This window comes from Triplophysa rosa, linkage group LG2, assembly GCF_024868665.1.
Source record: "Triplophysa rosa linkage group LG2, Trosa_1v2, whole genome shotgun sequence".
Taxonomy (NCBI): Eukaryota; Metazoa; Chordata; class Actinopteri; order Cypriniformes; family Nemacheilidae; genus Triplophysa; species Triplophysa rosa.
Genome location: NC_079891.1, coordinates 19,961,061 through 20,033,149, shown reverse-complemented (window position 1 = coordinate 20,033,149; position 72,089 = coordinate 19,961,061). Strand labels below are relative to the sequence as shown.

At 38.3% G+C, this 72,089-nt stretch overlaps 1 protein-coding gene across 1 annotated transcript; it reads right to left on the bottom strand.

The window, feature by feature from the left end:
- Window positions 1-27,095: 27,095 nt before the first annotated feature.
- efnb1 (ephrin-B1) lies at window positions 27,096-64,775 on the bottom strand. Its single transcript, XM_057357017.1, has 5 exons — window positions 63,688-64,775; window positions 48,110-48,387; window positions 32,791-32,883; window positions 32,252-32,401; window positions 27,096-29,314 (listed from the first exon to the last, which is right to left on the bottom strand). The coding sequence occupies exons 1-5, from the start codon at window positions 63,804-63,806 to the stop codon at window positions 28,929-28,931; spliced, it is 1,026 nt and encodes a 341-aa protein (XP_057213000.1). The 5' UTR covers window positions 63,807-64,775; the 3' UTR covers window positions 27,096-28,928.
- Window positions 64,776-72,089: the final 7,314 nt, after the last annotated feature.

Sequence of the window (72,089 nt, the reverse complement as noted above, 5' to 3'; positions counted from 1 at the left end):
TTTTGTAAAGTAAAATGCCATTTTTCATGTTATTTTATGTCCAAATTGTAAATTTGCAGTCTATTTCTGTAATTTGACATTTTTACCATGTTTTAAAAATACATAAAAACTCTGTAACCTAAAATGATAAAAAATCTGTAACGTTACACTTTATTTCGGTGTATAGGTTTAAGTACTTGACATATCATAGACTTCTATTGTTTTTAAATACTGTACAACAAAGTTTTTGTTAAAAGGGAAATTTTGCCAGTTTTTTGACGACTTTGTGGACTATCTTCATCCAATAGATTCAAGTTTTATATGTAGTTTTATATATAGTTGTATAGTTACCTATATACATACAATATATAGGTCTAACCCATTGTGAAATGTTATTCTGGTATTTTCTGTACACTGTTCAAATTAAACTGTAAAAAATACACAAAATAAAATATACAATTAAACCAAAAAAATCCTAAATTAAAATAAAGACTGAAGATGAAATGAATTAAATTATAGACTAAAATTAAGATAACAATCAGATTAAATAAATCTAAAACTGAATTTAAAGACTGAATATTGAAATTAGACTGAAAATGTTAGGTTATGTGACAACAGAGTAACAAAACACAATATGGAGTTTGCCAGTGAATAACACTACACCATCAGAGTCCTAAAAGTGAAGGGATGTTCTTGTAACCAGGTTATACCTTTAAAAAGGTGAATTATAATTACTTCATCCTCTTTTAGTTTTTAAGTAAAAACATTTAAACAAACTATAACTGCAGTATAATTTTTAGTATATCTGTGTATCTCTCTCAGATTCACACAAACTCTGTATTTCGGCTCACATTTAAATTCCATCTTTATCTTCATGACTGCACCCCATCACACACAGGTCAATATAAGGCACTGTATCTACCTTAATTTTGAACGCGTAAGTAAACGATGTGACATACTTCCTTTTTGTCTTGAAACTTCCGTTTTATTAGCCGGCCGGTGGAAAACAATGGAAGTGGTGTCGCGGGAGCATGCTCAAAACACCATTAAACAGCTCTGGTGAATATTTTGTCACACTTGCGATGCACACAGTAGGAGGATTAAGTGGCCTGATATATCATATGAAGATATATTCAATTATTTCGTATTTTCTCTTGATGGGTCTTTGATGCGCAACTATAAAAGCACAGAGACGTAACGTTAAGTTACCATTAACTTTCAAGCACAGTGGGAAAGTCGGTCGAAATATGTACATGACATAGACCACGAATTCGTATTTTTAAAAGCAGATGTAAATCCTAGTCAAAGTGGAGCAAACATTCCTGGATCCTTACAACTAATAACGGAAGAAAGGAGACGGCTGGTTGCTCTTGTATCGCAAGTCTCCACCGATCTGCAGCATCCATCACAACTTTCTAAAAACAACTCAAAACATACTAACCAATAACTGTCTGTTTTTGTGATATTTTTCTACATTTAGTGTCCCTCTCACCTTTGAACGATGTTTAGTTATGTTCAGTGTTGGGCAAGTTACTCTGAAAAAGTAATTAATTACTAGTTACTAATTACATATTCAAGTGTGTAGTGTAATTAGATTACTGTACAAATTACTCTCTCCAAACAGTATTTAATGACTTATTACTAATTACTTTCTATATCCTATATCAACCTTGATTAGTTAAGTGATTCAAGAATAGACATGAAACGGCTATTTTAATTCATTCAAATAAATAATATAAAACTACATAAAATACTCTTATTAACTGACCAAAGTATTACAAATGTGAGAATTATACATTAAAGCACAGATTATTTTAAATTCCACTATTGCACACACATATACTACACACAGTATTTAGTTTAATTACATCAGAAGTAACTGTAAATAAATTAAAGAATAAATAAGAGTAATCCCTTACTTTACTTTTTAAAGGGGAAAGTAATTAACTACAGTAACTAATTACTTAGTAACTAGTTACACCCAACACTGGTTATGTTATAGTAATTGTCCAGGAGAAAGGGCATTGAGTAAGCTAAAATAATGAATAATGGATGCAGATCATTGGGTGCGCAACATCCAGATTCAGCACTGGTGAGTGGATTAAGGTAAAACAAATGTTTTGTGGACATTTTTTTGCGTTTATACCGGCTAATATGGCAACCTCTAACTGCACACATTAAGCTTGTACCTTTGGGTTCCATAATAAATATTAACTAGCCAGTCAAAACAGCAAACTTGTCTCACTCGCAATACGACGGTCATTAGCTATAGTGGGACACCGGAAGTCTAAACACAAACAAAGATGGCGGCACCCACATTTACGCCAAATATAAGGTTGATACCTGCCTCCAGCGCCCCTCCCCCCGCACCATGTGTGTGTAAATGTGTCAGCATATGTGTTGGTGGCCATTATTTCCATTACCCTGTTGAAATAACCTCACTGCTTTCAGTAACAGGCTACAGATGTGAGAGTGTCTGGGTCCAGCATTAAACTCGCACCGAATTCCTGCAGTTTCATGACCGTGCGAGTCCGGATTAAAATTGCGTCTTTCTGTAGTCGAGCATGAAAGAGGGGAAAAACGGCTCTGTTTGTTTTTCATTGGTGTGACACACGTACAGACACACAGATGGGAACGCTATTAAATCCACTTCTACTGCTTATTTTGGTCAGAAATGATGTAAAAGAATTACTAAATGATTTCTGGAGGCCAGCAATTGTTCCGCTTGCCTGGACTTTGGCCCCCGAGTGTGTCTATGCCCGTGTGTGTGTGTCTTTGGGTTATACCAGCATGGGCTGGTCATGCTGCTGTGTTTGATTTAAAACTGACACGTTTAAATATAGTCACATGTGAATATAAGGCAGCGAAGAGATAGACATGTTCCTGGAAGACATCTTAATCTGTATAAGAAAGTGTTCAGAATTGCTCCAACAAACCCAGTATAGACGGTTTCATCGGACGCATGTGCTTGGCCCAAAGTTACAGTTTTTCTCGATTGCTTAAACACATTTCTTGAAATTATGCCTCGTATTCTCAAAACAGTGAACACAAATCCATAACATCTCACCCAATTCCCCAAACATCCTATTTTCAGGTCAAAATGAAGCTCTCTTCTCTAAACCATTCAAACTTGCTGAAAAACCAAACTTTTCCCCCAGATATGACANTGAATATAGGGCAGCGAAGAGATAGACATGTTCCTGGAAGACATCTTAATCTGTATAAGAAAGTGTTCAGAATTGCTCCAACAAACCCAGTATAGACGGTTTCATCGGACGCATATATAACTTTGTCGCATTTAAGTTTTGCCAAGTGACAGTTCTTCTACTGGTTACCCAAAATAATACTAGCTAGACATGCTTTTAACTTACTAGTTAATTTAATTTACTTGTTTCTTTTGCTTGTTATCAGAAATAATCTACAGGGACGATTTTGGGCTACAAAAGCGCACATTTGCAGTAACGTGTGTTTATGTTGTTGCTTTGAAACTGTCGACGGTATATGGCAAAATGTGTAGCCAGTGTAAAGTGAGCCAGCAGTAGAGAAAGCGAGATGTCACTTTGTAACTGTATTTAGAAAAAAAGTTGTATAAACAATAAGAAGCTGTGCTGTATCATGAACAAGTCACGGCTGAAGGGCATTAGCACACAATAGACATTTTAAAGACGAATAATATGTATCAATGCAACTTTCACGTAGTAAAATCCCTAAAAGCCTTCTTCCGCTGGAAAAAATAGTCCCTGATCGGCTGTAAAAAGCAACAGAATGTTTACCTTGTTAAGTGTGGTTGCTATGGTGGTTACTATGGGTGCTGTGCAGTGATACACATAACTGTTAGATGAAGTGGTCATAGCTGTGCTTTATCGTGAATAATAATCAGAATCAATGGCTGGGACTAACCGTTGAATAAAAAACATATATTTGTCCTTTAGAAGAGACATGATCGACCACATAAAAGTATATTTGTGTTGACGTGATTGGCTGCAGATCCTCAAGCCACTTTACCAACAGGTGCAAAGATTCTACAATCAATTGCCTACCTTCAGTGTGTGTGTGTGTGTGTGTGTGTGTGTGTGTGTGTGCGCGTGTGCGTGTGCGTGTGCGTGTGTGTGTGTGATAGTAATCTTTGGATACAGAAGGATTTTTGTCATATTTCTGAACCGCTAAAATCGTTAAATTTGTGTCTCTGTCTGTTTTCATTTGGTAAAAGGTTTTTCAGATTTGAAACAGACTCGATCAGAACACTTTGGCAAGTATTGGTGTAGCTGGCCAAATTGATTTAGAGCAAACAGAGACGCAGACAAAGTGACAGAACAAATGCACTCGTTACTTGTAATAGAGAATAGAACAAAAGTGAATAAAAACAGGCAGAGTTACAGAACCTTATGAAAGAAAAGGAACAAAATTCCCTTCATTAAGTATATATAACACATACGTGTTTGTATAGGTCTGGCTATACTAGTGAGGCAATATACTTGAACATTTCTTCACAAATATAATAAACCATGTAAAAAAACGGCTTTTGAAGACATTTTAGTTTCTCCTCACTATTAAAAAAGGCTTTACTTTAAATCAAATCATCTCAACAGGTTTGTGTCAGGAGTGAAGAACAGAACATATAATTTGCTTGGTATGAAAAACAATGAAAGTCTATGAGTTATCCTCACAAATACAGTGAAACAAACCCATGTGTGTTTGACTGCCACTTTCATAAAAGCACCGGGCTGTGAACGGCCCGCTGCACGCAGGCAGGTTTTCCATTCGGGAGGTGTCTCCATGTCATTAAAGCTGCTTAAATGTGAAACCCCATTAGCAAAATAAAGCATTCAAATAAAAGGCGAAATTACAGCAGAACCGTAATCTATGAAAGCTAGATTTCATCCACCTACGTGCACACACACATGCACCTCTTTTCACTTACATTGGTTTATGAGGTGCCAACCTGGCCTGGCGCTCTGCCACCCTAACAGTTTAAACCTGCCTCGCCGCCAACCTAAAAGAGTTGCTGTGATTCAGATCTGCCTTAAACGGGTCCGGTCTAAATCCAAAAGCCAGATAAACAGCGTGCGTGTGTTCTCTTATCTAAACCCAGGATGTGTTTTGTTATATAAATAGGGTAACAATACTCTTAGTGATCTGCCCTCTGGATCCATTTACGAGTTTAATCAGAGCAATCGTTTCACACCTCCCCCTTGTTCTCCGCCAGCCAAACCCAGATTTTACCCCGCAGAGGTGTGCGTACGTCTGTACGTGCTCGAGTGTGTGAGTGTTCGTTTGAAAGTTGGATTACGGCCCGTGAGAAAGACACGGTGACTGTGTGTTCTCTTTCGATATGATCCAGATTTTCTCCCCCAGAGCACTGAAAACTAAAGGACTTGAACAGTTCTAACAGTAGAGCAACAATAATCTGAACACACAGTGCATGACCCAAAGTAATATCGCCTGCACATCTGCATATCTGCGGAAAATTGCAAACGTCTGCATGATGCCGTGCGTTATCACCTTTTTTAGTTCTGCCTTGAGAAAAGTGTGTAATGAGAGTGTGCGAGATGCATTTGTGTATGTGTGCATGTACGTGCTTTTCTATACAGTGGGGACTAATTTGTCCACAGAAGTGAGCTAAATCTGACTAAATTTCCCTTTAGAGACGTTCAGGTTGTCTTCATCTGTAAAAACAGCATGTAAGTACATAATGTTTTTCTCTTGTGGCAAAGGTCTGCCTTAAAACTGGTCTAATTATAAATAGCTGTATGTAAAAAGAAAGTACATTAGAAATCTATGCCACGTCTCCATAGTTGAGCAAGTTTGCGTCAGTGTATGTGTTTTGTGTGTGAGGATGCCAAATGCAGGTCTGTTGTGGGGTTGCACCAGGAGGTAAGTGTAATGGGACTGATCTGTTTCTGAGCTTAAGGTTTTTTCCGTAAGAAATGCCGTCCATCGTCTGAATGAAGAGAGCGATCTACCATAAAACACACACACTCATCATATCTCTGCTTCTTACACCGGTGAGACGTTCTGGTGTCTCAAGTGTTTTCCCCTCCCTCTCGTACCCACGCAGGCCACAGATAAAGATGTACAGGGACAAACTCCAGCACGCTCCTCTCCATCATAAAGCCCCACTTCCGTCTTACCATCACAAACCTCGCTCTGATCATTTCCACATGCTCTCATGTGAATGTGTTTTCTGTGAAGGTTTTACAAAGAAGAACGTAAATGCACGTCTTGCTGACATTCGGCGCACTTAACGTGATTGATTTGATTAGTTATTAGCGGAGCCTGTGAAGCGAAACATCACTACTGCTGTTCATAAGAATAAAAGTCCATAGCCTTTTTTTCATTCTGTAATCATTTACTTGCTCTCTTGTCATTTTAAACCTGTGTGACTTTCATTCTTCTGCAGAACACAGAAGAAGATATTTTGAAGAATGTGATTAACTGAATAACTGCGGTACCCATTCACTTTTGTTGTATGGACAGAAAACCAATGCAAGATTTTTTTTATTTTTAAATCTCCTTTTGTGTTCTGCAGAAGAAATAAAGCCATACAGGTTTGAAATGACAAGCTGGTGCAAATAATGACAGAATTGTCATTTTAGGGTGAACTATCCCTTTAAGCGATCAGACTTGCGATTTCGGTTGATGGATGAAAAAAGACCAAAATCCAGAAGTCTGAGAATTGAATAGAGGCGGCACTTATATTTAAGCACCATAAGCCTTTTTTGACTTGGGCATTAAGCAACTACTGAGTACCAACGCCCTAGCAACCGTCTAGAACACCCTAGCAACTACACAAAATCTCACGGCAACCAGTCAGCATTGCCCTAACTGCCACCCAGAATACTGTTCAGACTGTTTGGTCCATTTTACAGACAAATGTCTCCATCCTGCATGTAAGTTTTGCATAGATAAGCGCCACTCCCATAGTTCATATATAATTGCTCATGTTGGTTTTGTTCACAATTATTGTCTGTGCCGTTTCAGTCATGATGTGGCATGACAGTTACACTTGCATTAGTTCGCACAATAAGAGCAGTCTGCTCGAAAGCATTTAAAAGAAATATTTACGCATCTGACCGAAAACTTGTTTGTACATTGCAGTCACAAAGGTGATGATTTATCGTCCATATTGGCAGTCTTTCTACTCAGGATAGAGGATAGAAAGATACACTCCTCAGATTACATGTTGAAACAGGAACAACCGGAAAAATATTTCACACACAGAGTTTTAAGTTAAAGGTGTTTCTCGTTTTTAATTACTGAGACTAGACTATGCTCCGGGGCTTTGTATATACAGTATATATATGTCTGCTTGTGTATGTGTGGGTTACAGAAGAAAAAGAAAATGTCCCCTGGGCATTTTTAGAAAAACTGATGGGAACTTTTTGTGTGCACACAGAAGAAAACTTTAAAAGAACACTTAGCAGCTATGCTAATGAGCAGCTAAGCATTTCAGCCTTTGGAGAGTTGTTTTTAAAACATGATTTCTGAATGTCTATAGGGTGAGTTCAGGACTAATGCTCTCAGCTGCTGGGAGTTCAGAGATTTTCCATTTGTATACAAGATGGTGACCTAAAACTGTACGTTTGAATTAAAGTAATATCTGGAGGCTTGCATGTGCTCGCTGGTGACTTTGTGTCATGCACAGTACCACAGTCTGTCTGAATATGTCTTTGTTCACAATGGTATTCTGTACTCGATATATTTTGTGTGTTTGAAAGCATCTGTTTAGTACACATTTTTTAAATAGCTGTTTTTACACACATTTTTAATTATATGAATTTTTATTCATTTGTTTTAAAGGTCAGACATGTATAGCCATGTAAGGCGACAACATTTTTTGTCTCTGTCTTTTGTCTTTATAGATGTCAATGTATTTATGGTTACCACCTCTTCACTGTAAATAAAAATAATTGTTGATTTTTACCATTTTAATCAGTATTGTGCCGAAATTAAATTATTGTGATAAATTACGTGAAACTAAATACTCATAGAAACATTTTAATTGAGCATTATTTGAGCGGTAGCATGGTCGAGTTCATCTTGTGGGGGACGAAAATGAAAAACACGCCCATATCTGCCATTGGTTGGACAAATTAAATTGTTCCACCTCAAAGTCACCCCATTGGTTAAGCTTGTGTTGCTGTGTGGAGATCAGAACTCCTTAAAAATAGAGGCAGACAGAGTATTTACTTAAACTTTTTGAAAAAAAATCTGCCTACCTATACTGTAAATTGGGGATTGCAATGGATTACTCATCTCTGCATTTTTAACATCAGTTTTGCATATGTATGCAAGCATTCGAACAGAAAAACACACATACAATGGCTTTTCCCCTCCACAAGTAATTACAAACAATCATATTCAATTCTGTTTAAAATCCCAAGTGAATTCAATTGAACATGCAGTGTCTTTCTACATTGATATGTTGGGAAAATCCCCTTCCGTTTTCCAGGATGTGCATGTGTGTGTATGTGTGTGTGATATCAGCAGTGTCATGGCTTCTACTAATGTGAGTTCTGGTAAAGTCATCACAGCTGATACATGATATCACTTAATCTCAGCCACATGTGTGTGTGTGTGTCACCCTCCATAAACTTGAGTCTTACGTGTGTATGTGTGTTTGAATGTACCAAAGAGATTTATTAAAGTGTTCTTCCTTCTGTGTGAGCTTAAGATGCTCTTCTGTGGTGTTTCGGCTTTAGGTTCCCCTGCAGAGTGGAAAGATCTCTAATGAAGATACTGTGCCAGTGGGGGCCAAATATGGGGTGGACCTGTAGTGCGTGTCCAACATTGTTAAACGCCATTGTGTGGAAATATTTGAAACATTCAAAAAGAATAGTATAGTTTTCTATGTATATTTGTGTGTGTGTGCTTAACTCTTCGGGAACAAATTTGTCCCTTGCAAGTTATCTAAACCAAACTTGCCCCTTTGGGAAGATTTAGAAAGTCCTATTTGTCTGTATAAATAATGTAATTAAAAAAATTATTACTCTGCAAATAGTTTCTGTTAGGGTGTGTTTATATTGATTATAATTAGCTGTGTATAACAGAACTCTGTGGTATGTCCCTAACTTGTTCATATTTGACTATTCTTGTACATGCTTGTTTTAACTGATTTGTGTTTCTCAATTTTTTAACTCATAAATCAGGCTAGACATGTTTTGCTTTTAAATTAACAATTTCAACAAGCTCGAGGATTAGATTTGGAGTAGGGAGTAGGGTGTCATCATTTTAGTATGAAAGTCATACAAAAGGTCCTCACTTATAGCTTCTAGGTTCTGTGTGTTTGTACAGCTTCTGTAGCATAAAGTTGGTTTTGCACTCGCATGCTGTGAGCATAGTAATAAAAATATAAAGATGTGGATGGAAAAAGAGAAAAAAATGAAATGGGTTAAACCATAAATCAGACTCCACATTTCACTTTCTCCCTTTCTGTCTTCCTTTCCATTCACAAACGTAATCTTTTTCTTTCTCTTTTGAAGCCTGTGAAGTCTGGACATCATCCATGCACCCATGCCTTCTCACTGCCTACACGTGTTCTCTTTTGTTTCTGATCTCTCATGAGTGTGTGTGTGTTTGTGTGTATTTGTGTGTGCATGTGTTTATAATTCATAAGGTCAGAGGGTAGCCCATAAATTCGCAGTGTGACTTTGAAAGTGGATTATGGCAGACTAGTTAAACCACTGTGAACTTTAAAACAGAACAACTGATTCATTTTAAAATTCCACACATTGAACTTCAGCAGATAGCAGATGATGTTACAATGACTTTAACAATACAAGCTGTTATGAAAACTCTCATGAAGTAAAAATATTGCAAGACTGATGCACAGAGACATCTATCACCACTTTTTACTTGTATTATTTATTATACTTAAATTATTGATTTAGTTATTATTGATGTTTAAGATTGATGTTATTGATGTTTTGTTCTGTTCCAAAAGGAACAAAAAAGAGAAAATAAACAAAATGCAGATTCTTAGCCAATCAGAACACTTTGAGGTGATTTCAATCATTTTGCGCATTCCCAAAGACGCCCATATATGGTAAACAGGAAATTGAAAGCATAATATTATTATAAGAGGATGCATTTTTGGTACACAATACCTATACAAGTACTAAGTTGATTACACCATTCAGGCTTTTTAGATTTTTACGTATGCCACTAAGATGACATGCTTCTGGGGTTTTATTATTACAGTCTCTGTGTGTTTGATGATATTAGAGGGTGTGGTTTTAGAAATGGGGGCGTGTCTAATTCAGCGGCTAAGTCGGGTGGAAAGTCTAGAATGGCTGACATCACTTAAAGCACTTTTATTAAGAATGTTTGGGAAACTGAACAGTCAAAGCTGAAATGTACGGGGCAATGAATATAGAAATCATGTTTTTGATTAATCATGCCTCTTTATTTTCATCAGCCAGTTAAAAAAAATGTTTTCCTGTTTTGGATCTGTGTTTGTGTGCTTATGTCTAAGTGTGTATAACAGCAGTACTCAACCTTAGCCAGTTCAGGAACCGAGTTGACAAACATATTTTAAAATGCCCTCTAAACATGCTCTGAATGTCGGGTGTTTGGTTTCATGGTGTTGCTTTGAATTCAATCTTTTAAATTGCTACATTACGCCACCACAAATCAGACACATACACTTTCCCACCCATTCAAAATAGAAGCAAAAATGAAGCTCTTACTCCTTGCTGAAAAGTAGGCCTAGGATAAAAACAAAAGACATGGATGCATGGATAGTGTTTGATATGGAGTATAGTATTTTTACTGAATCATTTAAATTAAGCAAATTATTTGTATACTATGCAAATTAATTAATAATACACACACAGTGTATTTCCATATTTACATTTAGCAAAAGTTAGATTGTTATAAATCACCCACAGAAATGCATTTGATTAAGTCGCATGTGTAGAGAGAGACAAAAAGATACAGCATGTGGGCAAAACACACACTGTGGTTTGCTCTCCCATGGTGTTCATGGACAGTTTAATTACAGATGTCATTGTGATAAAATGTTCTGATGTCACTTTTTATGCCTGTTTGTCAACAAAATATTTATGCTTCTCTGCTCTCAGCAGGAATTTTGTTCCTCAAAGACTGTTTGTCTTACCAGGGTTCCAGAATCTCAATTCTGCAATATACTCACTGTTCACTGACTCATATTTTAGTTTGTAAATCATCATTTCCAGATCTTTTTGGGGCAAAATAAATAAAACTGATTTAATCCAGGCGATAGACTTTCATTTATATGTGAGGTATAGTTTAAAGTCAGTGATTTTATATAAACCTCGACTGTCTCAGCTATAGAAAAAATAAACTCTTTGGACAACAGCTGCCCATAGGAAAGGACAGATGGAGGGGACATAGAAGGTGTTTGTGATTGATGCAAAAGGATGAGACACAAGTGACATTTTAGTCTTACAGCCATTCGGCCAGTGTGTGTGTATGTGTGCAATAGATACATGGTTTAAAATCTTGGATTCAAAATCTAATTCAACCCTGAGAAAAGAGAACAATTTTTATTACAGAAAGTAAACAACGTAGCTAAATTACATAAAATAAATAACAGAGTATTATAAACTATTTTAACTCACTTATCAAATGGAAGCAAACTTGTGACCTTAACAATGTTAAATTCTTTGTACAAAATGTTAGATTATATTTCAAATCAAACTATAAAAGCAAGTTAAGTCAAAATCAGTTTTTTCCACAAACTTCTGGAGTCTATGCCAGTTGAGAGCATCCTGCCATTAGAGCAACATGAGTATACTAAAACAATTCTACATTTTTTTAATTAGTTATTAAACTACATTTTTAATTAAACTTTGCTCCGTATGTCTCAAACTAAATTACAACTGAATTAAAAAAGCTAAATGGAAACCCTGGCATGCATTCTTGACCTTTACTGTACACACAGACCTTTACTGTTCACACAGATATAAAAAAACAATTTAATAGAATACATTTTTTTCTCCCTGCACCGCTCTTTCACTTTCTCTCTCTTTTCATTCTTTCTGTTTGTTTGAGGGATAATTTGTCCTTTGCCGAGGCTATTTGGTTCTTATCAACAGTTTTAGCGGTAGCAGAACTGACAACCCACACTGTAAAACTTTGCTGTAATTTCGCAGCAGGTTTGCCAGTAACTTACTGTAGATTTAATGTACAATTTTGTTTTAAGCATAAACTTACCTAGTTTATATATTTTTCTTTCATAAAACAAGACTAAATATCTTGGGTCACTTTTCTTGTTATGTAAATGTATCGTAATTTAAGAATTTTTTTATATTTTTACAGAAAACAAGAGAAAAATACTTAGGAAGAATGTCATTTTTTGCAGTGTTGCTGTGCTAATACCAGTCTCTTCTTGCTCATTTTGAATCTCAAAAGTCAAAGTGTTTTAATTTTGATTAAAGTAATTGAAAACAGTACTAATTGGAAAGTTATTAAGTAGTAATTAAATCTACAGTAAGTTACTGGCAAACCTGCTGCAAAAACTACAGCAAAGTTTTACAGTGCACAGCCCAAATGTAACATCCTATATACAAGCAGTATCCATATGTCTGTGTGTGAGTATGTGTAAGGGGTGAGAAAGACACTTCTGGAGCTTGTCATTGATATTTTGCAACTGGGAGTGTTTAACACAAAGACTTGTGTGCTATATCAATGGACAGACCTTTCTGTGACTGTTTTGCATATATTGTAAGCAGTAAGCTGAATGTCACAACATCTCTTGCATTAGTGTGTGAAGTGAAAAGGCAGTAGCAAGTAGTGTTAAGTCATCAAAATATAATATAATATTTGAAGCACTAAAATTTCTGGCTGAGACTCCTTTCGAGGGCATTATACTGTAAACACAAAATAGACAACACACTCAGTAGCAGTAGCACCTCAGTAGCAGCTCCATTAAGGCCATAAAAGACCTGGTCTGTGGGGAACACAGAAGGGTATCCAATTGTGAACCAGCATCTACTCAGCATCTAGGAGTACCCATAACCTCTCAGGCTGTTAAAATGAGGGAGAGAATTTTAAGGAGAACAAAGACAGAGGACAAGAGGGATACTGGTAAAAGAAACGTGCTTCTGAAAATGTGCCCTGTGGCTTGTATCACGAAGCCGGTTTTTACCCAGGTAAGTTCACGTTTAGTTTGAGCATACTCTGAGTTTTCAGGCTCAAGGAGGTGGATTGGTTTTGAGCGGGTTTCGTCACCATGGTAACTTACGCTACACGGCTAACCTGCTCCGGAGCAGGTTTTATTCTGGGTTAGAAATCGCAAACTAAAACTGGACCAATCAGCTCTGAGAAAAGTGATGTATATCTGAAGCAGTGAACCCCCCATGTATCTCTCGCTCCAAATTAAAAAAAAAGTTTAAAGTTATAAGATATTAAACTGAAAATCTTTGCTGCTAAGTGTTTATTTGTATTGTATATTTACATTTATTGATTATAATTCAAACCACAATTATGTAATTATTATATGAGTTGATAATTAATATTTATTAATCAATATTAAACATAGCAGTTAAATGAATATAAATATATTCATATGAAAAAAACTTTTATATATAAAGCATTTTAAAGTAATCAAGTATACATGTTGTCTTTTGATCTTATTGTAAACCTATATAAATTAGGGCTGTCAACGTTAACGCGTTAACGCATGCGATTAATTTTTTCAAATTAATGCGTGAAAAATATTTAATGCAATTAACGCAGCATCCGTTTGTTTTGACATTCTTTGTCTAGCGTTACATTATGTAATCACGCTCTTATTCGTGTACAGGCTTTTAAACCACTTAAGCGTGATTTGAAACAGTTGCTTTGACATGTTCAATGAAGATAGACAGCTTCTAAACTGTGGGACGCGGCAAAACGCAACGCGAGGTCCAGTCTGGTGTAAACAGTCATGGGTTGAAGGCTGCGTCGGTGAATCTCTGTCAGACAGCGCATCCGTGTTAAGTTCTCTTTCATGCTTGAATGGATAAAACCATACAAGATTATGTCAGAAAGCCCATTTTGTCTAGCATTTTCTTAAGCAAGACTTCAAAGTTTAAAATAAAATCTTAAATGAATGCAAAGAGTTGTGAAAATGGGAGTGCGGTGACGGTCAGATCTGCGTACTGAGACAGCTCTTAAAGGGGCCGCGTTCTTAAACGTGCTGCTGTGACTCCTGTCACTAAAGTTAATCAAAGAACAAAATAAAAGAAGAAATCAATGTGATTTTGTAGCTTTAATGAGAATTCTTCTGCATTTAATTTACAATTTAGCATTAAAGACTGTAAAATGTTTGAGAACTTCCTTCAATTTCTGTATATTTCATGATAGCTCTCAATTATATTGTTGAATGGCTATAATTAATGTTAAAATAATCAATTTATTAGAGACATCAGTTACAGTACTACTGTAATATCAAAATGTTTTCTTTCATTCATAAAATGACGCTGTTAAAGAAATATGTTGTTTCTACATCAATTTGAAGATTAAATGTGAAATTATTAAAATGTAAAAGTATAAATATTATTGTTATGTGTGATTAATCGTGATTAATCACAGAAAATGTGTGATTAATCCAATTAATTTTTTTAATCGATTGACAGCACTAATATAAATCATTTAAATTAAGTTGATTCTGTATTGATATAGTCAGCAGCTGCCTTCTCAAACTTTCACTGCAGCTGTGTTTATTTCTGCCTTGTAAATGTGTTTCAATTCATGACATTTTTTCATAATGATCTCTTCATCTTCAACAGAAAAGTAAATTGCGCTGATACTCGCGAGAAGTCAATCAAACTGATGATGCTTTTCATTTCATCATGCTTTTTCCGTGTGATTGGCTGTTTGCCACACTTTCAGGTGCACGCGCCTCACAAACTCTGGATCAAACCTGAGTTGACAGAGAACGTTTATACCAAGCGATGTGCTACAGCTGAACCTGATCTAAACCAGGTCGGTTTTGTCAACTCAAAACTTGCTCTGTAACTCAGTGTTTGTTCACTTCGCTTCATGATACAGAGTTAGTGCCCTGGTAATATGTAATGTAGTATAAAATATTGAGTTTCTTCGTTTTGCCTTTGTCAAATTACAATGTTTTCAACAAACAGTTTTATTGGGATCATTGATTTGATTTGTTTCTAATTTGTATTTTGCTTTGTATTCAGTTTCAACTGACAAACTGTTGTCTTCTGTATTTTTTTGTCTGCATTTGAAGAATCCTGCAATGTTTTGTGGAATGAGTCTTTATGGCCAAGTACCATGAGTTTACAAGGATCAGTGGCCTGTATCACGAAGCGAGGTGAACAAACACTGAGTTGCAGAGTAAGTTTTGAGTTGACAAAACCAGACAAACCCAACCTGGATTAGATAAGGTTCAACTGTAGCACAACGCTGGGTATAAACTTTCTCTGTCAACTCCGGGTTGATGCAGAGTTCGTGAGACGCGTGCACTTGAAAGTGTGACACGTGTGGCAAACAGCCAATCACACGGAACATGGAAAGCATCATCAGTTTGATTGACTTCTCGCGAGTATCAGCGCAATTCACTTTTCTGTTAAAGATGAAGAGATCATTGTGAAAAAATGTCATGAATTGACATTTACAAGGCAGGAATAAACACGGCTGCAGTGAAAGTTTGAAAAGGCAGCTATGCTATAACTATCAGTATATATCAACTTAATTTGAATAATTTACATAGGTTTACAATAAGATTAAAAGATAATATGTATACTTGATTACTTTAAAATGCTTTATATATTACAGTTTGTTTTATACGAAAATAGTTATATTTAATTAAATGCTATGTTTAATATTAATTAATAAATATTAATTATCAACTCATTTAATAATTATATGAACGTGTTTTAAATCATAATCAATAAATGTAAATATACAATACAAATAAACACTTAGCAGCAAAAAAATTTCCCTCTAACATCTTATCACTTTAAATTTTTGGAGCGAGAGATACAAGGGGGGCGTGGCTTCACTGCGTCAGATATACGTCACTTTCTCACAGCTGATTGGTCCAGTTTCGGTTTGCGATCTCTAACCCAGATTAAAACCTGCTCTGGAGCAGGTTAGCCGTGTAGCCTAAATTACCATGGCGACGAAACCCGCTCAAAACCAATCCACCTTCTTGAGCCCGACAACTCAGAGTATGCTAAAACTAAACGCAAACTTACCTGGGTAAAAACCAAAACTGGCTTCGTGAAACAGGCCACTGGTCTTGGTGTACTGATGCATAACAATGACATTAAAAAATACAATAAATACGCAAACAAAAAATCTTAATGACAACATTGATAAAGCTGTAAGTATGAACAGAAAATATTAAACGTAGGAAACATGTTAAAAGTTCTGTAGCTGTCATTGATATCTTGTGACATTTGTATTTAAAAGTTCATTAAAAAAACAATGTAAGCTAACTTTCAGTTTTTCACTCTCCATCCTGTTAATGTTCCGCCCTGTTAGGCATCCTATTAATGTTCTTGCTTTTGGGTAAATAAGCTAGTCGAAATTACAAACGAAGCTATAATTACACAAGCCTAAGTGCTTGAGCTCGACCACAGTATATTTCCGGTGTACCCTTATAGAAATACTTCTCTAAATTACAAAACAGCCATAAACATTTTTTTTTATGTCGCAGAGCACAAATGGTGCTATATAACAGGAATGACCCACCATTTTCTGTAACAAGGAGTCCCAGACTTTATATTCTTTCTCGCTTTCTCAAAATGGCAGCCCCAAACATCTGCCATTTGAAACCCTCTGTGATAGCCCACAAACAAGAGCCAAGGGAAAATGTTCTCTGAGGAATCAGTTCTGTAATGTATGTGTCTGGGTTGATTAAAGTAATCAGTTACCTTAAGTCTGTTATGATTATGCAAGCGAAATTATGATTTGTGCGTAATGAGCATTGCATGTTGATTGTGTGTTGAATTGAAATGCCATGTGTTTCCTGTAGGGTTTAGCAGAATGCTGTCACAGCGGGAGTGCTTTGTATTGTTGGAGGACATGTTAAAGATTAAATGTTAACGGTCAGATCAAAGTGGGAGAGCTGTGGCAGAACATGTACCGAGTCTAAATTACATGAAACAAAAGGATAAAAGGATCAGTTGAGGTTTTCTAAAGAGACGCTTTTAACATGTGAGCAGCATTATGCAGTGGACAGCGTCATCATCTTTCTCATGAGCGCCGCTTGTTTTATGTTGTAGCGGTTCAGAGCTCATGCATGAGAGCTGCCATGTGTCCTCAGGATAGAAGAGACACAATAAACACTTACACATTCACTATAAAAAACACTCTCACAGTTTTAATGTGTGCTAATGTGACTATACAATAGGCTGAATTTTCACCAAACCAGTAAGAGTAAGTTTTAAAATGTTTGTGTCAGTGTCAGGTAAGTCTAAAGCAGTGGTCACCAACCTCTTTGAGCCCATGATCCCTGACCTCAGAATTGATGAAAGGCAAGATCTACCAGTCAAAAAGTTGAAAAAAACAGCCCAGATTGAACCTCCAGCTTGAGACCTTTTATTTAGCCTATAATTGTGGGCCAGTTTGAATCACCTGAAATTTGTTGTTCCACTTTTCAGATGCAAATTCTGTAACATGTAGAGTTGCCACTTTCAGTGTGCCAAAATGAGGTGAAAAACACCAATTCAAACACCCGTTTAAGGACTTTAATTCACACATGACAGCTTGACATTAAAACATGTGGATAAGAATTAGTTTAAAAAGGCCCTAATTATTTAGGTATTTACTGCATAAAGATTTGTTATTTATTATGCATTTATTTGGAGTTTATTTTATACTTTTATTAAGGAAATACAGTAGGCCTACATAGATGGAAATGTTATACTGTAAATAGGCCATAATAATAACAACAACATCAACCATTCATTTTAAATAATTTATCGATTTATTTTTACCCGTCTAATAATGTCTTGGTAATAATTATGTTTCGCAAAATCATAGGCGTAATTTGCTAATTTGCGGGTGGGACATCTGGGACATGATGTCCCAACCACTTTTTGGAAGAAATTAAGAAATGCTTGCTGAAGGTGTGTGTTGTTTAGGGGCCATTAACATCTAAAACTCGTGGAAAACGCAGGATGCGCCGCTTAAACGAGGCCAGTATAAAAATGCATGCATCATCCGCACTCACGGTGCTTGCTTGTAAATCCAGTGTCCAAGCACAAAAACACGTACACCAATGAACAAGTGACATTTTTAGTCCTCAGAATAAACTTTCACACAAGCTCAACATTAAAATACATGCACGAGTCATTTTGCATGTGATCACCGACATTAGAGAAGAGCGATCACGCGCAGTCACGCATCACACTGAAATGTGATTAATGATAACGGTCGCATTAAAAACTCACGCAGGGAATCATTATTTACACAGCCATGAAAAGATTCATGCAGAACTGAAAAACATACAACCGCTGAATGAAGAGAAAGAGATATGCGCTTGCAAAACTGAACATAAATCAGGCACAATATATTCGTCTATTAATTTTTCTATTAGCCTACTTTCGCCATTGACGGGTTGGCGGCCACTGGTCTAAAGGCACAAGGCCTGACACTAGATCGAATGGCAAATCTCAAAAAATACTGTGAAAATGTTATTCCTTGAATTAAGGTGGAATGGATTTGCTGATGTTGTTTAATGGCAATACATATTCCTGATATGTCGTCACGCTCCTGGCCTTCATTTATAAAATATATTTTTATATAAAGTTTGATTTTACGATAATTTCTCAAAGTGCGTACGTGTGATTCGTAGAACGAACGTACGCACAGAAAACGTGTACGCCTCTCTATCAGATGTGAAATCTATAAATCGCAAATGATCTTAAACAGTTTCAAATCTCTGCCTTTTAACGGTGTCTAATTAATATCATTGACATATAAAAGAGCTCCTGTCAATGTCCAAATCCTATACGAGCAGCAAGAATGGCTAATATTTCCAAAAAACTGCAGCACTCTGAAAAGGAAAAGTGCGTATGTCTGCTCAGACCCTGATGTGGCGCTAATCACTTTTACACCCTTTTTACATCAGAGACAGTTTTTTTAAATATGAACGTTGCCGTAGATTTTTCCATATGCACACTTTACGATCAAATCTGTGCCTACGCACGATTTGTAAATGAGGCCCCAGGTTTGGTGATAGCGTTTTATATTTTATTTTATTCAATATGAACATTGTATATTATTATTATTGTTATTATTATTATAACTAGTATTAAAAATAATATTATTTATTATTATTATTAAGACAATATTTATTGTACAATATTTTATTGGACATCATTGTCTGGATGGATTGCTTATTGCTTACAATATTGCTTACAATGCTTCATTGCTTACAATATTCTCTGCTGGTTAGACTATGATTAACAGGGTAGAGATTTATTATTGGTCACAAAAATGAATCATTAAAAAAACTCAATGTGATATGGTTTATGGGCTCAAACATTCTGCCAAAAAAGTTCAGAATTCAGAATGGCTGAAGGCCGTAATACATCACATTTCACAGTGGTAACAGTGGAACTTTAGTAACCTTGTATCATTTACAGCAGCAGCTTCTCTTGTAGTGAGACACACATTAACAGGACACTAATATAAAACATAACATGTCTTCACCCAGTACGGCATATTGGTGCTACCTAAAGTTACAGGCCAAAAATGCCGGGAAGGTTAATGTCACGGCACCCTGACCTCTCATTAAGTTTATTAGCAATCCTACAAGCGCTACAACTTCTTACAACCTCCCATAACGTTCATGAGCGTTCAAGATTGTTCAAACATCATCTGCGGGATGATTTGTACCTGAGTGAGACACTAAAGTAACACACTGGCCAAGTTAGCATTAGCAACTCTTTGGCTAAATTGCCTAAAACACAACTTTAATATGCTTGGCACATGCTAATGCTATTTATCTCTGCAGATAGGGCGAACACACATGTACCATTCATCATCTTAATTATGATTGATATTCTAATATCCTGGAGTGCTAAATGAGCTCCTTGGTGCAGAGTTTCTGCTTTAAATAAATTCTGCTAGTTTGCCAATTAAAATAATGCATAGGATGAGAATAAGGAAAGCGGAAATTAGTGAGGCTTATAGCCCACAAGGAACTAAAGACAGAACCTGGTTTGCTAAAATAATAAAAGTGAGTCTATGTATAGTGCCTGTACTTATAACAAACATCACCAAAGCCAAGAATGCCTAACTGTTTGTTTGTTTGTTTGTTTGTTGTAACTTGTGAACAGTCTTGTAATGGTTAAAACATTGTAGTCTGCAAGTTCTGTGTATAAAGGGGAAATGTATTACCAGAGGATTCTTTGGCAGGGTTACAAAAAAATGTTAATTTCATATATCATCATTACGTTTACATTTTCCTGGCAGAAGCTTTCTAGCCAGAAAGACTGAAGAAATGCCAAATATTGCGATGATTTCATCAGCCTGTAGGAATGGATGAAAATGAAAGACTAAACCATGACGTGCCGACGGGAACTCATCCAGTATGATCATTGTGCTATCAGTGGATTAAATGAAGTGTCGGATTTTCCTTTGTCAACTCCTTGAATTGTCCGTTGTGGACACAAAATCTCTGGAGTGTTTCTTTCCATCACACAAGTGACTTGTGTGTACATGTCCTTGCTAAGTTCAACAGCGAAGTAGGAAGTACTGCACTTTACATTTCATTATTTTAGATACTGAATAAATAATCAAATATTTGATATTTTGTCTAGTAAGTTGCTTCTGACTTTGCCATGACATCCGTTTGTCGTTTACTGTTTTCTTTTATCTCTTGATGGGTGCGTTGAGAGAGAATTTGTTTTAGTCAGAACAGATCTGTGTGACAGTTTAAAGTTATCCCAGGAAAAACAAGAAATGCGTTCATTTGGTAAACACACATACACAAAAATCATGGAATGGCAAGCAATGCGTATTTTAAGAATATAATATCAGGTTTTTCCAAACAAGATCACCCATTGTCCACATAAAGTCCCCAGTAGAAGCAGTGATTCAGTTTGACCCACCCAGCCCGCCAGTCCACAGAGAATATTTGTGTGTGTGACACATGGGACATAACTGTGAGTTAGTTTATACAGTCATATAAATAATCTTATCTAACTTCATACCTCATCAAACTCTAAACACACACGCTCTACCATGATGACCTTATAAGTTATACCGACTTATAAGTCTGGTTGTCAGCAGTGCTGCCTATCTCCAGAAACTTGGGTCCCACAAGAGCTTGTAATAACAGCATTAACACAAATAGGCTGGTGACTGGTGAATTTCGGGGTGCGCTTTTGCTCAGAGATCCTCATTTATTGCTTACATAGAAAACAACATTGTTTCATGAACTCATCTGTTTAAGGGCATTATTTCAGAAATGAAATCTAAATGACATCAGTTCATTGGCCTTTACAAATGTGTTTTGCCACAACATGGCAATAACAATAAAAAGCCTGACCCCTGAAGAACCTCTCTGAAAGAGAAAAAAAACTATTCGTTTGAAATGGAGTTTGGTTGCATTTCACATCCTCAATAAATCAGGGTTTCGGCGAGGGTCTGACAATCGCTCTGCTTTTCCTAATAAGTTGCACAAATCTGGTTGATTTAAAAGGATGTCTTTCTCTTGCTTGTTTCCAGGCCCCTTGCACCATAAGAGTAGTTTTTCAAATCAGTCAATCTTAAAGGGATAGTTCAACTAAAAATGAAAATTGTGTAATTTACCCTCTTGTCATTTCAAATATATATGACTTTCTTGCTTCTGCAGAACACAAAAGAAGATATTTTGAAGAGAGTTGGTAAGCGAACAGCGGCGCCATCCATTCACTGTCAATGAGGCTGTCAATCAATAACATTGAGCCTTACATATCCTTTTGTGTTCATTCTTGTGTTTCAAGAGAACTAGCCCTTTAATGTACTTTAAAATCATGCGCCGGTGGTTTTTTTGAGGATAAATCCTGATTTAGAGTTTCGAGTTCGCCACGGTTATAAAATGCAGTCAGCAGAAATTCGGGTCTTGCCAAGCCTTTAGTCTGCCAGGCTCCGAGTAAATAATAAGTCACGCAATTTTGGCCTTTTATTTTTGGAGAAATGTTCATATTTATGTGTATTTGTGTGCGCTTGTTTTAATCAAAAGGGAAAATCCTCTAATGATCAGACACACCTTTTTCCAATCTCATTAAAAAGTAAGAGCAGTCCAGATGGTTGCTGGTTAGATCCATTGCAACTTTAACAGTTTGAGGATACCCACCACTAATGCAAAGAAACACACACACACATGCTTATTAGAGAGATTCTCTGGAAAGTTCACGTGCTCTTTTGTGTTATAAATGTTGTTGGAGCTGAGGGAAGAGCAGGCAGTGTGTACGCGCTCAGAGATGCGCGGCGCGCGCGTGTGTATAACTGTGAGCATGTGGTGTGGTATTTAGGTCACATTTCCAGCAGGCTGGTTTTCCAGTGTCAGAAAGAATTTAAGAGAAAGATTCTGTGAGTTCTGGATGAGCGTTTCAATCTCAGCGTGAGCTACTAAAGCGGGTTCCTCAGTTTCACTATCTTGCAACTTCATCATAAATACATTAAGATTTAATGGGCAGAAACAAAATGGCAGCTCCAGATGAACCTCGGTGACTACAGACCCTTATTTCTTTCTTAGTTTTTCCTAAAAAAATGTTATCCTGCATACATGCTTTTGCACATTAGTTCTCAGACACACACCCTCCAGACAAATATTAGGATTTACAATTTTGCAATTCATTTTGGCCTGATATCAACTTTCGGGCATGTTTGTGCACTTCTGTGTTTTCCCTATTGCTTTACTTCTAAAATCGTTGCAGAGCAAAATCACATAAACATACATTTTCCTTTTTTTTGAGACAAATACAAATTCTTTCCAAAAATAGAAAATATAGAAAAAGTCACATATTCTATACAATTCGGCTTTTACCGAATTTAAGTCACATTTTAAAACTTGCACCTTAAAGGGATAGTCCGGCCAAAAATGAAAATTCTGTCATGAATTACTCATCCTCAAGTTGTTCCAAACCTGTATAAATTGAATTGTTCTGTTGAACACAAAAATATATATTTGGATGAATGTTAGCAACTGAGATTTACGAGGCACCATTGTCTAACATAGTAGAAAAAAAATATTGTATATATTTTTTTGTTCTGTTAAACACAAAAGAAGATATTTTGAAGAATTTAGGAAAACAAATAATTCCGGGGAACCTCACTACCATTGTTTGACTACCCCAGAAATCTCAGTTGCTTACATTCTTCCAAATATCGTCTGAAATTTGTACAGGTTTGGAACAACTTGAGGTTGAGTAATTCATGACAGAAGGGACAAAAACCCATTTTCCTATATTCAGGTAAAAAAAGGACAGAGGGAGAAGTGCTACTCTACCGACATAGACAAATGAGAAGACATGAATGAAACCACCCAGAAACTCCCCCCCCCATGGATCATTGGGAATTAAAGTGAGTTAAGGGTTTGAAAGAGCAAAAAGACAGAGCGAAAGAGACTTCTGCTTCTCCTGCTGGGATCACTGTTAAAAGTGTCCTGCACAGAGACAAGAGTGAAGGAAACAGTGATTTAGGAGGAAAGAATTGTTTCTACAGAGCTCATTAAAACATAATTAACAATTAAACACAAACTAAGAAAGCAAATAGAGGAAGAGAGTGAAATAACTGTTTAATCTGTGTGCCTCCATCTGTCTCTCTCTCACTCTCTATACATTCATCTCTTGCTCTCTCGCTCTCTTACAAGGTATAGCAAATGTTCTGGTTTAATATTAATGGTATTCCCTGACTGCAGCTCTTAGCTCTTACAGCGACCTATGAACTTTTTCTCATGTGGTCCCGAGTCTACATTAATCCCCCTGTAAGAACAATGGTAGGCCACTGTATGTATTTATGTACAAATGTATGGAATGTGTGGGTTTAGCTATATGGTTGGGACACAACTGGTCGTTGGTTCTTATATGTCACAAGTTGTCATAATTTGTAAAGAGATACTTGAAAAACAATGAGTTTTGCTGTGATCAGTATACTGGCATTTTTAAAATTAGCGTTCACATCTACCTAATCGTTTACATTTAAGCTTCACTAAATGAGCCTAAAATTATTATTTTTTTTCTCACACGAAAGTATCGTTTCACTTCACACCATTTGTCTGGATTACTTTGTGCTTTTTGGAGCTTCACCATTTTAAGTAGGCCTACCTTAATATAACATGAAGGCATTTTAATATAAATTTGTGTTCAACTAAAGTTACATGCATCTGGGTAAATCCCCCCCCAAAAAAGTGTCCGTAAAATATTTTTTAACATTTCAACATTTCAACCATCAAAGCTGCCTTTTGTTCAAAGTATTTAAAATACAAGGGTACATTAACTTTTTGGATAGTTTTTATTTTGGAAATAGTAGGAAGCAATTTCTCATGATAATAATCAAGTGCGATCTGCTGGCAGCTGCAGGGAGCAGTTCAGTAGTCTTGAGTCTGATTGGATTACTGATGAGACAAGAGATTTCAGTGCCCAGACTCACAACTCAGCCTTGATTCTTTTTCTATCTAACACTGAATCATCAAACAATTGATAAAATAAAATCAATCTTTCACAGATTTGCGTATCATTTTTTCCTTTCACTGTTTTCCATTATTTCTACTTATCTGTAATGTTACCCATTTAACTCCCTCCTTTGGTTTTCTCTAGATTCTTTCTCCCTCCCTCTGGGTACCGTAATAGTAGCAGATAGAAGCTCGCGGAGCCCACGGCATTTACCCAGAATGCACCGAGGCTGAGTGGGCAGTAAATCTAATATCAGTCTTGTGCAGATTGATCACCTGTCACATGACTTGCTGAATGCTTTCTAAGTCTCTCCTTGTCATTCCCGCACACAAAAAGTCTACGCATTCTTAAATATTAGTGAATAAAGTAAATTGTGAGTCACTCCTAAATACAATTATATCTGCTGTTGACCTGATTTTTCATGATCATTTGTAAGATTGGAACAGAAGATTGGAACTCGACTCTATCCCTATGGACATAATAGATATATAGAAAAATATACAGTCGTTTGGACGTTCCACAGAGTGTCTGTATGATGATGCTTGCTGATCCTCTAAAAAGGATAGTTCAACCAAATATGTATTTTTTCATTGATAGCCATTGTATGGAAGAGTAAACTATACCTTTAAAGGTATAATACTTTTAATACTCACTCATAGTTGTTCTGAACCTGTATACATTTCTTTGTTTGGTTGAACAGAGAAAGATATTTGGACGAATGCTTGTAACCAAACAGTTCTTGGACCCCATTGATTACCGTAGTAGTAAGTGCCTCAGAACGGTTTGCTGTCCTACATTCTTCAAAATATCTTCTTTTGTGTTCAACAAAAAAAGGAATTTTTCTTACTATGGTAGTCAATGGGGTCCAAGAACTGTTTGGTTAAAAGCATTCTTCCAAATATCTTTCTGTGTTCAATCAAACAAAGAAATGTATAAAGATTTGGAACAACTCGAAGGTGAGTAAATGAGTCTATAAAAAAAGCATTTTGCTCCAAAATGAGAAATATGGTTAAAATATGTTATGTAGCATTCCGCGCGCATACGACGGAAAACATGACACACATCTTCCACATATAGATTCTAGACAGAAGCATGAATTTTCTTTTACGTGCGGCCCAGCGACCATCCAACACCAGATTCACTCAAACTTTAATGTGGTGAAGTCAAACACTCAGTGAGTACGAGCGTTGAGGGACAGATACCCTGAAGCATTATGAAATATTTGTGACACTGAGAACGTCACTCGCCGAGACAGCTTGTTGTGTTTGAAATAACAGCACAGCTTGCGTATTCGGCGACGAAAAATTGACATGTAGCACAAACACATTCGACAGAAACCCACTCAGCATTCAGGAAGAAACGAGAAGAGCAGCTTCCATAGGAAAAAACTTTATTTATCCTTTTAAAATGCTTTCTGAGGGTTGAGACTTGGCGAAGTGTCATATATGGGGGAACTCTGAGGACACTGTGTGAATTCTACAGAAACGCTGTTACCGGGGGGGCACCGGCACTGCCAACACATACATCAAAACTTAATAATACTGACATCTGCAACAAAATCTTAGTAAACGAAAATGATAACAATAATAATGTACTTGACTGAATAACAATTAAAACAAAAAGTAAAGACTGGGACAGAGGGAGAAAACATTGTTCTGCAAAAAAAAGCGTTTTTGCGGAAGTCGCTCCGAGGTCCAGGCGATGCACTGACCCTCTCCACGAACAAGTCCATATTGTGAAAGAGTGCATGAACTGTGGTTTGATGGGGATGGATCAAGGCCAGGGAAAAGGTTTTCTCATTAGATTTGTCTTTCTCATAATATTGTGATAATCCTTAAAAGGTCAAAAGTCACCACCAATCTGTCTCCGTGCCTGAGGGGGAGAGTAAGACAGTGTGTGTATGTGTGCGTGTTTGTGCAAATGCACGGGTTTTAAATAAGTTCTCGAATGAGTCGACCTCGGTAAACCTCATTGGGTGAAATGGCATTAACAGATGTCAGAAAGATCCGTTTCCTCAGTTCGACCAAGCACACAACACCCCAGGTGTCTGACCGCAGGATTAGAGCGGAATCAACTCTTAACCTGATAAATGTGATGGCCAAAGGTTTATCTCCCTCTGTTGTTATGGTACAAGCAAATCAGTCAAGAAACAAGGAGCAACTGCCTCGCAACGTCAACGAAACGTAGGCTAAGCTACAGAACATTATTCCCTCCAGCTGAAACAGTCAGTCAGTCACGCTACTGATGTTCTGTAAAACTACAGGCACAGCAATTCACAGATGATGCTCTGTTAATTTGCTTGAAAGGAAAACCACAGTTATTGCTAAATCTGGGATAAACGGTTTCAAGGCCAAACCGCCCCTGCATCTCTAAGGGCGAAAACAAAGTCGTGAATTTCTGCTAAGTGCTCGTCCAATGTAAATGATAAAGAGCTGATCTGTCGTGGACAGCTGTTCAGGCGCACACACACACACTTAGTTGCGATAGCTGTTGCTGGTTTAGTTCTCTTCATGTACCCTGCTGGTGGTATGATTTCAGGCATCTCTTGTGTAATAAGTCTCTCTCCTCCTTTCCTCCTTCATGAACCATGACATGGAATATTTGACCTGGTTCTATTCGTAAAAACAAAATAACAACAAAAATAGCATCCTTCTCTTGTGTAACAGGGAGGACGAAGTGTGTCTGCATGTGCGCACGTGTGAAGGGATTTTTTTCTGCTGCTGCAGCTTTAGGCTGACCTTTTAAAACCCGTTCTACAGGGACCTCTAAGTCTCCTTAATCAAAAACCAACCAAACAAATCGGAGAAAGAAAAAAGGAAAACCACGAGACAGGAAATATTTTACTTACAAAGGGTCTTTAAAAAAAAGACTCATATTTACAAAAAAATTTGCATTTTCAAAAATCCTAATTAAATTTTCATTAACAGGGTCTCTAATAAAACTGAGCTTTATATTCAACAATTTTTCCCAACATACATTATGTACATAATCTCGGGTTTAAAATAAGAGAGGGAGGAAAGAAACAACAGCGATAAATCTAAATGAAAGATCTATTACACGAGAACGCAACAGAGAAACACTGGCCTTCTCTGATTGGCTGCGCCGGAGACCAGATGCAAATGCATCTAATTTTAAATTAGCATAGGCGTAAACACACCTGCCGCCACTGTTTACTGTTTATCATTTTCACGTGCAGTCCGTATAAAAATAGACCTAGCGCTAGATTCTCCGTGACGGTACAATGGGCTTGTTTTCCATTTCTGATATTTTTTTAAAAATAAGCGTGTTTGTATGCTAATAGGGATCCTTTATGTGCATATCTAAGAGCAAGGAGAGATGAAGGCATAATTTCTTTTTTATGTATTTCGTATGTTTATGAATATTTGGTTTCTGTGTGGGACTGTTTCATACTGTTCGAGTCCATGACAGTGTGACATGAATTATACACAAAAACACATGTTAGTGGACTAAATTATGCAATGAAATACAGGTTTTGTGGCTGAAGATAGGTCACAGGCTCATGGTGTCGAGGCGAAACCCTAACAAAATGACTTACAAAACACTTTGGGAAAGAGAAAAAAGAAAGAATAATGACAAAATACAAATATTATTCTGCACTTCACGCATCACTGACAATACACGGCAAATATCTACTTGTATTCTGCAGAGAGGAGTGAGAATTTCAACTGAAATAGCTCTCAAATAAACGCAATCTAGCAAAGCATTCTGGGAGTTCGGTAAGGCCTGACACAGATTTGTCACTGGCTTACATTTTAAATTCCCATTTTCACTCACTCTTTTTGCACCGAGAGGCTGTTTGTGGTACTGACCCGTGAACACCAACGTACGTGTGCGAGGGTATGTTTTATTTAATTGCCTCAAACGTAGAATGGGAGACACAAGGAAATGAGATGAGTTTATTACAGTGTTCCTTGACAGAAACACTGTTTGAAAGCTACGAGAATCGAGGTGATACAGAAGCAAACACTGTGTGGGCGTGAGATATGATAAAGAGACAAAAAAATAAGCGAACACACAAATGAGAGCTTTCTGTATTGTGATGTCAATCTAGTGTCCCTCTGTGATTGGTTAAAGGCTGTTCTTCAACGCTGAAGTCTGTGCCTGAGTGCCACACACACTGTGGGGGGGTTCTCTGCTGTTTCGCATAAATACGCAGAGACCTGCAGACACACATACACACAGTGCAGTGTTCAGAAAGAAGGAAAGTCTTTTCTCGCTCCTCGTTTCCTCATCTCCGACATGTAGCAAACAGGGCTGGGTAGTGAAAAAAAAGATTCAGGATACCTTACAAAAACATGTTCTTATTGCGTTACTTCTCTCCCTTTTCCCTCAGACTTTGTAGTAGATATTGGCTGGGCTCTGGGGGGGCATTTCCTGAACAATGTAGACGGGGTGCCCATAGTCCCCGCTCACTTTTTCATAGTGAGGACAGTAGTTATTCTCTGCTGTCCGCAGGGGGATGATGATGTCACTTGGTTCTGAGCCGGACTGGGTGGCTCCTTTGGGCGTGGCCAGAGTGCTGAGTGACAGGGAAGTCGCGCCCCTGGGCTGCGAGTGCTTGCGGGTTCTCTTGCGAAGCTTGAGGAGTAGGACGATGAGGATGATGATGATGAGGAGGAAGATGACACAGCCTGCTCCGATGGCAGCGAAGAGCGCAGGTTTAGAGCCAAAAATACCTTCCACAGAACCAGAATTGTTCTCCTGGTTTCTCGTGCCTGTGAGAGAACGGAAGACATTGTGAACGCCATATATTTTTATTTCATTACATCCCTCTCTCTCCTCACATTTTATTACTAAGAACAAAAGATTAGCTACACACTTGAGCACACGCTTCATTAACAGTGTTTAGAGTCGCTCTCTTGTTGTTCAAGACAGACAACTGACCATAGTAAACTAGATAGAAACAAACCTCTGTGTTTGTTAACACTGGCACTAAGATACTATTAAAGTTAATAAAACTTGTTATCGGTAGAACGAGTTTATTGTTGCCCTGCCAGCTGAACCGGCTACCGAATGTAGCTGTTATAGTCCTGTGGCTAACTACACATTATCCACAGGCGCATTTTTGTCTGACAATGATATCTGCTATGTCGAAGTATATTTAACAGTGCGAAGGAGCTAAATAACACAGGACCAGATTGAAATTACCCTGTCAGACTGTAGTCCAGCAATGAACAGTGATTTATGAACAATTTTAGTGCACTAAGCACTGCTAGCATTGGATAGTCGAACGTGTTGATATGTACCTCAGTGACATAGGCACAAACTTTAAGCATCATATGTACTGTAAGTACCTAAAGGCTGTAATATAATACGTGGTTATATTAAACTGCTAGAATAGTAATCTGACCTGAACTAAGAGTCATGAAACACCATGTGGTGTTTGATAACACAAGAGACACAAATAACCTGCACTGTTTGCCATTAATATGAAACGACACACTGTAAACCCATTGCTTTAAGTACAAAAATATATTTTTGTAAAAACACAAAAGAATGGAGTATAGCAGAGATTACGTATTTTTGTATGCGAAACCCGGAGTTAGCATTTTAGCATTTCCGGTTCCATTTAATGGGTTTTTGGTTAACAAAACCATGTATTTTCACATTTTATTCTATGACATAAAACCAGTTATAACCCACTTGTGGTTTTAAAAGCTTTGTCGTGTCTTAAAAACAGCGGTTACTAACACGTTGCTAAAAGCTACTACATCCTTTGGCGGGGACGTTAGACGTCATCGTGCATATAAATCTCACAAATAATGCAACATGGACACAAATCTCTAAAAACGTGAACTGCCCTGTTGAAAAAAACAGCATATGCTGGTTTGGTATGTTTTGATGCATATTTGCTGGTCATGTGCTGGTTTAAACTGGTCCTGTGCTGGTTTAGGCTGGTCCTTAGCTGGTTTAAGCTGGTCAAACCAGCATCAAAACATACCTAACCTAGCATATGCTGTTTTTTTTCAACAAGATTCATTCACGGAGAGATTACCAAGCAACACGTTTTTAGTAAACTTTGAAAAAGTTGTCGGAGGCTTGGTGGTGGTGACGTTGATATCGAGCGACCGTAGTGTAGTTTGTTTATAGCGTCGTGTTAGCTTTCCCTGTTGAAAAAAACAGCATATGCTGGTTTGGTATGTTTTGCTGCTGGTTTAAGATGGTCATGTGCTGGTCCTTAGCTTGTTTAAACTGGTCAAACCAACATCAAAACATACCTAACCAGCATATGCTGTTTTTTTCAACAGGGCAATCCACGATTTTTTTGGCACGTGTCCGATCACTCTCTCTCTTTTCCTCTTTGTTTTTTTTGCTGGCTCTGCCATGGTGATGGTTTGGAGACTTGCGTTGAACTAGATCGTTTCGTCTTATTGTTAGATGTTAGCTAACTTCACCCAGGCTATGAGTAAAACGTGACGTATGCCGTAAAGCAGGTGATGGGCGGGGCTTCTGAACCAACCCGCACACCAAAGTTACAAATGTGATTTCAGCCGATAGAGGGCTGATTAGGTAGCAGCGGCAGTAAAATTCGTCCAGTTAAGAGTTGTCCTACCACTAAAATAATTTTAGAGAGATTATTTAAAGGTTGAAAAACGGCTCGTTGTTGCTTTAATCACAGAGTTTATTTTTTGCGATCTTCCAAAAGTCTATGGGGGAAAAAAATCCATAGGCTTTCGGTCAAGGGAACCAGTGTGGCGCTAATTTCCGGGTTGGCCTACAAAAATACATCATCTCTGCGGTACTCTATTGGTTGATAAATTGTTTCAATGTCATGTCTGACAAAAAGCTTGTATAAAACTTCATAAAGCAGATAGTTCAGACTCTATAATTGGAATGGATTAGCCCCCTCCTGAATCGGTTGTAAATTTACTATAAACACTCACCTGTGGCCTGATATTATATATTATTGCGGAAAGTTGCTACGTTGCTTAACAACAGCCCGCCGTTAGAACAATAAACAATATTGCTTGGCTGAGGAAGTGTTTATTCTGGTAATTATTAATAATAAATGTAACTCTTTATTGAACATCGCTGTGTTTTATCATAATGCGGATGGCGTTTTCTAAAAGCAATAAGCTACTCGAGTTCACGCACAGTGGTTTTATCATGAGAAAAGAGTGTTCTTAAACCGCCTCAAACCACCTTACTGTGGTAAAATCACTGTAATAAATGACCTCTCACGGCTTATTGCTTTATATTGTATCCTGGCTGAGTGTAATGTTTCTTCTCTGAGCAGAACAATCTGACCTCAAGCGGACGCAGTGTGTCTTTCTGTTCTTCTGTTTTTTCCTAATGATTGGGGAAAGCATCCCTCTCTCTTTCTCTCTGTCTCTCCTAATGAAGTTTAGACCTCCCGTAGGTTAATGGCTGCGAGGACGTGATAAAGACATGCTACATTAACTTCTGTCTCTCTCTTTCTGTCGCTCGTTCTCCTGCACAAACGCGGCTGCCTGAGGGAGGCAGTAGCTCTGCACTGCTGCATTTCAGCTGCTGAGATTTTCGGTGAAATGCTGTTGTTTGATAATTGTGTTATAGCTTTTCTGATCCGAGTCTGAACTCAGATTCGGAATATTTAATGCCATTTATAGGAACATGTCACAATTCTGATCTAAGGGCAGATGGGACACACACAGCGATTTTTGCTTCCTCACCTCTCCCGGGCATTATGGAGCCGTTGTCCTCTATATCTCGATCTCTGTCACGGTCTCTCTTGCGGGAGGGGCTTGTTGTGGGGTCCTTGATCTCATTGTCCTGGTCTCGGTCTGGGAGGTCCGTTAAATCTGGATCTGGTGCATTGGGGTCTGGAAACATAGAATCACACACAACAAATTAAGACAAAAAAAAACTCCAAGAAAATGTCAGTGGTGTTTTAAAAACATAAGGAGAACTACATATGTTTGATGTATTCAGATTTTCGTGTTGGGGTCTGTATTCTTTTTATGTCAAATAACTTCCTCTTTCAGACTGTTAAAGTCCAATAAGTGTGTGCGTGTGTTCCATGTACACGTGTAACAAACAGTAGTATACGTGCAAGGACGTTATGAGGTAATGTATCTTGGATAATGTTTAACTGCAATGTAATTGGCTGTTAATGAGTCAGCTGACTCGATGATCCACTAAATGGGGCTTAATGACTTTACCTTTGGACATACTGGAGATAAAGAATGAGCGTGTGGGGTGTGTAACTCACCTTGGCCCACTTTCATGATGATCTTCATGGATCTCGTGCTACAAACCCCACCTTCTCTGTTTTCCAACCCTTCCAACGTTCCATTAGAAGTGGCTGGAGAGAGAGACACGGAGAGGGAGAGTTTTGTGATTGTCTGGACGAATTAGGGTTAGATTTATAGGACTTTTGATTGGACTTCTTGCTGCACGACCAAAGCAGGAACAGGAAACCCTAATTTACCTCTATAAATCGCACACGCACAAACACAAGCAAACATATACACACGGCCTCTGCCTGAGGAAATGCTGATTTCGCCCCTAAATCAAATGTACTTACTTTGCAACCTAATATTACCTTAGCAACATCCAAAAACAAACTTACATTTGTGTGTGCGTTTGTGTGTGTGTGTGTGTGTCTCTCAGGATATGGACAAGATGAAAAAGCTCCAGTGTATTCTCCTGTTACTAGTCCCTATGATAGTAATCTGATCTCATGGGAATGCACAAACACACACACGGCTATGCAGTAAGAGAAGCCATGTGTATGAATTTTCTCTTCGTGTGTAGGCCCTGAAGCATGGACCTTTCCAACAAAATAATCCTCAGTATGTGTGAGTGATGGAACCACAGACAGGCCTAAAACACATCGCACTGTATTGAGAGCCATATCGCTTTTCCGCTGTGTGTCCGAGACCGAGAAAAGTGTGAGAACGTGAACTTAAACTGAATAATGACACAAACGCACATATATACGCACTGCCATTATGAGGTTAAATAAACTGATATTGTCACAGCGGGTGATCCACCTTCATTCAATTTAACCACCAATTACACCCACACAAGCTCTTTCATACACACACACACATTATTAGCTCCCATCAGTTTTGTGCTCATTACGAGGTGTGAGTGAGAAGTGCTGAGAGCGCAAGTGTGTGAATGTAAGCGCACAAAACTAATGAGGTCTTCTTTATATTTACAGAATAAAGTTCTGTCATTTATGTTGTTCAAAACCTGTATATTACTCTTTCTTCTGTGAAACACAAAAGAAGATATTTTGAGAAATATTTTAGTAGCTTTGTGTCCATACTAGGGCTGCAGCTATCGATTCTTTTTGTAATGGAGTATTCTACTGATTTTCCATCGATTAATCGGGTATTCAGATAATAAGTACTTTTTCTTTATTAACGAGCAACTCTAAATATACAAGAGAAAATAAGACGGGTCTCTTAAAAGGGTCTCAACAAAAATTGCCTCAATGATTTTTTGTATTCGAATAACTCGAGTTACTCGAGGAATCGTTTCAGCCCTAGTCCATACAATGTGGGTCAATGTTGTTTGTTTACCAACGTTATTCAAAATATCTTCTTGTGTGTTCTGCAGAAGAAAGAAAGTCATATAGGTTTGGAATAACATAAATTACATGAGTAAATGGTGAGTACCGATACAAGTACCCTTAACTTCCCTTCATTTTCCACTGTTCAGTCAAGACTAAACTCTTTCGTTTCTTTTCTTAGGTAATAATTTACTACTAATGGTTTTATTGAACTTGACTGGAAGTATGAAGATTTGTGTTCATAAAGAGACTCCGGTAAGAGAGAAAAGGCCAGGGTAGGGTGCTTGTGAATGGCCCATTGTGGGCGTGTATGGGGGAGGGGTGATGTGTGTGGTTGCTAGGAGCTGCTATGATGTCATGCAGATTGAGATGTATAGCGGTAGGCAGAGTGCCAGTCTCCTTACGGCAGCGCCATGCCAACCTGTCACCGTGCCAACCACCAAATAGCATCACACAGCATGGCTCTGAAGACAAGACACACACACACACACACACACACCCTCTAGACTCCTGCGCACAGGACACAATCTAAACAACAGCACACACTTCAGGCTAAAACACAACACACATTCCAGACAGGCAGGGTAATCCCGCCTGTGTACTGTTAGCAAAGGGATGGATTTTTGAGGCCACATTCTGTTGTCACTGCATCATTGCTGGATTGTAACCGGTCAGAACATTTCGGTCTTAATAGGTTCCTGCCCCTGTACACAAAAAAATGATGGTCTTACTCTCAATTTTATTGAAATCCAAGTGCTGCACAAAGCTCCTCGTTTCAGTCGGATTCTTGTTGAAAAGAAATTCCAAGTATTTCTATAAAAAATCTCTTGTAAACATGCCAACACATATACTCAATGACCACGTAGGGAAATTTAACTGATTGGGATTTATAAAAAGGTGTTAACACACATTTTATGAAACAAAAAAAACACAGGAGCTGGGGATTTACCATCTGTGAAAGCCTCTATGTGTGCGTGTGTGTGCACAGTATGTGTGAAAGAGAAAAACAAAGAAATTCAGTGTTGTGACAATAAATATAGTGTTGTCCCAGTTAGCATCTCTTGTTGACGGACATGTAGCTGTTTTTTATTTTGTGTGTGCACGTGTTTATATCAGTGTTTTGTTTGTAGCTGTACACTTATTGTTCTGACACCATTGATCCGTCTCATGTCTGCCTCATTTGTTACATATTGTACATAGACACACACACAAAGAATCTTGAATAAAAATCACAGACAAGACACAGCATTACGCCGTGTTTTAGTATATAAATCTCATTTTCCAACGAGATGTTATAAATAGTAATAGCCTTTTTAAATGGGCCATGACAAATAATCGGATAATATATCAGTTTGATGTTAAGATACGTTTGTTTACTTTTCTTGAAAAACAATATTGGTAGTGTTTTGGCTTGCCAATAGCGTAGACTGGATTGAAGGACAGTTCGATTTTGAAAAGCATTGAATATACATAATATCTCTCTCACAGAACTGTAAACGGTTGACCAGATTTTGTACCCCATTTTAGAGATGATAATTCCGACCAACACGACAAGCCCTAACCGGGCTAAACGTTCTCACTACACGTCCCACGGGATGAGAGAATCCAGCCTCAATGAACAGACTTAAACCATTCATGACCACAGTCGATTTTTAAGACAACATTTTACATAACAGCCAGCAGATCTCAGCGCTGTTCCTATTGAGTCCCTGACTGAAGAGTTCCTAAAACAAAGAGCATCTGAAAAACAGCTTTGTGCGAGACGTATAATGTGCTTCCTGTAGCTACCAAACATTTCAATCATTTTGTGGATGTGCATGTGTGTGTTTGTCTGTGAGATTTGGGTCAGCGATCATTCTAAATGTAGTCGACACATCACCGAGCCACTGACGGGTCAACAACACACACACCCCCACACACACACGCACGCACGCGCATACACAACTCATCAGATCAGACACAGCTAGATTAGATCTTCTTTGGCGTCCGAAAGCTCATCCAATCAGATGGCTACACTGGTCCAGCAGTCACATAACGGCCGACCTTTAAATCCGCAGGAGCGAGCAGCTCAATGGGAGCATGTGTATGTGTGTCAGTGTCGTGGAGGAAAATTAAAATGCAATAACCTCACCGGCTTCGCTTCTCTTCGACAGCCACGAGCTGAACGTGAATACAGAAGAACAGATCTGTCATCTCTGCCAGCAGGTTCAGAGCGACCGTGTTTGTTTGAGTGGGTACATAATAATAGGGTATGTGTGTGTGTGTGTGTGTGTGTGCGTGTGTGTGCGTGTGTTTTAGGGGTCATTATTTGTTATCTAAAAACAAAGCTTATATTGTTCCAGTAGAAAATCCTTCAGAATGAACTAACACACTCGTGAGGTTTCATGAAGGGAGGAATGAAACAAGAGGAGACCTGGCCTGAGATTTCACTCTCTCTCTTTCTCTCTCTGCATGGATCACTGGACTGATGGAATTCAACACTTCTATCATGTAACCACTTTCATTCTTTCTTTACTTCTTTCATTCTTTATTTCTCTTTCTTTGCTTCTTTATTTTATTGCTTTCTTCCTCCTTTATCTTTATGTCCTTTCTTATTTATACCTTATCTTTATTTTGTTTTCTTGGCTTCCTTTTCCTTCTTTATTTTGCTTTCTTTCGCTGCTTCCGTCTTCCCTTCTTTTATTACTTCGCTTTCTTTCTTTGCTTCCTTCCTCCCTTTATTTTTCCATCCTTTATTTCATTATTTCATTTTTCCTTCCTTACGTTCCTTCTTTGTTTGCTTTCACATCCTTCCATCTTTGTTTCTTTAATTTTACCTTTCCTTCTTCATTTCGCTTTCTTTCATTGCTTCCTTCCTTCCTTCCTTCCTTCCTTTTTTTCTATCCCTCTTTTTTTCTTTCTTTGCTTCCTTCCTTGTTTCTTTTTTACATTCTTCCGTCTTCATTTTTTTTCTTTCTTTCTTTCCTTGCTTCCTTCTTCACTTTTTCTTTCTTTTTCCCTCCTTCGGTTTCTTTCTTTGCTTCCTTCCTTCCTTTATTTTTCCATCCTTTATTTCACTATTTCATTTTTCCTTCCTTACGTCCCTTCTTTGTTTGCTTTCACTCTTTTTCTTTTTCCATTTCGCTTTCTTTCTTTGCTTCCATCCTTGTTTCTTTATTTTTACATTCTTCCTTCTTTACTTCCTTGTTTTTTTCTTTTTTTCTTTCCTTCCCTTCTTCCTTATTAATTTAGCCGTATTTTCTTCTGTCTTCCTTACTTTCTTTATTCGCTTTCTTTGGTTGCTTCCTTCTTTCCTTGCTTCTTTCTTATTTCTTCCTTCCACCATTTTCCTCTTCCTCTTTCCCTCAGTTTGCGTTTATTCCATTCCTTCTTTTTTTATGCAGCTTTAAGTATGTATTTATTTATCTTTCCCTGCCTTTCTTTTGTGGCCCTCTGTTTCTTTATTTCTCTCCTTTTTTATTTCTCTTTCTGTATTCTCCTTCCTCCTTTTCTGTCCTTCTTTCATTCCTTCTTTCTTTCTCCATCTCCGCCGATATAACCGCTGCCACCCATTCGCTCAAATTACCTGTAAGTGAACAAAATGACCAGCACACACTGTTAAGTGTTAATGGTCACAGATGCATATCTGTGTGCCGGCAAATTAAAGCATTTTAAACAACAGCACAAGCCATTATGCTTATTATATTCAGACCATATTAAAAGCATTTCTGGGTAAAGCGTTGGGCGATTAATGAAGCAGAGGGGAAAGTTCAGACAGATTTGGTGAAAGGATGGAGTCAGCAGCACCGTGTGTGTTCTCAACGGCAGTAATCCAGATCTCCCAGAATTCAGCATGTACAGGAGCACGTTTCTTTTGGGGTTCACCGGATACTGACCTTAAAGACCCGGTTGCCCTTGTCACATATTTAACCTGTGCGTGTCAGCAAGGGAAACACAGAGGCCGCGCACAATGGGAACGTAATTAACTGTCAATTAGTCTCTGTTCTCATGTAGCTCACACATTTGCCATCTCTAGCACAGACAAACACTCATTACGTGCATTAGCTCCATGGGAAGTGTGACCCATCATGCATCGCTGACCTTCAGCGCCCACTGGGACATTCGCATGGGCATCTCTAAAGCAACGGTGACCATTACTACAGCAACCGCATCCATACGCATGCTGATTGTAAGATGGAGTAACATCACAAACACACACACAAGCAAAGACTGCACCTGGTGCTCGACGTCCCATAAGACAGAGAAAGATGATCCTGTGTTTTATATTGCTTTCTTTCTCTCTCGCACACGCTTTTGCCTCAAAGGGCAGAAAAAGTTGTTTAGCTGACTATGTCTTTTTGTAGTTGTACTTGCCAAGGAGGGAGGATATACAACAAAAACTACACAAAAAATACAGCCAAAGTTTGATTTGGGGTGTGTTTTCTGTGTTAAACGTCTATAATGACGAGTGTTTGCAATAGGTGTTCGCAGTCATTTAAAAGCTATTTATTATAGCTGAACCCATTTTGTTATCAGTATCGACCTGTAAACTTCAAATATGAACCCTTTATTGCCCACATTAGGAAAGCCATGTTAAACAGATCATATCATCAAGAATATAATATACATAGCTAAAATACTGTATCTTGAAATTCTAAACTTCCTTTCCAGTCCAAAGTGCGTCTATTGAATCCAAGCTGATAAAACAGCTCATTGTGCACTTTCGCAATTGTATGATGTAATACACATTATCTGGACATTAGAAACATGGCCCACCCAGTCACAGTGTGTGTCATACAGTCATACAGAAGATGTAGGATAGATGCTATAATTCTTAACCATAAAAATTTTATTTGAGCAAGGTCCCTGGTCATTTCTGATCTTAAGGGTTTGTGCCTCATATTTTAGCCTGAACTGCTCTCTGATCCTGTCAGAGGGTTGTGCGTTATTTGAGGAGTCTGTTATTGAATGATGAGGCAGTTAAAAACCATATTGGACTCCAGAGCAAAACCGGCGAGCACGTAATGCGGCAAAGCCCTGTATCTCATTTCACATGCGAAGATAATGTTTGTGCAGAAGTCTTACGTGTCACCATGCATAATTTTAAGGGTGAAATAGAGGGTGAAAATGGTCATAAAACTAAATTATGACAAAGGAAACTTGGTTGACATTTAAGTGGACCCCAGGGAAAAACAATCAAGAATGATTAGGTAACCTGATTCACTTTAGGTTAGTTTATTATTAAAGCTGCAGTCGCTAAGTTTTTTGGAAAAAAATATGTGGTTGAGAAAGTACATACAAAACGTGTTAAAATGGTAACATTTTTTTTGTTCTTTTTATTGCTGTATAGACCACTTCGCAAGATGTAAACACTGGTCCAGAAGCACTTCTGGTTTCATTTTTTTATCTTACATATTTAGGTAACTCTTACAGATATTCGTTTAACATTTTTTACGTTTATAAATGCTCTGTTGGTTGTATTGTTTTTTATACGTTTGTGTGGTTTTAAAAAACTGAAATGGGAAGTTCTTGTGGACTAGCGTTGAATCAGCGTTGTTTACTTTTTCCGAAGAGGTCAATAAGAACAACTTTGTGATACAATGGAAAGAAATAGGGCTGCAACTAACGATTATTTTGATAATCGATTAGTTGGGCGATTATTTTTTCGATTAATCGGATAAAATGTAATTGCATCTTTTGCTTATAATAAGTAAATCAGATATGGGAAAAGTATACCCAACTGAACTCATTAGCCTTCTCCCAAAATGTTGTGAATGTCTCCATAATTAACACAGCTGGTGAGTTGATTCATGTGTGTCATATTAGAAGCAACTGACAATAGTCTCTCCCAAACGTGGGAGCGAGGAGACGGTCGGCCAAGGAAATCATTTTTTTGTGCCATGAAAAGTGAGATAAATTTGTCATTCAAATGTAGTGAAGTACAGTAAAAAGTAAACAGAAAAAGTAATACTTAAGTACAAATACTCAAAAAGTGTACTTAAGTACAGTTCTCAAGTAAATGTACTTCGTTACCCACCTCTGAACTAAATAAACCACCAAATCAGGGTATTTAGCCTATTATGTACTTTGCAAAGTGCAAACGCCACAAATTGGGTTTTACTACTATAATCTTTAATTTTGTCATTTAAAACACCTCTCCCCTTTAAACTTTAAAACTGCGCAGCTTGAAGAGATGCATGCAAAACACGTCTGACTTTAAAACTACGCACCTCGCGCTGCACGGAGAGACACGTGTGACTTTAAAACTGCGCACCTCGCGCAGCACGGAGAGACACGTGTGACTTTAAAACTGCGCACCTCGCGCTGCACGGAGAGACTTTAAAACTGCGCACCTCGCGCTGCACTGAGAGACACATGTGACTTTAAAACTGCGCAGCACGGAGAGACACGTGTGACTTTTAAACTGCGCATCTCGCGCTGCACGAAGAGACGCATCCAAGGAGAACCACATCTGACTTTAAAACTGCGCAGCTCATGCTGCACGGAGAGACACATCTAAAACGGTAATTTTAAAAGGGAAGAAGATGCGCTTGATTTATAATGGCGCAGCTCGCAAGTGACGTCACAGACCAACTAATCGATAATGAAATTCGTTGACAACGAATTTCATTATCGATTATTATCGATTTTATCGATTAGTTGTTGCAGCACTAGAAAGAAATGAATCACAGAGTGTTTAATTAGTTACATATTTGTTATGATCAGGGCTGTACATTAACATATTTTTGCACATAGCACTGGTGCTACAGAGGTTTGAAGTTTTATAGCACAGGCCAAACTGTTGTAGCACAAGTATAAAACGTTTGTTGTCAACATTAAAAAAATATGCAAGTACATTTCATAACATGAATAGGCAGGTAACTGACAAATGACATTTATGTTACCTACAGATGGATAAATTAGGGCCATATAATATTTTGTTCACCTAAATTTGTTTACATTTTTCTAAGTTCTGCGTTTTTCTTTTTTACTGTACAATATTGGTATATTTGTCCACATAAAATACTGTAGTATACTATAGTAGCTGCTTACTATAGTAAACTGCAGTAAAATTCCTAGATACTACGGTGTTTTTAAACCTTACTAGAGTAACTACAGTGTTTTCTACAGTCTATCAATTTCCAACAGGGGCACTACAATTTTCTATAGCAAATACTATAGTACACTTCAGTATTTTTTCATCTGAGTGTTCAAGTTAACCGGACTTTTATACTATATTGACAGGTCGTCGGGAAGACGCTTGAGGTTTAGTGTGTGTTTCACGATAGCTTTATTCAAACAGTAAAATGCTCATGAAATTATGCAACTCTGGACATGAAGATCATGTTAATATCCTCAGACAGTGCAGACGCAGACAAATCCATGAGCATCAAAAGTGTAGCACGATAAACTATGCAGCTCATTCACTCAGACACACATAACAGCCAGATGACATATTTAAATAGCAGGATTCCGCATTAGCGAGTCCGCATCTAAGTATATGGACTCAATGCAGCCGGAAAACTTGCATAATAGACTAAATTTAAGTAATATAGAGGTGCGCCATTGACACAAAAACAAGCACGACGACAAACGCCCTTCACACTAACACGCAGCTCTGTTTAATGCACCTGTCATACACTGTAATACACTGTAATACACCTGTAATACACTGGCTAATTTACTCTTAGCACTCTTACTCTTTTTGTAGCTACAGCACTGATTGTTATGTCTAAATATTACTTGCCAATGTCAAAAAATTAATATTTAACACAACAAAGATGAATGGCAGAAAACAACTTTATAACATGAAACATCAGTCTAACAGGCTAAACTAAATATTTGCTATGAACGAATAGAGCAGAATTTGCCCTATAGTCTAACTTTATACTTACGAAATACTTTTTTCCTACTTTGAACTTCCAAAAGAGAGCTAAAGTGTTAAAGATGTTTGGATGGCCGAATATTGAATTGGTATTCATCAGCAGTTTGCAATGGAAGCCAAATTCCTCTCATGTTACAAAGCAGCTAAAATCATCCATTCGGTTTTCATTTTTTTGTGTGTGTTAGAGGGGACGTTTATATCAGGCATCTAACACACACACACACACACACACGCACACACACACACACACACACACACACACACAGAGCTCTATGTGATATTTGACCTCTCTCGCCCCAGAGCGACCACAATGAAATGAAGCCACTAATTTTCATACTTGGCTGTGGCCTGAGAGACAGTTATGGTGAGAGGTTACAAAAAGACACACAAAACACACACACACTCATCGTTTTGGTGCAGCGGTTTGGTCAGAATTACTTCAAAGTTGGACCGTCCCAAATCAGAATCATATGTTGCTGACACAGCCTTATGCAAAAATACACACAGTACCAAAATCAAACAAACACACACACACACACACACACACACACACACACACACACGGAAGAGAAGCTGACCCGAAACAACCTTTAATTTATCTTCCTAATCCTGCAAACATCTCAGAAACCATTAGAGCCTTTCAGGCAGCCTCACACATCTACTCATCTGGTCATCAGGTCCATTTCATGCAGTGATAATCACAAAATCTTCTGACTGCTTGCCACTTTTTTTTGCTCCCCCAAACCCGCTTATTCCATTTCCATCATATTTAGCACTCCCTCGACTGTATGACGGTACTGTTTCCATTGTCATGCTTTTCAGATCAACCTCTTACACACACACACACACACACACAAACACGTCTATTTTGACAATTTGATATCTTTCAGCAAAATACTTTATGGAGGGAAAACCTTGATGAATGAGAAAAGGGATGTCAACCAATATTAATGCTTTTCATCTGTGGTTTCTGAATCGATAAAAAATAAATAAATAAAATTGTGGGGGCAGCCGAAGCTGATCTCTTTCAGAATACATTTTAAGATTAGGTCTCTAACATTCTTCAGAAATGCATCTAAAAGGATCCATTGCAAACATGGAGCTCTTTATAAACACACACAAGAGTGAATAAGATGATCAGACAAGGACAGAGTTGTTCTGGAACAAATACTGGAATTAAATCTTCTAAAAGTTCGAGAATTCTCAGAATAACTCTTCACAATTAGAAACGGAGACAGAATCTGACCGAGGACAGACTCTGTGACCCCATTCCAGAGGGAAATCTTTAAACCATAAAAAATATGCCCAGCTAAACCTGTGAATCAGAGCAATGTAAAGGGGAAACATGTTTCTATTATTCATCTTAATTTATTTATTTAGCAAACAGGTTTTACTGTAAAAGCAAAAATGTAAAAGACGGTAAAGCGTGAATGTTAAATTAAAATTCGTTCTGTGGTTATAGTGACGAGCAACAGAAAAGAATGTGAATAAAGAACAGATTTTTTTTGACAAAGTGAGAAGTATAAACATTCCGGGTTGTGGGGGTCTGGACACATCGCAGGTCAAACCTGAACCTGCATTACCCTTATGAGCACCACAGCACAATGTGTCTGAAGCATTTGTGCCAACAGCTGTGCCACGGGTCGACAAAAGAAAGTGAACATGTATGGCTCGAACGCTGGGACAGAGCTGTGTAAGCAGACTCAGCTTAGTTCAAAGAACTTGTGCAGACAGACTGAAGACCACTTGACACATAGTTACACGGATAAACCAGAGGAGATTTCAGTGCTTGGATTGGCCTCTGGATTGGCCTCTGGAGTCAATGCTCTGAACCTCTTTAGCGACAAGTCTACAGATTGACTTCATGATGAATGACCAGATAATTCATCTGCTTATATTGTAACCTGACCTGAATGGTAGTATAAACTAAGTGATAATTGAATAGTACAAGAAGCCAAAATTTAGTTTTGCGTTTGCGTATGGCAGTTGCCATACCCTAGCATTCGGACAAAACAGTGGAAACAAAGTGTGCATATTGATGCTCATTACAGGTTAATCAAAATATTTTTTGAGAACTGTATATTTTTAGCATGGGCGTCGGAAGCGTTTATATTTTAGAGTGTGAAAATGACACTGAGTCATCAACAGCTTCAATGGTGTAGTGGGTAAGACGCATGACTAGTAATTTTTTATCGCATTGCATGTTCGAATCCACCTTTAGCTTGTCTACATTTTCACATCACATATTAGATCATACAGGCATTTAAAAAATGCCTAACAGGTATTTAATAATAAAGTGTATGGTAAGGTAAGTAGGGAGGTCTTTATTATCGACATATGCCAATAAATTGGCAATTATTATTTTTTAGTTTAACATTCACATAACAATCTCATCTGCCCAAACCAGATGTATAAATATTGCAAGATGAATAATATTTGTTACATTATCTGTGACTAATTCAAAAATGTACTCCATGTGCCAGGGTTGCGCAGTCGCAGTTTACTGCACTAAATATCCGCGCGTCTTTTGGATTAACGTTACCTGTGTTTTCATTTGGATGAACTTGTCACAGATTGTGCACTGCTTCAACCTCGCCACTACTTGTGCAATAAACTTCACTGCGACAAGGTAATACATGTTTAATTTTTAATCCTGTTTGCTGTTAATTTCATGTTTGGCCTATATTTGAGACTCGTACCCGATTAAGTTGTCGTTGGTGATTTTTTCTGTGGGTTTGAAGCGATTGTCGCACACAGTATAAAAGGCAGACGGTTTAGTAGATATTTTAACGATATGAGGGTAGGGTTTGTTATCTGTAAGTCTTTATGCATGTTTGTGCGTTCATTAAGTTTCGTGGATTTTTTGTACACGTTTTGTTTAGATATGATGTGGTATAATTCATGATTCCGTTACTTTGGAATGTCGTTGTTGTAATTTTGTCACATCCTAGGTTTTGGTGAAACACCGCCACTGATTCAAACATAAGCCCATCATTAACGTGAAGTCCAGTACCTATTCATAAAGTAAACATGTTTTTAGCATCTTGCCCTATGAGCATTGACTTGCCCCATTGACTTACTTTGGTTTTGTGTCTATGCAATAGAAGTGAACAGGTACCGCCGTTGTTCGGTTACCAGCGTTCTTCAAAATAGCTTCTTTTATGTTCTGCAGACTAAAGACAGTTATACAGGTTTAAAAGGACGAAAGGGTGAGTAAATGATGACAGAATTTTCATTTTTGTGTAAACTATCCCTTTAAAAACAATTAGAAACTTTAAAAACCCTTTGCAATCTGTTCTATTCTGCCGAGTCTTACTGCAGACTTTCTCAATATACTGTACGTCCAGATCAGGAGGAACAGATAATTGCATTAAAGTTTCATTATGTTATTTTTTTACATAATTAATCGCGCTAGATTAAAATGTTAAATTGACAGCTCGAGCAAATTGACAAGTAATTTGAAAATGCAGATGAAGCCGAATCTGGTGAACTAGACAAAAATCAAACAGCTCTGCAGTTTTTTCTAAAACAGACTTGAGAGGTGATTGGGTACAACGTGGGTGGCATGATGATATGACGACTGGTGAGATTCAGCAGTGTTGCAGAACTCAGCACAGACGCAACATTTAAAGGATAGAGGAAAGACACAGCGGCAGAGAAACAACACACAGAAAGAGGCAAATATAGTGACAGGAGAAAAGGCAGATTCCGGCGTGTAGAAAAACATGTACGGTACAGCAACTGAACAAGCGTTTTCAAGCTTGACAGACAGGCTGAAGGTGGGTAGGAGGGGTGACGCATAATGATTTGTCAGTTTTAGGGCATGTTACACGCATCCTGCGGCGTGTGACAGAAGCAACAGCGCAGCTGCACCAGCAGCCTCATGATGGTTCACTTCTGCTACATAACAACTGCAACTACATTCAAAAAACACAAGGATTTCTGGATAACCACATTAAAGATTTCTTTTAGTAACGGCCGTAATTATAAAATGTTTTTTTAGGGTTAGGCCGTTAAATATTAGTACTAATCTGATTATCGTGACATCTAATTTACATGAGGAGGTCTGTCACATTTATACCCAAATGGTTATAAATCTACATGGAGTAGAACCCAAACTCTAAAGTGTAGCAATAAACTGCTTAATTCATCTGGATTTAGTCAGATGAACTGAATAGAAAGTTTGTGTGCCTGTAACTGTGTGTGTGTGTGTGTGTGTGTGTGTGTGTGTGTAGCTTGCATCAAGCCCAACAGACTTCTTTTATCAAAAAATGGCTAAGTAGTGCATTTCATTCCAGTCTATTTGTGTGGCTTCATAAAAGCCTGCATTGCAAAAAGACTGCATGGATAATATTTTACATTTCATTTTTGAAGTCTTTTCTACGATTTGTGACAAAAATATCCTTGGTGTAAAGACTGCGTGCAACTAAACTGCATAGTAGATACAGTATGTGTGAAACAGGCCTGCTAGAGTTGCCAGATGTTCCGCAATCAGCATTAAAATCAAAATGTTATGTGCTTAACACACATTAAAATACACATATTTTATATTTAAAAACACTTTTAATTGAGAGAGGCTGTAATGATAACAAAAATGTAATGTTATAAATAAAACATGTCATAAACTCTTACCGCAAGCAATGCAACCAAACTAGAAAAAAGACAGACAAACCGAGGTAAAAAAACGACACAGTACAATTCTTTGCTTGTATTTTAACTTGGGGAATTTTGAGAGGGTAATTAGTTCAACATGCTTTCGTTGAAAAGTCTGTGTTTTTGTGTGTTTTAAAAGGATTCTAGTTAGTGGTCAGTTTAGATGACTGGAAACATCTTGCTTACATTAAACACACACACACACACACACAAGCTGAAGGTTTATATTAAACTGCATCTATACCGATGCCAAACTACGATCAGTTCAGTAACTCACTGTATGTAAACAATGTAAGTGCACAACAATGCGACATACCAAAAGCGCACAGTTGGAAACACTGTCTGAGGAGCTTTTCCTGAAGAGATATAGATGTGTGTGAGTGTGTGAAACCGTCGTTTCTTGTTGAGTTATTAACTCAGATAACCAGTGAAAACAAGATGACCAGACAAAAATCGGTGAACCAAAACATACGCTTTTCAGCAAAATTAGTTTAACCAGACTCATCCTGTTTACCAGAGCAAGATAAAGGAACGGGTTGCTAGGGAGTCTCTCTCTGTATGTATGCGTGTGTGTGTTTTACTGGATCTAATAGCAGCCCCGCTGGTTGCTGGGAGTGTAGTGGCGATGGGTCAGTAAAGGTGAAGTGGATTATGGGACATGTCTGGGCGTCATGGCCAAGAGACCGAAAACTCAGTGAGGCAAGACAACCAATGACACATGCCTGACTGAAACTGTCCTCCCTCTCTCGCTCTCTCTCTCTCTCCTTGGGGAGGGAGTTAAAAAAAGCGAGAGAAATAAAGGAGCTGCTCACAGTGAGCGATAGAGAAAGGCAGGGAGAGAGAATGTGTTACATTTCCCATGCTGTTCCCTGCTGTCTGCATCTCATATTCTAATGGTTTAGCCTGCATTATACTGCACTGTAAAGACGTTTCAAATGATTTCAATTTGCCATTAATGATTAATTAGGGCTTCTTTGTTATTATCTTCTTAGACGTATTTGTCAGGGTATGAAATGATTTACATTATTACAACCGACAAGCAAAGATTTATCGAGAAAAGCATGAAAGATACTAAGCCAAAAATAATAATATAAGATTAACTGTATGTATGTAAAGTATAGAAGTGATTCGAATTTTTAAGGAATGTATCATCAATCTAACAAAGATCAGAGTGTTGCTACTTTTTGTGTCTGGAATATCAGTCGGGCTCACCGAGAATATCTTTAACAAAAGCTTGATTTACCATTTCACAGATACACACATCCTCCCACTAAATCTACTCTTTACAAGCAGCTTTCTGCATTGTTAGGTTTCATTTAAACATTATGATTGTTAAGCAATTTTCCACAATGGGACTGTTGGCTGTTCCCTGCAATGTAGTGAATTCATGTTTAATTATCCATATGGGCCGTTTGGTCCCAATACATACATAGCAATTTCACACAAACGCATTCATACACCAATCTACGCAGAGAAGCTGGAGTTACTTACAGGTGATGTAATAGTTTGTGAAACGCTTGAACTCGAGGCCCATGTAGTTGGGACTGAACTCCTGGAACTTGATGGTGAATTTGATGTCTTTCTCTGGCTTGTTGCACGTCACCAGGACATTTGGGTCCAGTATAGTGCTGCAGGACTCCGCCTGCTCTTTCTTCACCAAGTAGAGTTTATAAAACTCATACGGCCGCCCCATGTCCCCCTTGGGGCAGATAATGTCCAGTTTATCCCCAATCTCTGGGTAGATCACCAAGCCCTTCCCAGACACAAACCTGCAACACAAAACGTACAAAGTTACAATAAATCACACACACTCCATCAGAGTCTGACTGTCGGTAAAATCCGCATCCCTCCGGTGCTCACGCTCACGAGCAGAAAAAACTTGGGTTCAAACACCCCCCCAGACTGCCAAAACTCTCCGCAAACCACTCCAGAGGGACTATCACCATTCCTTTTCCCTCGAAATAACATATTTTGAAATAAAAAACAATCTCAAATAAAGAAAGAAAGAGACTGAAGGAAGATGCAGAAATGCGGCGCATGGCGAGTTCTGCTGACTTCGATTTATCGAACGGGGAAAGGCAAGAATCTCACGTCATTTATTAAAATGTATAATTTATTGTACGCCGCACACATATTTATGTCCGATTCTTTCTCAGAAATACTGATTTGTGTGTGTGTTATTGTGCACATCAGTAGGCGTCTGTAAGGGGATATAGTTGCAACCTTTACACATTTTACTGCTAACCACAGACACACAACACACACACACTCAAGAACAAATGCAAACACACAGACCTCTCCTAAAACTATAAACACATACGCACAGACAAACACACACACACAAACATACACAAAAAATCCTTTAATAAGACTACAAGCAACATAGACACAGAGCGAACACACACACACACACCCTATAATCAAAGAAAAACACACATATACTGAAGAAATGCACCCACATACTGAAGAAATGCAGCTTAGGGAAATGTTGCGTTGTCTTGATATATGGTCCAGATCAAGCTTAAAATATTGGTTCTGTTGTTGATGATAATGTAATTCTAATGCTTTGACGCTGTTTGCTCCCGGCTGTTCACTGCTTTAACAGTACAAAAAATCCTTCACAGATGAATTAGTACCAAAAACGTTTTACTGGTGCATGGACTTCAGTCGCTATTACTAAAGGTGTGTGAGGTGTATAGAGTACTGACTCTCAGTATTGAGAATTATGACATGAGGATTAACGCCACTGAGGAGCACAATTGTGTTCTCAGTGAGATAAACAATGAGAAAGAACAGACAAGTTTAAATAAAAACAGGCACACATACAACATAGGGTTCACGTGCTCTTAGTCTTAAGTAAACAACTTTAAAATTACACCGTGAACTTGTTTCTAGAAAGAGACTATTAAAATGACTTTCGTTGATCTAACCGAATTTATTCAGGTTGATACAGAAAAACAATATTAGATAAATGAATACAAGAAAATTTGTCGTTTACACTTTACAATAAGGTTTTATTTGTTAACATTGCTAAATGCATTAGCTAACATGAACTAACAATGAGCAATAGTTTTTCAGCATTTCTTAATGTTGGTTAATACTAATGCAATTAATCATGTTAGTTAATCGTGCATTATCGTGCAGATATGACTTCTAATCATTAAAAAAATGTAAATGCTGAAATAACCATGAAAAAAAAATGCTTCGGAAGTATTGTTCATGTTAGCTAATGCATTAACTAATGTTAACAAATACAGCAAATAGAATCAGTCAGATGTTAAAACATTAAACAAATTTTTTTACATTGTAAAAAAAGTCTGCAAAAATGCAAACTGAAATGAAAAACAAACCGGAGCGAACAGTAACCGGCACATAGAATTCAGGCGGGTCATTTAACGTCCTCACTAGTCAGTGTCCCAGACAATGAGTAAATATGAGAGCTTAATGACTTCAGGCCGATCTCACAGCGCTTCATGAAAGCCGATCTGAGGCATTCACACGCCGAACCAGAGAGCGTCCGTGTGTGCCCGTGAGAGAACGAGACATTTGCATGACTGAAGGGCTTCTCCAGGGTTAAACTCTTTGTGTGACATTTGCCTTCTACGTCTGCGGCCTCTTCTCTGTTTCTGTCTGTCGTGCCTTTATCCCTCTGTTTCTAGATCTTTCTTTTCATCCCTCTCTTTTTTCCTCATCAATGAAGATGTCAAACTCGTGCCCTTCTTCTGACGGCTGCCTATGACTGAACAAATCAGAAACAGAGAGAGAAACCGGGGCGAGGAGAAGGAAGAATCTGACCTTCTCAACTCTGAACAAAAGACTTCATCGCTTCCTGTCAAATCAGCAGCTGCTGCAAAAGTGTGAATCTCGGAAACAGGACCTGTGGGGGGAATGCGTGTGCGGTTGGTGGACGGAGGATTAATAATAGGTAGCCCGCTCCCTAAAATACACAAACATACACATTGCTGATTTTGACATGGCTGGAAAAAGAATTTAGAGAACCGCTCGTGTTCCTGCAGAGATTTGTGTCAGTCTGTGTGTGAAGGTGTCATATTAATATGTTTTGTGTGTTTGTAGGGCAGGTGAGACAAAAACTGTTGAACCCTCTAAAGGCTTTCAAATAACTGTATAATTACTTTGGGTTATACTTTATAATATTAAATAATTACTTTTATGATGAGTCATTATAAGTTATTAACAACAACCATTATGTAGCACTTAACAGATCAATAGTTCAGGGACGTTCAGATCTGAATATATAAAAAATAAATGAAGACAAAGTTCAATGTTTTTTTTGTTGTTTTTTTAAGAAAGAAGTTTGTCATTTACATATCCCCAGCATCACAAATGAAACTGCAAAAACCTGTTCGTAAACAGGTTTCCTCAACAGTCTGCCATTGGGCAGACAAACCGATAATCCCACCCAAAACTCATGACTTGAAACAATATTATGGGTAAATATATGGTTTGTTGTCAGGCTGGTTTGGTTGCACCAAAAAACGACTGTGCCACACAGCCACAACGTTTACACTTTTCAGGAAAATCTTTTAAACGGTCAAGAGTTATAATAAACTAGGGAAAGTATTTTATAACAAGAAAAAAAATCACATACTTGGTCTGCGCTAATGACCCGTTAAGCAGTACATGTAATAATCTCATTAATGTTATTAATGAAAGTGACTTGTGTTACGTGACTCTGTGTTATCAGACGTAATTAAGGAACGTGGTCAGAATAACTGAATTTTAGCAGGACCGAGCTGAGATAATAAACAACTTTGGCATAATTTCCTGCTTAAAACTGAATTCATTCAGTATCGCATGGAGTGGAGGAGATGTCTTAATTTTAATTGTAATTATTCACACACACACACACACACACACACACACACACACACACACACACACACACACACACACTCAATAAGAGGCCTCCTCGGTTTTTTTAAACAAGTGAACACGGGATTAGACCAGGACTGAATGGCACCAATTAAATACTGAATACAGCAGCCATGCAAAGAAATCAGTCTCATTCACGAGAAAGAGAGAGAGAGAGAGAGAGAGAGAGAGACCTTCTACACATAAGCGCCTAAATTCTAAGAGGGTCTGTAATCACGTATCTTGCCATTTCATCTAACATCTACAATAGACTGACAATGGCAGCACTTTTATATACACATCACACACAACTTGTTTAAATAATTTAATCACTGGAATCTTTAGTTTTATATTTGGTATGAAATAAATCCTTGTGAGACCAAATGGAAAATGCAGTCACCTATCTCTCTCGCTCTCTCTCTCTCTCTCTGTCTGTCTGTCTGAATGGACACAAACCCACACACACTCAATGTGGAGACGCCGGGTGTATGTATAGAGTGCGTTGGTCATGTGATTGTCCACTCTCAAGGCAGAGCTCCTACAAGTGGCTCTTTGTGTAAGAGAGAGAGAGTGTTGGAGAGAGAGAGCAACAGCTTACACATATCCCACTCACAATAACAACAGCACACAAACTCACACACTAAAAAAAAACACAGAGCCTTGGGCATCTTGTTGAGAATCAGAGACATGAGTGAATAGATTCTAGAGATCAGGAATCTCCATAGCGGAAAACCCCCCACCACAACCCACAGGATTTCTCACACGCGCTTACCTAGTCAAATAGGAACCTACCATAGGTTTTCATGGTCTAAAACTAAAACTAATCTGTCCAAACTACACCTTTTTAATAAAATGAAAACTTTTAAAAAAGTTTTCAACAATGTCCTCACAAGCGTGTCATATTTAGATAACTTCTATTCATAATTTAGGCAAATTTGTCCCTTAATTTTAGATAGGTTAAAACCACTCATATCCCTACATTGCTTTCATTAACAAAGATAAATATGTTATATGGTTCATAATAATATATTCTGCATAAAATCCTTATTGGAACATATAGGCTAATCCTTCCATGTCCCATTTGACATAAAAACAGAAAGAAGAGGTTTTTTTGTCTAAGGGCAATAGTGCACCAGATTTAATCTCCGTCAGCTTTGGTGGGATATGGTGACTCTCCTTCACACAAACAGACAGACATACATTCTTTCATTTCATTCGTTTCCTGTTCTCTTTTTAGCTACCCTTTTTCAATGATATTACTTTCATCAGTTCAAAGACAAGCTAAAGGTCAAGGTATACAGTTCCCAACTAAACTCAAGATCTGCAAATATAGCATGTTAACACGTTGAGTTCTTAAGAAGTTTTGCATTTCTGTTTAGAAGTGTCATAACATTTCCATGTGCCCTGATCCCAATGGAGGAGTCACAGAACCACAGAAAAGACTATTACTATATTAACTTTGTTGTGTTAGCAGTACCATTGGTGGTTGGTTTATTGTTTCAATTGAATTTCAGTACAGTTTTAATTATGACATCTGAGGCCCTGTCCACACGAATGCGGGTATTTTCTATGCGGTTTGGCCGTTCGTCCACACGCAAACACAGTACCCGGTCACTGAAACCGAACGTTTTTGAAAAAGTAAATATCTAGTATTCAGTGTTGTCGTGTAGACGGTGAAACCCGAGATTTGGCGTATGATGTTGGAATGCATGCCGCTATCTCTTTTGTTTGACGTCAGATTACAGACTTCTGACTGGCCAACACGGTTTTATGGTTATATCGCCACCTGTTGGTTTGGCATGCTTTTGACAGCGCTTTATAGCGTGTTTTTGCATTTCTGTGTGGACGCGTTTTTTTTTTTAAACGAAGAAGGAAAAACTCAGTTTATAAAAATACCAGTGTACATGTGGACTAGGCCTGAGAGTTTCACATAAAGCTTAACTTGTGTGTGGACAGACATCTTAAATTTGTTCCGCTCTGGCAAAACAACTTTAGCCATCAAGATTTTATAAACTCTGTAGTCATATGAAAGAAAGAAAATGAAAAACTTATTTGACCTACAGCTAATTATAATCGAAGGATTAAAATATTATTTAAAAATATTTCAATTTTAAATGTTACAAACTTTAGTTGCTTATTCTATTACCAATACCAAAGGTCACCCAACACCCAATAATAGGAATAGCATAACAATGTATATCATGAACATTTCATAATTTAAATAAATATTTAAAATGTTAAATACTTTGTTTTTCTACATATGTTTTTCTTCCAGAACCTAATTCTTTGTATGTTTTACGCTACGACGTGTTTGTGATCCTCACTTTTTGTGCTAGAAAAATACTGTTGCATGTCTAAACTAAATGCAATTATATTAAATGTATATGTGTTTGAGATGTAGTTTAAAAGTAATTGGCATCCTTAACTAGCTTTAATGACTTATCTGCTTTCTTTAGTGTGTTACTGACCTAAAGAGTAGCAAACTACTTTTTTTAAATTGTTCGCTTGACTGTGGTTTAAAACTAGGCAAACAGTTTCAAAGTAGCTTCCCACATTGGTGTTGCTTTTTGTCTTCTAACTTGTAATGGGTATAAAATGTTTGACATTTTTTAGCGTGGGTGGAAACACCTCAAACCAATTTTTGTATTTCTCAATAGTAACCGATCACTAATGGCATAATAATTCGCATTTAATTGTATGGGTGCATTACTTAAGTTAATAGCATTAATTAATAACACTTAAATCCAACTTCTTGTGCTTCGCATGAACTGACACTGTAGTAACTGTTGCCATCACAGAAAACATATATATATTTAGGGTGTAAAAGAAAAACATTTACACCTAGAAATGGTCAAATTTACTCAGTCTCTCTGTCTGTCTGTCTGTCTGTCTGTCTGTCTGTCTGTCTCTCTCTCTCGCTCTTGTCTTTCTCACACACACACACACACTCACATATTTGCTCTCCCACTCACTGTCACGAGTATTGTGTTTGTCTGAGTGTGAGATGAAAGGTATAAATTCCACCAGAGCTCCTCTAGGATACCACTGTTACACACACACATCTGTGTCTTCACTTTGTGTGAGTGTGTGCAACTCACAGGTCATAATGTAGAAACAGTTTCTGTGTGTTTTCTTTCTCACAGACACTCACATTACAAAGCAATTAAAGCCACTGCAAACACGCACACACACACACTCACACACATATATACACACACACAAACAAGTTATACTTGGCTGACAGCTCAGCCTGAAATGCCTGAGAGAAAATAGCAGAAGACATCACACACACAAACACACGTAAAAAAAAATGCAATTGTGCTAATAGCAATATCTATGCAGAGCAGGTTATCTATTACACATCAATGACAGATGATTACACCTATGAGAAACATAATACAAGAGACAGAAAGACGGGGAAATAAATACAAAGAAAAAGGAAAGAGAGACTCTTGGGAATCAAAACAAACAGGCGAACAATGACAAAGTTGTCATTAGACACTAGACATCTCTGTCATCACACTTGTGTGTGTGTGTGTGTGTGTGTGTGTGTGTGTGTGTGTGTGTGTGTGTGTGTGTGTGTGTGTTTCAGCTTGTCTGTCATGGTAATCTGGACTAGAATAAGTGTAGAAATCCATGCCCTCATTTGTTTTTCTAACATAAACAGAAACGTGTTGACACCAGTTGAAAGCAAAACATAAATTGGCTGATTTAAGGTTTTATGAACCTTTTAAACAGTGAGAATCACTTATAAAAAAAAGTTTGTTATATTTCACTCTGATTGCGAGACCATTTTTAAATATTTGGCCGTCACAAGTATTGCCAAATCTGACCTCACACACACTCACACTCACACTCACACTCACACAGTCACTCTGTGTGGACATATTGTAAAAAAGCAGCAACACTTTGAAACACACACTTTTCTCTGATTCTTTGTGAACTACTCGTGTGTGTGTTTGAGAGAGTTGAGTGTGTTTTCTGCATTGTTTGATAATTAGATTTTCCATTTGTTCTGTCCAGCTGCAGGCAGAGATCACCGTCTCACCAATAATGGCTCTAAACTCCTTCTCCCCTCCATTTTAAATAATAATGAGACTTTAAAATGGCTGATGCAGACATATCCCTAAAAGCAGCTTTCCACAGTTCCCAGATCAGTAAACAGGCTTTTAGCCTGATGTATCCGTGGGCATCCCGGGCCTCATATTTGAGTGTTTTCAACCAAACCAAACATCAGCGAGGAGAATTTGATCTCCCAGTGTGTGCTGAGGAGCAGGTCTTCTAATGGCAGGTACCCTAAGCAGCTTAAAACCGCTGCGTGCTAGATTTGTTCTCAGGTCAGTTAAAGTCAATAAAGGTTATTGTGATTTGGTCCTACATGCAGAGATGACTGAGCTCAGATCAGCTGGAGATGAAAGCGCATTGGAGACTTCAGCTTCTCCGATGCTTTATGGCAGCATTTAGCTGACTGAAAGCGTGACCATTTCTCCGGACACACACACACGGGCAAGAAATGATGGGTTTAGTGAGTGTGATGGTTTGAGCTGTCGACTGGAAAGTGGATAAAAAGGATGGTGCAGCTTTGAACTCTAAGAGTGTGACTGATTGCCCACTGTGTGTGTGTGTGTGTGTGTGTGTGTGCGTGTGTGTGTGTTTGTCTCTATACCGAGCAGTTTCTCCGTTGCTTGACTCGCAATGCCTCTTTTTGTTCATGGGAGCATAAATGTGTTAAGTGTAGATATTTACTCTCAATCCCTCAGTGTGTACCGTTATGCGCAGTCCATACATAAAGTAAACATTAGAGTGTAAGTGCGCACAAACAGAGGTGTAGAAAACAACAGATCGCAAACCTCTCTTTACAATGAACGATAAACGTTTCCCACCTCACACCCCTGTGTTTGTTGTGTGTGTATCTGTGACAGGCCCAAATATCCAAAGTCGCTTTACAAGGAGAACTGCAGCAGTTCTACAAAGGAAAGCATGTTTGTTTGTGTTGTTATGGAGAGACAGATTATAGTCATGTCTTGCATGAAATAGATTTACTTGAAAATGTAGTGCCTCTGTTCTTTAAAAAGAAAAATGGAGACACTAGTGTTTAACATCTGGGGTTTACTTGACGTTTTTGAGTCTAACTAGATATTTACATAATGAGTGATCAAAAGATGGAGGAAACAAAAGTGGCTCTAACAGCGAGCAATAAAGTTTTTCTTAATTTCATCATTTTTGTTTATGTTACTTAATATCAATACAGTGCAGTTTATGTTTATTCACTGTGCATTAACTAATGTTAAAAGGTACAACTTTTGAATTTAAAATTGGTAAATGTTACATTTAGATGATCTAAGATTAAAAATGCTTTATTTTAAATATTGTTCTTAGTTCGTTAGGGATGTAAAGATTCACTGTGAGCCGGTTGAAAATTGATTATAATATGTGACGATTCTTGTAGGTTGAGGTGTTAAATGAATCGCAATACATGTTTTGAACAGCAGGGGCCGCTGTATTTACTGCAAACTTGGAAAACGTGGATATGCTGATATTTCTTAAGTGTAAAAAATGCAAGAAAAGCAAAGACAAAGTCTTAGTTTGTTTATATTAAAGAGACTTTTGAATTATTCATTTTTTTCTTTGATTTGGAATTTGTTTCAAAATTGCACTTTAGTTTTGTTATTTGACATAAAATATATTTTTATGTTACAAAGAAATGTGCTGCATTTGAGAAATAATAAAAGGGCATTTGTCTAAACTCATTAAAAATAAATCGTGAATAAATCGTATCATGAGATCAGTATTGTGAATCGCATCGCATCACATCGTGAGCTGAGTGAATCGTTACATCCCTATTGTTCGTGTTATTTCATAATGTTAACAAATACAACCTTATTGTAAAGGTTTAACAAGATCGCTATAGTGGCTTTTTCTGCACTTATTTTGTGTCTTTCTTCACTTCAGAAGATTCTGTCACTTCAGAAGATTCTGGGTGTTGTAGGGAGTGGGGGGGCTTGTTGGTTGTGGTTCGGGGCGTTTCATTTGTTGGGACTGTGTGGGTCTGGTCTGGTCTGGTTGGTCTTGTTTTGTGGTCGATGTCGGACAACAGAGGAATAAAGTTAATTATGCCATTACTACTTTTCCCTGGTTGTTCCTCTGTTGTCTGTTGTTGATCGCGGAATGGGACCGGGTTGGACCTGCACGGTTTCGGCGGGTGGGGCTTCCTGGGTCGCGCGTGGGCTCTCCCTGTTCTTTGTGGACGTTGCTCGGTGGCTTTTGGTTGGGGTCACTGAGTGCAGCTATGACACGTCAGAGGAGATCTGGCCCTCCCGGCTGAGCCTGGTTTCTCCCAAGGTTTTTTTTTCTCCATTATTCATCATTGGAGTTTGGGTTCCTCGCCACAGCAGAGCAGTGTTGGCTTGCTCACCGGGAGACTGCACTTATTTATTCATTTATTTATTAGATATTATTTATTATAATGATCTTGCTTGGTCTATAAACACCATGCACTGTGCTGTGTTTTACATTTCTGTGTTTTTCTTATTTGCTCCTGTAAAGCTGCTTTGGAACAATGCACATTGTGAAAAGCGCTATATAAATAAAATTGAATTGAATTGTCAAAGTGTCAGAAAACTTCAGGTATTACCATGTCTGAATGACACAAAACAAACGTGAATTCAATTACAATATCCATAAATCACGATCATATTATATTCATAACCAAACAATATCCTTTGCGATAAAGCAAAGAAGATACAAATTTCCCAGGGTACAGTGATGTTATCAGATTGTACTTTGATAAATACCATTATCATCAAGTCTGTGAAATCCTCTAAAAACCTGTCTGTTCAAGCACACACACACGCGCACACAAACACACACAAACGTCTGGTTTACTATCTCCGTGGGGACAGTCCATAGGCGTAATGTTTTTTATACTGTACAAACTGTATATTCTATCCCCTATCCCTAACCCAACCCCTAAACCTAAAGATCATAGAAAACTTTTTGCATTTTTAGATTTTTAAAAAATATTGTTCTGTACAATTTATAAGCTTTTTCTGCCCGTGGGGACCTCAATTTTGGTCCCCACGGTGACACGAGTCCCCATGTGTTGGTGTGCATTCAGGTTTAGGTCCCCACCGGGATATACAAACATGAACACAAACACACATACACACACACACAGCTATATAAACAAAGGCATACCACAGGCTTCTGTTGTTTTTAGATGAAGCTTATTTTTATGACACTTCATACACTTCCCCCAACCCTAAAAATGCATTTTTAAATAACAAACATGATTTACTTTGTTTATAAATCATTTTGACCTTTACGGAAATCCACCGGATGTCCCCAAGGGGCAGTTGTGTCAGATCTAACTAACTTCTGGTGACAGTTTTGTTCCCAAAGTCCAGCTAAGTAAACCCACACAAACACACGCATGCACATACAGCAGCTGCCGCTGCTTCTCTTCTGTCGTGTGCTCCAGCAGACCCTACAACTACAAACATTACAGTCCTTAAAACAACACGGCGGACTCGGAACGCGTCTGTGCGTGTGAGAGGCGTTTAAGGAGGCTATGAGGGCCCAGTGGTCATGCTTGGTCAGGGACAGACAATGTGCGTTTGTTACTCAAGCGCTGTTGCTAATGAAGCACTCCCTGCGTGCGCGCACACGCGGACGTACAATAAAAATTAAGTTTCACGCAAGCGCCAGTCTCTTTCTCTTTCAGTTATATTGCATGTGCTGACATGTCTCTCGTATAATGTCTACAGAAATACAGTTTTAAGTTGCACACATTTAAAATACGTTATAGACATCTGAAGGAAACTCTGAGGATATAACGCTAACAGCAGAACCCAACACACACTTGCAAACACGCACAACACCGTGAAATGTTATCAACGACAGAACAAAAGCCACTTCACACACACTTCAGACAGAAACAGGTCTGTTGTGGAAATGCTGGCTGAGACAGAGGGATATGTGTGTGTGTGTCGGCGTGAGTCCTCTCTTGCCGTTCAACATATTGAAACTCTGACAGAGTTAATCTCCTCACTGTCAACTCCTATTATAACACCACTGATCATGACATACACACACACTAACTCATGCATGCACAAACACATACACACAGTTAGGCGTACACAATCGTCAATGCGCACAGTCGCATGATTAAAGGTAAAAAGACTGAAAGAAGAATTAATATTGCCATGGATGACTGAATATGAACACGAATGCATCTTAAACTGTTAACGAATTCGGTCTCGCATGCTTCAGTAAATTGCTATAGAAATGCATAACTTAGATCACAAGTTGATCCCTCAACAGGTCAAAGGTCACTGACATCTTGTCATGTCATAATCGGAACGGATACATTCTTCAGACCCAAACAACTGCTGCCTACCAACCATTACAATTACTTTTTAGAAAATTCTGTTTTAGGAACCACGGCGAATCGGCTAGTGCATGTGCTCGCAACACTCGCAGGGACAAAGTTTGCGTCTAGCCAGTGTCATGTATCAATCTTATTTTCAAGCTTTAAACTTTTAGTTATTTAGCTTAATTCTATAAGAAGTTACCTTCTATAAGAAGTTTCTTTATAATAAGAAAATTATCAAAACAAACGACATGTGTAATCATTTCTTAAAGACCTTAAGACCTTAAAGTTTCCTCAAAATTTGTTCCTGTGTAGCGAAATGCTGCTAGGCTCCTATAAGCTTGCTCTCTTACACACACACACACACTACATCAGTCTAAAAACTATCAGAAACTTTGGATAAAAGCGTCTGCTAAATGACTAAATGTATTTGTGAAAGCATTAAACAGGCATTTGTGTTGGATTTTTACCATTCCAAAGCACGATCATGAGCTACGCAGGAAACTGCTGCTTGCAGGCAGCCGAACACGCACATAGAAGTTGCTGATTAAGACTAATTGTGTAGCACGGCGTGTTGAGCAAATGAACGAACACGTACGCATGAATACACTCACACATACCAAAACATAAGCATGGTACTTCAGTAGCATTTTTTAAGCTAATGAGAGACAGATTTCCAATTAGCTCCTCATCTCCTCTCTAACCACTGGAATATGTCCAAAACACACACACATGCATACAGATATCACGCATTCCCTGCTTTGTTCCTAAAAATCCCAAAGCCAATAGAAATGTGCATCATTTGCAGTCATTCATCACAAAATAGTTTCTAACTAGCGTGTATTCCTGATAAGTCAAGCGTCTGCCAAGAACTCAAACGTAAATGCATTGTAACAGAGAAAACAATTTGATGACAACTGGAAAGTAAATCGAGTTTCTCTTTTGTTTATCTGTTTCTGCTCAAGTGGGTGTAAGTCTGTGACGTATGATGAAGGTAGTAGCATGATATAACCAGAAATCTGTTTCAATGTGATAATTGTCCCAATGATTAGCTACTCTATTCGTCTGTCTCGACTTGTGGTCTCTCTATTCCCACTAGGACGATACTTCTCTTTTCTTCCCTGAGGGCAGAGGAAGGGAGGGGTGTCGTTTTTAACATTTTTCTCAGTCCAAATTATAACTGTGAACCATGCAGATAGAAACAGAATTATACATTGGAAACCAGCGGTAAGTGTGTGCGAGCGTGCGTGGGTGTCTGTGTAGTTGCATCTAGAAGTAATTAAATTTATATAATTGTGTCAACAGAATAAATCAATAAAGCTCTTGTTCCACCAAATGTTTTTTCCAGAGAAAACGCAGCAGTGGCTTCGGCGTTCCGTAAACTTTGCGTTTGATATAAATATAGGAGTCGAAAAGGTGGAGGACACAGCCAGAGTTTTTCTAATTTTATAGTCCTTCAATTATATTTTGCATTCAGTCTGACCTAAACACAAATGGCACATTATTACGGGTAAGCGAGCTGTGTGTGCGTGATAGACTCACTGTCGAGAGTCTGGTAAGAGGTTTAAAGAGTGACTTAGTGTTGGATGCTCCCATATGTCCGCTGCAGAGCTGTTCGCCCTGAGACCCATATGTCCTCATGAGAGTACTTAGGATAAGCTTTGCGTTCAACAATCAATTTAGATCACAACTATGTATTCGGCTGGTGCAGTGTGACGTTTTAATGAGATGATGTGGTATTGCGTGTTTGAGATACGAGTCTGATCTTCTCTAAAACTCACAAACACACGAATTCTGATACTCTTACATTCTTGAGAGTCACCATGTAAGACTGACTGAGAGCCCCACACACGCTCGTGCACAGGTGCATACACACACACTGAAACATATCTAAAGAAAACATTAGGCACTTTAAAAAAACAAGCACCAACTGTGGTTAAACAGCACAGGCTGGTTTGAGCATTTGTTCCCGTGGACTTCAGATCCTCTCTTTAAATGACAAAAACAATTCACGCACAAAACTCAATGATTCAGAGGGGTTCCGGTCACTGTTTTAAAATGTTTCCCTAATGCAGGAAAGTCCAACACCATTCTTTGCAATCCTTGCTGTTTTCTTTAAGTTCTCTAAAATTAAAACTAACAGGAATTTAAATGAATGCGCCGGATCTAAGTTGCTTGTGAGCCTCAAAATGTTTCTATTTTATTCTTCCACGCAGGCCTATAAAAAAAACACTTGACAGATAAGTGCACTTAAACAAAACCTTTAAAAATGTAAGTCTGAATTAAATATTTTTTTATAACTTTTGTAACTTTTTTCAGTTTCATTAGATTTTTTATTTAAATGTCAAAAAGATATGTTTAGCTTATAGCGTGTGTCTATTCGATGTAATGTTTCAACTTTAATGTTAACTTTATTAACGCTTTTATGAATTGTTACCCATTTTAAACAGGTTAACAATGTAAAAATTGTTTTTATAGTTAATCTTAATCTCCTTTCCCACTAAAATCTTTTTTTCAGTTTACGCGTATGAACAGTTGAAATAAAAACGTTCATTTGTAATTTATGATGCCGTTTTAATTTTACATGTACAATTTATGTTTTCACGTCTTTCCAAATGCTCAAGTTTATTGTTCATCTTTTACAAGCCCCTTTGAGAGACTCCTTAATTAAAATATTCCCCCGACTTCAGCCCAGATGAAAAACACATGTGCACTATTCCTGTCCCCCTGTTTACGCGCATAACTCGGTGGCTGTGTCTGATGCCTTATTCAGATGCCTACCTAGACCGCGTTTTTGCTCCACCACCTATGATGCTCAATATGCTGTCTAGATGACCAAATCCTGTCCAGGTAGGGAGCTCACTAGGTTTTGATTCATTGCCACTGTTCTACACAATGCACAAAGAGCCCATAACAATGTAAAACCTTCATGTTTGTCAACTGACGCGCTAATTTAATCGCAACGTTATAACCAAGGTATATATTATCAAAAGTAAAAAGCATTACACCTACTACGTCTAAATGCAAAACTCAAGCAACAAACTTTCCTTATTATTCTGTTGAGTCAAGCTTCGGTGGCGTCTCGAGCCATTATTCAGGTTAAGTAAACATGTTGGACGTTCCCTTGAACGTTTTATGAGCACCAATCAGGGAGATTTTATGACCGTCTAGGAAACCCCTGCTTAAAAACCTATTAACTCTCTCTCTCCCCACTGACGTGCTACGACACGACTCTGATTTAAACAATATGACAGGCGCAAAAAGACACCGGGCCGCCGGGATTTGGGCAGCCCGGTAGCGGACAGTCAGTTCGCCTCTCCTGGGAGAAGCTGAAAAGATCAGCACGCCGAGATGGCGAGAGAGCGCGCTGCGTGCTAGCGTAACCCACAAAAAACTAGCAGTTCTCGGGCAATTTTTTAAGTCTGTTATGAAGGGTCAAGGCCCTCGATAAGGCCACTGAGACTTTAACTATTTATCCAAACTGTTCTTAAATTATGTTTTTCGTATCAACATTTAACTATTATCTCGATTCACAACTCATCGAGAGATTTTATGAGTTGATGGTGGGGTATGACAGCTGTGTTTTGTATCCCCGAGATAGCGCACTTGCACGGTCATTTCGAGCTCGAGATGAACCCCAAACCGTACACGAACGCGAGGTTCGTGTCATCTTACCAGGGACCCCACGGAGCTCTCGAGATCTCAATGCGTTAATGTGTCTGTTGTGTGAACAAGACAACTTGGATTACTAATATGTATAATATGCGAGTATATATTTTGCGCTCTTTCCAATCGATAACAAAATTAAACGCGCACAATCACTTACTTAGAATTTTGTGAATTCCACACGACAGACTCCAATGATTTGGCTGCGGGTAACGCGTATCTGCACATGACTGTCACAATCCAGAGATAATATTTCCACGAGCCGTCACTTCCAGCCATCTTACACGGTGCACGGAGAGACACAACCCCGCAAGAAGATAAGATCCTTTCAATCGACTGTACTCCGGATTCCCGAACCACATTCAACAGAGTGGCGTGTAGGTCAGGCGTCCTGGCGGAGGGTCTCCATGTTAAACTTCCAGATCCAAATTTTACTAGTGTTGCCTGGAGGAAGAAGGTGTCGCACAATGTGGCACGACGGCTTCTAGGCCAGCGTGTCTCTGTGTTACCGAAATCGCTGCTACCTTGCACCTTGTTTTCATCTATTTGTTAAGTTTCTAATGCTGACCTTAAAAAGGTCAAATCACGCCTGATAGATTGTGAGTGACGTACAGCCAGGTAAAAGGGTCTTTCCCTGCTTAGGACCGTCAGTCCCACGTTGGGGTTCGGGTTGGTGCACAAATTCGGTCCTGATCATGTGTCAGATTTAAAATTAGACTCCTTACGATTTTGATCCTAGTTCATAGAGATGATCGTAAATCCCAAGGTAGTTTATGACGCCTAACACTTTTTGTCTGAAATTTATCGACCTATATCCATGTTCAAAGTGTCCAAGAACAACGCTTAACTTTCAGTCACAGGACTGCCAAAATACCTGTCCGGCTCCATTTGCCTGTTCGTTGAAGAAGAAAAAAACGCGTTAAAAGAAAACTCCTAGCTCTGCAGCTTCTTCGATAGTTTGAGTTGGTTGGAGATTTTGCCAAGGCGTTTCAATGCATGCTTCCCTTTGATAGACGGGATATCAGCTACTGTCCGCTCCTGGTAGCGATGCCAAAAGGAGCGAGCGATTCCATCCCGAGAATATAAACAGATGGGGAAACTCCAGCAGCTCGGTGCTTTTTCAGGGAGTTAATGGGGCGTCTTCCTGTGTTGGATGTTGTTTGAAGTTGTTCGGCGCTTGACCGTGGATCCGGTGCGTCCACAGTCAGTCCCGTACACCGTACACAGCGCAGTGGCTCGCGATCCATCACCTCCACTCCCACCGAGCTGGAAACCCCGCCCAACTTGGAAAGGACCAATCACAGTGTGTATTTAAGATGACGTCTCAACATGCACAGATGCACGGCCAGTTTCGGAGAAGTAGAGCTACGAAACACGTTTTTCACACAAATGTATAGCGAATTTTACAGATAAGAAGTTAAAGAATATGCAAACTGTGCTTTAAATACAAACTATTACCAGCTATTTCCGCATATACACTATGCTGTAAGTAATTTTTTATTAGTTTCACTGTTAATTAATGATTAGTCTATATGTCTTTAGTCTGTGCTGTATTTTCGTTTACTCTCATTTTGCTCATTATATCCGCCGAAATATTAATATCCGAAAACTTAATTTCAAAACTGTCGTCTGTTTTAAAATGTGTTTGAATTCATAAGGCATCACAATCACAGCTAAAAACACGAGTCTTCGCAGTATGTTTAATAACAGATTTAGCATCATTATCCCAAAGACATCCAAGAGAGTGACACTAATGATATTTGATGGTGAAACAAAGATAACGCTAATCCTTTCAGTAGTCAATACCGCCCCCTATCGGTTGTTAAAATCAGCCCACGCCGCAGCCATCTCAAAATCATTTTCTTTTAGCTTTTTTAAATAAGTTTAACTGTATAATATAGGATAATCCGTTTAACAAAAAATACCCACTTTTCTATATACTTAAAAAATAATTCTGATTTTATTTGGGTCAGTACAGTTGGGTTTAATTCTTTATCATTTAAATTGCACATATGTTTTGGCAATCCAATCTGTAAAGTTTTTAATTCATTCGTGGGTGTTTCTTCCTGAGTGAGATATTCTGAGTGACATATGGTGCTGTGTCATTCTACAATACCACCAGTGTGTGTGGTTCTTGAGAAGGCCATATGTCTTGAGGAGGGTTCGTTCTCCGGTGTGTGTTTAGATAACATAAGTGTGCTTTAGCTTTTTTCTTTTTGAGCTCTTGTGTGTGAAATGTCAGTTTATTCATTGCCCACATTTAAATCAGGTCTGAAAGGCCGAGCACACATTTAGAAATGATATATGTGGAGCCGTGTGATCTGTTTAAAGAACTCATCAGCACTGGAAGAGAGGGCAGTGTTCTGAGACAGATTTTAGTTTGCTGGTGTCTGAATGTAAAAGTTATTGGAGCTTTGGAGACATGCTGCTTTTATGTGTTTTTACTCCTTAGTTGTCTCCAGCTTTGTGTGTTATTTGTGCATGTCCTTTCGCACAAGCACAAAAACCTGACCATTTCTTATTAGTAATTAGTGCTATATATAGCTCTTCATGCCAACCTGAGTATTTGAGATAACTTTCTGGCAGTTTTACCCCCTGTTTTGCATGTGTTTTTATGTTTATCTGAGATTATTTTAGTATTTGGCAGGTATGAAAAAGATATTTGCAACAAGCTCCGAAAGACCAAAGCCACACACACAAACACACATACACATCGACAAGTTGTAATTACTGCAATGCATTTGTCAACAGCTCCTCACTAATATGTCCACACTTGCATTTGTACCATACAGTAACGTGTTTGATTTGTTTATCTTTCATTGTAATATTTCAAAATCATTTAGATTACATGTTGGATCTGACATCACATGTTAGGTAAACACAGATGTTTTCGAAGCCAAAAAACGTTCTCATGAATAACGCTTTACTAAGACCTTTCACTGCCATTCATGACTATTATGTTCATTTAATTTCCTACAAAAAAGCATACAGGCTATAATGTTTAATTTTTTGTACTTTTATAATGTTTACTTTTTCCATTTTCAAACTAAATATAAAAGATTCCCAGCATACAGAGCACAATGTGTGTAGTACAAACATACAGTGAATGTATATTCACACATACATCTGTGCCATGTATGCATTTTTTATGCATAAGCATTTCTTACCACACAAAAAGAAGGCAGGTGTTAATAAGGATCGGACGTAATTTGGGTTGTGAGGACGGTTTAACAAAACTCCACCCTCTTTCTTTTCCTTCCTACCTTTTGTGCATGTGAGACGGCATTATTTGGGTTTGGTCCAAAATACAGTAGATTAATTAAACAGTGCTTTGGAATACTTTCACGTGTGTGTGTGTGTGTGTGTGTGTGTGTGTGTGTGTGATAGGGTGGAGGAATGGATGTAATGGAGGAACTCAGGAGGGTGTTGATGGAATATTCAACCAGATAATAGACCAATTTCACACACCCCCCACCCCAGCATACACACTTCTCTCTCTCCCACACTCAGTCAGTAGGGAATCATGAATGACAATCCAATGGTGCCCCACCCAGAAAGCCCCCCGATAGGCCCAGCTCAACACACACTCAGCAGAACACAGCAATCACAAAAAAAAAAAACATTTGCACTGAGCAAAAAAGCATCACACTCCTACACTCCCACATACAGACGGAGTTGAAAAAGCTTGTAAATGTTGCACAGGCAAAAACGGAGACACCTACACACAAGCATGTACCAGCACACAGTGTGCCAGTCTTCTAAGAGCATGTATATCTGGGAATGTGGCCATAAGCAGATGATCTGGTTGTCACGGTGAGCAGTGGGCTTGGAAAACTTCAGTGTCTCAGTATGTGTGAATAAGTGAGTGTGTGCGTGCATGTCTGAACCGGTAAACTTGGCGTGAAATTGTGGTGGCGACTGTGACGGATCTTCATTTCCACCCTGACAGTGGTGCTTACACACACATATTACTGCCTTTGTTCCTATACACCAGGTTTGAGAGAGAGAATGTGTGTGTGTGTGTTTGTGTGCCCACAAGTGGATTGGCTGCACTTGTGAGGGAGGAAAATTAGGACTAAGGAAATTTTATGGGTGGTGCGGCCTCTAAACGGCGTGTCCATTGTTGGCCAAATCTTTTTAATCCAATAATGTCAACAGGTGTGATTAAGTTTATAGAAGTTAAAAAAAATGTCCTCATTAATACAGTCAAACATATCTACATATCTACGTATGTGCTTGTATCGAATAATACATAAAAGTGGTGTTAAGTGCCCTTAATGATTGTTTAAGCAACCCATTATGTTCGGCAAATGGGTGCGGTATTGATTTCATGTCATTGAACGGGTGTCCGTGTCTTAGGTTTGATCGTCTTTCCTCACTCTTGAATAATGTATTTCTAATGGACTCCACGCTGCACTTACATAGTCAATTTAACGTGACAGGATTACGATCAATCACCGATCAATAACCTTTAACCTCTGTGCAGGTTGTTCTTTAACCCCAGTTCTGAATTCAGTTCAGATGCAGAGTTGGCCTGGGAGTTGTTTTACATCTCAACAGGAAGATTTTTGTTGAATTGGGTCATGGCTAAACTCACATGCAAACCCTCCGGTCATTTTTTTCCCCAGTTATAGCATATTTTGCTCTATTTATGGTTTCCTTGTAAATGCTGGTACTGAAAAAAATCTTGAAAAACGTTAAACAGCAGATTTTGGTGAATAAGGATATGAGTGAAGGATTATATTTATGCAATGAAAAAGATATTTACTTAGAGAGACAATTAACATAAATAAGAGAAATGATTTAAAGAGATACTTCAAAATAAAATAAATAAACCCCAAAAGAAAATTAATTTGTTTCACCCTTATGTCATTCCAACCTTTATGTAGTAAAAAATATACATCAAGAAATTAAAGGAACTGTTCACCCAAAATTGAAAGTTCTGTCATGTACTCACCCTCTGTATAAATTTCTTTGTTCTGATGAACACAGAGAAAGATATTTGGAAGAATGCGAGCAAGAACAGTTCTTGGCCACTATAGACTACCATAGTAGGAAAAATGTCTTTATAAATTTATTTGTTCTGTTGAACACAAAAGAAGAAATTTTGAAGAATGTAGGAAAGCAAACAGTTGGGGCACTATTGACTACCATTGTAATTTGTTTAACTATGGTAGTCAACGGTGGCCAAGAACTGGAACAACTCGAGGGGGAGTATGATGACAGAATTTTTATTTTGTATATCCTTAAGTGATTTTGTGTCTATACAATGGCCATGTGTCTACACAAATGCCAAAGATTTTTTGCAGAAGAACGTCATACATGTTTGGAAAAACATGAGAGTTGAAAGTTTAACAGAAGTTTTAACATTGAAAACAGTGAAAATGTAACTTAAAGTAAAAAAAATATGAATTATCATTTTTAAAAACATTCAACGTTCTGTAAGTAAAAGTCTTTTAGGTCTCTATACAAGTCCAATCTTTGTACTAACAGTTGTTATACTAACATATCTGTTATGATAAATTTTACAATGTAGTAAATATTAATCCAGAATTCAGTGTCTGATTAAAACAGATATGTTGTTACTTTTTAAATGTATGTTATCATTTAGTTGGTCTGATTGGAATGTGTAAATGTGTTTCTTTGTTTTCTTAGGCTGCCTCTGCAGATATCTACTTTCCTTTAGAGAAATATCAGAATAGATGAATGTGTGTTTCATGCTTAATGAGAGTACATGATGAAATGCTCTTCATTGATCATTATAAATCTATTAGTTCTGCCTTAAAAGCTCTCTGAAGCACAGTCTGACTGCACTGAGCATGAATAAACAAATGAGTGCATATAAGAGCGCACACACGCAAGACAGTGCGGAAAACTGCTATCAACACGCAATTATCCAGAATTCCTTTGTAATTTAATATATGTCTCCCTTTCTCAGTTTATCTCTCTCCAACAGTGAATCAAGTCAAATCTTTCGCATAACAATCTGTATGTATATTTGTGTCATTTTGGTTGCAGCTCACAGACATTAGGTTGAACTGACGTAAGTAACTGCACTGTAAAAATTAAAGGTACTTTGAGGAACCATTTGGGGTTCTTCACATTGCCACACCGGCGGAACCCTCAGGGGAAACTCAAGGCACCGCTTCACGAAGGGTGGTTCTCTGAGGAACCCTCAAGGCTTCTTGGGGATCCCTTTTATTAAAATGGTCTGGAACCATCTTGGGTGCTTCAAGGCACCATTTCACAGTTTATATTTGCTATTCACAATATTTTAATAAGCAGAAATACTAAATCAAATACAACAGTTTATTGATAAGCAACAACAATTTACATTGAATAAATATTTACAGAATGGTCAATATTGAACATTACCATTCTAAATTCATGAAATCACACGTATAATTAATATTGTGTTGGTGATATTGTTATAAATGAAAAGTCTTTATCTTAACAAAACAAACCAAATAATTTGCCTTAATTTTAAATATACTGTACATACAGAAATATTTCAGGTACTTTGTACAAATGTACAATTGTAAAAAGTCCAGCAAAAAAGTAATGTCTCATAGCAAGGCCTACACCCATGGTAAAGTTGTAATTTGCCAAAAAGCAAATCCTTGCGAGCTAGAGAAAACAATGCTGTTCTCTCCAAATGGGTTTCCTGCTATTACCAGGTGGTGTGAGGATCCATGTAGTCAAAGTCAAAATTATTTCTATAGTACATTTCACAATTTTGCATTGCTAAAGTAGATATGTATTTATGGCAAAAAGAGAACAGGAGCTGCGCCTGTTGGCCTTAGGTGTCCCAGGCAGTGCAAGGATGAGCATCAGGGTGGGCTGGTCTGTTGGCCTTGGGTTTCCCTGTGAATAAGACATGGAGACCAAAAAGAGGGATTTAGATAACGTCTCATAAAACATTACATTTAATCATTTAGCACATCACAAATTGGTTTACAAATGTAACAATAAACAAAATATTACAATGCCTGGAAGTCACTGATTTGGTCTATGGTTAAGGAGTAGCTACAATAGGCTATTTATAGCAACAACTGTAATAATCCACTTTATTCAGATTTTCCATTGTCAATGACTATTTTTACATGTGCAAATATAACAAATAACATAATAATGAAAAATCACAATAAATATAATACTTAAATTTTTTTGCTGCTCAACTGGAAAATACTGAAAATTCTGAGTTAAAAGGATAAAAACAGAACTGAATGATAAAAATATTTAATTACAGACAATTTATGTAACATGGGTGGGAAAACGTCTCGGTTACGTTTGTAACCTCGGTTCCCTGATGGAGGGAATGAGACGTTGTGTCGAACCGACAGATGGGGTTCGTCCCTGAGAACCAATCGCTTCCGACTTCTTAGAAAAGGCCAATGAAAATTGGCGAATGAAATTTGCATGTCGGACTCCGCCCCAGGATATCCGGGTATAAAAGGGAGACGGCGTGCCTCATTCATTCACCTTAGTTCTGAGGAGCCTGAGACCTCTCACAACTGCTGCAGAGGACAGCACGTGTTGTGGCAAGAGGACACAACGTCTCGTTCCCTCCATCAGGGAACCAAGGTTACAAACGTAACCGAGACGTTCCCTTTCTGTCGGTCTCTCGACGTTGTGTCGAACCGACAGATGGGGTTCCAATGGAAAACGCCATAACACTGTGCCCTGTTACAATCTCAACGAAGCGACGGTGACTGGCCTGGGCGTGTCAGCCATGAGCGCTAGCGCAAAATTGTAACCTACCAGTGGGTAGGTAGGGGGTCCCAGAGCTTTCTTGAAAGGTGGGAAGGCCCCTACCTTCGGCCTCACAGGCGGCGGCCTTGTTTCTCTAACAGCGAGAAGCCGCCCGGAACCATAAGACCACTGGGTAAGCGCTACTTCCTCAAGCGGGGGATGCGCTACAGAGACCACTTCCTACCACAGGGAGGAGTCTAGTGGAGATACCAACATGGTCTCACCGATGGGGGAGAACTCATGGGAAGAAAGTGAGGACTGAAGGAGTTAACTGCGAGGTGGAGATCCACCTGGGGAGGTCATGGGTTACCAAGGTGGGAACCAGCATGAGGATACATCAAACGGAACCGCCCTGCTGGGGGGTTGCAACATCTGGTAACACTATGTCCGGTTAGAGCTATGTTGTGAATAACTCCGGAGATACCCGGCCTAAGGGGCAGGGCTGCTCTGCCCAGCCCGCCCACAGGAGGTGCTTGCTAGTGATGGATGGAGTGCCTGTTCTTCACCCAGTGGGGGAAGAAGGGAGGCTAGTAGTACGCTGACCCCCTTAGGAGAAAGGGGGGGTACTGTCATAGGTTTTACGCGGAGGCTGTAGGACCTCGCGAAGGTGATGGGTGTAGCCCAACCCGCAGCTCTGCAGATGTCTGCCAGAGAGGTGCCTCGAGCCAGTGCCCACGAGGAGGCTGTACTCCGTGTGGAGAGAGCTCTCACCCAGTGGGCGTAGGCGATCTTAGGACAGGTACGCCAAGTGACGGCGTCCATGATCCAGTGCACCAACCTCTGTTTGAGACAGCCCTCCCTGCTGATCTC

Coding starts and splice junctions, on each gene's coding strand:
- efnb1 (XM_057357017.1), bottom strand. CDS start 63,806: ATGGCTGGAAGTGACGGCTCGTGGAAATATTATCTCTGGATTGTGACA. Junction 32,402..32,790: donor CATCATGAAAGTGGGCCAAG/GTGAGTTACACA, acceptor CTATGTTTCCAG/ACCCCAATGCACCAGATCCA. Junction 29,315..32,251: donor CTCCATAATGCCCGGGAGAG/GTGAGGAAGCAA, acceptor GTTCTCTCACAG/GCACGAGAAACCAGGAGAAC.